The following is a 72089-nucleotide window of genomic DNA, read 5'->3' as shown; positions in this document are numbered from 1 at the left end:
TATTTTTATGTTTTTATCATTAAGCCCATGAGCACAACGCAGGAAGTCGCCTAACCCTAGCAAATTAGGTTAAATAAGAGTCTAGATGCACAACTCTAGTGTGCTAGATTGAGAGAAAAACACCATTGAGTGATTTGTAACCAATTGGGAGAATGAAAGGTGTTAGAAGTATGCATGACTAATTCTAAGTAATCTGTTTGAACTCTTATGTATTGAAGTGATATTTACATATTATATAATATTCAGTTCTTTATTGATTATTGGTATTGTTGTTTTGCTTCTAAATAGTTGTGACATTTTTGAGAATCTTAAATATGACTAAAAGATATTTTTAGGGTTTTGACCTAAATAAAAATACTTAACATATCTGAGTGTTAAAAATGGACTTGAAATGTTACTTGCTATTAATGTCTGAGTGTGATTCTAAGTTGTTTTTTTTAAGGTATAATTATCTTATTTGTCTCTACATTTAAGGTCAATATTTAATTTAGTATAGTGGTTTTAAAAGAAATCAATTTAGTTCCTATGTTTTTTAAAATGTATACAAATTGGTCCTTTCTGTTAAGTGACACCTTACAACATCAAATGCTGCTTATGTGGCAGAGAGAAGTGGAATTGGGTGTTTTGTGAAGTGTGAGGTGTCAAGGGACGTGGATTGAGAGATTAGTTTAGTGAAAAATTAAGTTAGGATTTTTTGAATTGCAAATCAATTGACGTTGACCAAAACTCTTCTTGTCCTGTTGGAGAATCTCGAGCATGAAAGAGGATACGGGAATGGCACTGCCGTAGAGGAAGGGGGACCAAACGGCGATGTCGCAGTTGCCTTGGCAGGTGGGGGGAGGGCGATGGCGAGGGAGACTTGTTGGGCGCGATAGGAGGCGTATGCGTCAACTTTGGTGTAGGATGCGGTGGTTGGGGTTGAAGACGGAGAGGGTGACCTGCATGGTGAGGGTTAGAGTGTTGGGGTGGGGGCGGTGGGGGAAGGGATGGCGTCGCTGGAGGAGAGGTTGAATGCGTAGACGATGGCGTCTTGGAGGATGAAACGGGAAATATTCTCCTCAGGGTGAATCCAAAACACACCTTTGTATATTCACCCTTAGTTACCAACCAATCTGTTGAAAATGAAACTTTGATGCCTCCAAATCCATGAAGATTGCTTGAAGACTGAGCTTTTGTGTTTGGGGTTTAGTTATAGGTACTTTAGAATTTGTTAAATCCACTCTTAATCAAATTCACATCTGAATCAATCTAAGTTTTAAAAGAAAAGTGTTTTTCAAAGCTAAGTGAAAAACAACCTTTTGATTTCTTGTTTTAATCAGTTGTTTTTCCCTTAGCTTGTTTGAAGGGTTTTTAAATTGCTTTGACCTTGGTTGACTCAACTGCAAACCAATTCAATTGGTTGATTCGACAATTCAATCGATTGATTTTTTAATTTCTCAACAACTTTTCATAAATCTGTTAAATCTGTTTTCAGTTGATTTTAAACTGTTTTGGCTCGTGTTTAACTGCCTAAAATGGATAGTTTGAATAGCTATAAATTTGGGATTACCCTTCCTATTTGAAAATACAGAAAGAGAGATTCAAAAACATCTTTGTGAAAGATTTTATTCAAGCTTTGCTAGATTGCCTTGGGTTGTGCATTGGTTTAAATGTGGATTAGGATCATTGTGATTTCCTGTAACCAGGTGTAATTTGTTCCATTTACTCTTGTAATTGCTTTTCTATTTGAATTCTTCTAACCTGTTGAATCTGTAAAGTTAGAGGTTGTTCTGACTGTGTGTGTGAAAAGTCAAAGAGAGTGTGTGTTCTTGAGTGGTTAAAATCATATTTTTGAGGTTGTGGTGTTTGTAATTTGTGGTTAATTGCTTAGTGCAATACCCAATGGTTTTATGAGGACTGGATGTAGCTCTCGTAAGGAGTGAACCAGTATAATTATTTGTGTGATTTTTTTTCTCTCTCTCAGTCATTTGAAACATTTTGATTTGTGTTTTTATCTTTATTGCTATAAACAACCGATTAATTAGTATTTTTAACCGGTTTTTTTTCTGAAAACAATTTTAAACAACTTTGTTTTCTTGGATGATCTAATTGCTTGATTTGTAAATCTTCATAAATCTTCATTCTAACCCATCATTTGTGAAAGTATTTTTTAAAACAATTCACCCCCTCTTGTTTAGGCCATTAATTCTAACAATTGGCATCCAGAGCTAGGTTCTTGAAATTTTCTCAAGTTTTGTTTTTCAAATATGTTTTAATCGTTGACAAATTGCCTTTCGGGGAAGGTGCCTCTTTAAATAGACCACCTCTATTCCATGGTGAGAATTATCAACTGTGGTGTATTAGAATGAAATTTTTTGTTGAATCCATAGACAAGAAAATCTGGGGATGCTATCACAGACAACTTTTTCATACCTATGCTTGAAAATACTAATGTTGTTTCTGGAAAATCTTTGTCTCAATGGACCAAGAATAAAATTGAAAAAGATCATCTTGATTGTGTTGCTAAAAATATTATTGTATTTGCTCTTGATTCTAATGAGCTCCTTAGAGTTTCAAAGTGTGTTTCAACTAAGGATATGTGAGACACTCTTGAAAGAACTCATAAAGATTCAAGAAATGTTTGGTTGGACAATGACAAGTTCTCTTCTGGATCATCCTCTGCAGCTTCCAAAATCAACATATGTCTGATGGCAAAAGAAGATTCTACATTAAACAGTGTAAGTACACCCTCCTTTACTAAATGTGATAGTTATTATAAACTTCTTGAGGCTTTTAAAGAGACTCGTGAAGAAGCCCATAGATTAACCCTTTCAAACAATTGGTTGAAAAGTAAAAACAACTGGTTGAAAAATAGAGTCAAGGTCTTGGAATAAGAATTAAACAATACAAAAACTGATTTTGAAAACTTAGAAATGATTTATCAAAATTCTTCTAGCAAGTGTGAATCTAGTTCTTGCAAAAAATGTGAATCTCTTCAAAAGAAGGTTCTTTATATTGTGAAAACTGTAGATAAAATTTCAAAAGAAAAATCCAACTTTGAGAATGTCTTATCATCTCAAAATTGCGTTTTCGGAAAATCTGGTATTGGTTTTAATCCACAAAGTAAGAACAGTGGCTTTTCAAAATCTTTTTCAACCATTATAGAAAAACAACTGATTGAAAAGTCGAAACAACCAGTTGTTTCTTGTTTCTACTGTATGAGAAAGGGTCATTCTATCAGCTTTTGTAAAATTCAAAAAGTTTTAGTTCCCAAAGGCATTTTAAAGTGGGTTCCTAAGAATCTTAAGGTTCCTAACAACAAAAATAACCTTTATGGACCCAAATTTGTTAGGGGACCAAACCTTGCCACTTGATTTTGTTGATTGCAAGACTTATTGATGAAAAACAAAGCATTTGTGGTACTTGGACAATCATTGCTTCAAACATATGACGAGAGATTTGTATAAGTTTGTCAACATCAATCTCATGCAAGAAGGCCATGTGGAAGGAAAAATACTTGGAAAAAGTACTATTGGTAATGAGAACAATTTTCTGATTCATGATGTATTTTATGTGGAAGGACTCAAGCACAATCTTCTCAACATAAGTTAGCTTTGTGATAGAGGATATCAAGTCACATTCAAAACCAACTCCTGTGAGATTCGCCTACCAAATTCAAAGGAAGTGTTGTTGTTTGGTAAAAGAATTAATAATGTCTATCTACTTGATATTTCACATTCTACATTCATAGGTTGTCTTTTAACCAAACATGAGGAATCATGGTTTTGGCATAGAAGAATTGCTCATATGCATATGCATCACTTGAACAAACTTATTTCTAATGATCTTGTTGAAGGTTTATCCAAGCTCAGGTTTGAGAAGGATCATGTGTGTGTGATGCTTGTCAAAAGGGAAAACAAACTAAGCATTCTTTTAAACTGAAAAACATGGTTTCCACTTCAAAACTCATTGAAGTGCTACACATTGATTTGTATGGTTCCTCAAGAACTATGAGTCTTGGTGAGAATTTATTTTTTAAAATAAATTAAAAAATAAAAATGACCAAACTTCTTAAATGTGAGATATTAAAGAAAATTTATTTTCCAAATATTGTACAATTCAAAAGTTGTTCACTTCGAACAACATCTCATGAACATAGGTAGTAATAAAAATATTGTCCAGTTTGCTTATAAGCATTAAATTTGAAATATTGAAATTCATGATAATAGATTAATTATAGAATTGACGAAGTTTAACTATAACTACAATCATAAAGGAAAATTCAATTACTATAAAGCCTCAAATTCACCATCCTATGATTAAAAAAGATAAATATATTTAGTCATTGAAAAAATAGAAACAAATAGTAAAAATTATTTTAAAACTTTCACATTTTTTTATTCAACTTTGCTATCAAACTTTTAAACCTTCAAGATTTGTAAACAAATCTTGTAGATTAATATCCCATTAGTTTACATCATTCACGTCTTATCATAATAACTCATCCTATGTATCGTTTTAGTTAACATATAGATTTTGGTTTAATCTCCCATATTATTGTATTTTCTTTTTTTTCAATAATACTTTTCTTATGTGATGACAAATGATTGTTGTTACTTGAGATGTCAGTCTTGCTTGAGATGTCAAGTAGTATAGTGATACCTAAAATGAAAGTTTTTTATAAAAAAAAAAATTATAAAGTAAAGACCATTTCTATTCTTTACTTTAATTTTGAAGAGTAACAATTTTCTTACATCTAAAACCAAATTTAAACATATTTATAAAAGCTAAAACATTTAGTCCATTCCTGTAGAAATTGTTGTGATGTCACCTTCATTCTACAAGATACAATTCTTTCATATAGGAGAACTTCACTATACTTTACTATTTTAAGCTATAAAATAATACATGGTTGTTTGATGCATGATAACCAAATTCAGTTTTCTAAAGCTTTAACTCTTCACAAAACACATACAACATTAGTTGGTGACATGGATACATACACTAACATGTTTATGGCAAGAAGAAGCCAACATGTAAGTCCTACTCTACATCTTTTTGGCACTTTTGCCTTACACACTGAAACTCTATATTCTATTCTTTTCTTCTTCTTCTTCTGATACACATAAAACCAGACACCAAAAGTGAGGACCCTACTTGCTCCACAATGAGTGGTTCCAAGCAGGCACACCTTGCACCTGTACCACTATACAAGAAATGGAAACATCTCTCCATTGGGGAAGGGAAGAAAATGTACACAACTTAGTAATCAAGTTTGAGAGAAGATCTCATTATTTGCACATGTTTATGATTATCCCTCCCTGAATTAATTCTGCTTCCTTTGCTTTCTCATATCCAATAATGTTCTGTTTGCAAAACCTATGATGGAGGATGACACTGAAGCTTTCTATCATCACAAGATTGAGGAAATGGTTATTATCATTTACCATTATTATTATAGTTATGGTGCATCCTATTTTGCTCAGCTTTAACAGCTGCAACTCTGGCTGTGTTGGCTGCTTTATTAGCTGCTGCCACTACTTTATTCATCCTGTCCTCCACCTTTGCCATGTTGTAAGCTTTCTCAGCAGCAGAATGTGCTTCCTGCACAGAACTAGAGAAGTAAATACCAAGGTTTAAGGTCCAACAGACTGCTCACACAGCTTAAGCAGAAAGCCAAGTTGATGCAGTTGGGGAAAATTTAGATTTCTTCCTGATGTTGTTATTTGATCATCTTCATAATAACAACCAGGAAGAAACAAGGAAAGCAACTATATTATGAGAAGCAAAACAACATGAGGTTGAACAGGTTTTCTAATGTGAGCATGGAGCCAAGAATATAAGTATTTATATATAGAAAATACAAAAAGTCATCCAATGTTTACTCTTTCTTTTAGTAATTTAAAGTATTCAATCAAGTGAATTTGCTTTTTCATACCTTGTGTCTATGCTTACACATTAGAAAGGGGGTTTAATTATATGTATATCATTGTTTTTGGTTTACCCTTTTCCTAATAAAAGAATAACTCATCCCTGATTCCCTTTCTTTTGCAATCTACTGTGTTCTTGGTATAAGTTACTACACACACATTAACCCATCATAACTGCAAAATATAACATTACCTGTACTGCATTGGAAACCTTGGCATAGTCCACATCACATGGAGAACCATTAGGACTATTATGTCTCTTAGGATCATCAAGAATCCCATTCTGCCAATGACCACATTGTGTTTCCCCGTTTCTGAAAGTGTAAATTCCCAGTCCTTGTCTTCTTCCTTTATGCCATGCCCCCTCATACTGATGGCCATTCTGAAATTGATACACTCCAAAACCATGCATCTTGTCTGCAAAATATTCACCAGCGTACACGTCCCCATTTCTGCAGTACACATAAAATGAGACTGTAATAATGACACATTTAAAAGATACTTTTCTTATTTGTTGAGCAATGCATTCGATATATGTAGAGAACCAAAGAGACCACAGCATTAATGAAAATAACAGCCTTGCATTGCACCACCTTCAAAAGAGACTGTTCTTTGATGCATGTTAAAAGGAAGAGTGGATCAAATTCATTACAGGGTTCCAATTATTGAGAAAAACATACCTGAAATGGTACTGTGCATGTCCATGTTTGACACCCCATTTGAACTCCCCAACATAGCGACTCCCATCACTGCAAGTGTGGACTCCAAACCCATGACACTGCCCATTAGACCACTCACCACCATACACATCACCACTGTAGAACCTGTAGATCCCCATTCCATGCCTCAAACCCTTCCTATACTGCCCTCTATACCTGCTCCCCCTTGCCCATGTCTCAACACCATACCCATCATACTTCCCATCAACCCAATCACCCTCATACCTCCCACTCATGTGATAGTGATAAACCCCACTCCCCCAACACTTCCCCTCCTGAAATTCACCCTCGTAGACATCCCCATTGCTGTAAACTTGCACCCAACACCCCCAACTCGTGCTCTTCACTTGCTTAGGGTTCGACCCAATAGACCACACCACAGGGTGAGCAGAAGGGGAGGAAGAAGAAGAAGACGATGACGAGAATTTGGCGGGGAACAATCTAGTGAACAGCAACAGTGCCAGATTGAGGGAAATCAACAGAGCTGCTGAGAAAGCAATCACGCAGAAGAAATCGAAAGGGGCAGGGTTTGAAAAGAGAAAGTAGAGGGAGGGAAGGGGGAGTAAGATGAGGAAACGGAAGCGAGGGAGAAGCTTCGAAGTTGGAAACTTTGCGCCAAAGGGTGTCGGAAAGTGACGGCAAGGGAGGGTGATGAGGGGTATTCTCTTGCGGGGCGAGGTTTGAGATGGGTTGTCGGAGAAGCGTTCATGGTAAAAGGGAGTTTTTGGTGAGTTTGGTGGCAGTGGATGGGGAGAGGAAGGTGAAACCTGAATTGAGAAATGGGTTTGGGATGGGTTTTGGTGAGTTGGGGTTGAAGTGGCATCCTCAGAAGAGAGGTGAGAGTTGTCTTCTCCGATGTGGTGGTTATGCATCAAAACACAGAGGAAGTGACAGAGACAGTGCTGTGTTGCTTGGTGTGTGAATATGTGTGTATGTGTGGAAGAAGAGTATTAATGATTGTGTTTTGTTACTGTGAAATTGGATTCTGCTGTTGATTCTGGTTTTGGTTGATCTTGTTGGAAGAAGAGGAAACAGAAGAGGGAAAGTGCAGTCTGTGTTTGTTTTGGAGTTGAATGTGAAAGGCAGAGCCAATGGGATGTGAGCAAAAGAGGGATTTTCAAAGGTGTGCTTGTGAAATAAAAGAGACCTTGTTGTGAATTTTCTAATTGCAACTTAAAATATAATATCTATTTCTTTTAGGGCAAATTGTTTTTTATTGTATAAATAAATTTTTTATTCTAGTATAAATTTCATGTATATACATGTTATTTAATTATAAATTAAAAAAATAGTTGTTTTTATAAGAAATTACACAAATAAATAATTTTGTTAGATATTACATATCGATTAGAGATTATAATATTTCATGATATATAAGTGAGTGTAAACTTCATCTTATATATCGATTTTATAAGGTTGAATTGGACTTAAAGTTCACTTTTTAATATAGTATCAGAATTATTTAGAGTTTACCCTAACAAAAATTTGTTGGATTTATCGGATTACCTGGGTTGTCGGACCACTCATAAATAACGATAAATATATAGTTTCACGTATAAATTGATAGTCTCAAAGTGAGAGGGGTGTTGGAGATCTCAAATCTACTATAAATGAAACATTTTATAGTATATAAGTGATTACAAACTTCACTTTATTGATCGATTTTCTAAATTTTAGGTTTTAAGTCAATTTCTTAATAAATTTTCTTGAAGATAATATTTTTATTCTTCAACAACTCTTATCAATAATTCTCATTTTAATAGAATACTTGAATATAGTTTTAATCCAATTATTTGAACTTCGAAATATTTCTGTGAGTGTATTTCATTTATATAAAAGTATCGCTTTCAAGATTATAAAATTTATAAGACAATCAAGTTAATTAATTAAAGATATTAATTAGTCTAATATAATTTTTTTTATAAGAGAATATAAATTATACCAGCCACCATGGACTTATTTGAGATCATAAAAAGATTTTTTTCAGAGACATGTTCCTCAATCTTTTAATACCATAAACGAAATTGTTTTATGATCTATTTCAGTCAAGGATCAATTATAAGATACCAACATAATTTAATATTGTAAAATAAGTAAAAAAAATAAAACTAATTAACTAGAAGTATTATTTATCTTAATATAAAATATTACAAAAATATTTATAAGAATATTTGCATAGTTATATTTTATAGATGTAGATTTCTATGTCCACCCCACCCCAATATAAGTATTGTTTATTTGTTAATTACGTCTTCCTTTTGTATTTATTAATGAGTAAAATATGAAACTATTATCTGAGTTTCGTGTGTTAGTGAACCAGCTACATATAAAAAAAATTCATGTGAATGAAATTTCAATCTTATCATAATTTTTAGTGTTTTTTTTTTTATATTGTGAAGTTGTTGGTCAACTCTTTTGAATATAAGCATATCCTACTTATCTTACCATATATTCAACACACAAATATTCAAGAATCATGACTTCTTCATACAAACCATTTAATAAATGAATTATTTAATAAATCTTACTATATTTTTAAGTTGTTTTCATAGAACATAGAACATGTTGATAAGTCATTTTAATAACATTTATGTTTTGTTTGGATAAAGAAATTTTTAGAGAGTAATTTGTTTTTTAAAAAATTTAAATGTTTTATAGAAATACATCATTTAGATTAATGCATTAACATTTTAAGAGTATTTTGATTATTTAAATTGTAGAATCTTAAATTTTACAAAAGAAGTAGAAGGTTGAAATTTTTAAACCCTCTCATTGTGTTTATTCTATCACACTAAATGATTAGCTAATATTTATTAAAAAATTAATTTTAAATATATGATTATATTTTCAAGATAATATTATTTAAATTACCCATTCTAAATAAAATAATTTGATGTATAAGAAGTTTAAATTGATTTATCTACACATACACAAAGTAATTTAAAATATGGGAAATTTAAATTTTTAGCAATTCAAAGTCATTAAAATTCGTAATCCACACGCAATTGTACATTTTTGTTAATCAATGTTTTTAAAAGGAATTAAAATATTTTTTTAAAAAACCATATTAAATAAAGCGTTCAAAAATTAGAGGAAAAGAATTTAGACGAGAATGTATCAAAATTTGACTCATTAAAATCTCATTACAAAATTAAAAAATAAAGAAAAGTTAATATCAATTTTTAAGTTATCTACTAAATTAAAGATATTTTTAGTAATTTAAAATAAAAAAGAGTATTTATGATAAGAATATGAGTACTTATGATACCTAGTAAAATAAGTTTATTTATCATCCCTATACATCTTAATAAAAACCTTCTCCCTTTAATTTTTTTTTTAACTAAGAATAAATTTATCCAAAAATAATTTAACACATATATTTATGTATATTTGAAATGATATAGAATACAAAAAAATCTACTCTTTTGAATTATATAATTCTAAAACCAATTACCCATTTAAATATATTTTTTTTCCATAATGTTTGTTTGATTATGCTTTTTGTTTGATCTCCAAATGTGAATTACAGTAATGCTACCTTAAACAAAACGAGGTCATTTGACAATGACGCCATACCCTTTTAAATTTGTCGATGTGAAACCTTGTAATTTCATTGCTTAGCTTACACACAAAAAATGCTTTTCATTCCATTTTTTTTTTCATAATCTCTATTTGAAGGTTGACTTTGATTAATCTAGTTATTTAACATGGAAGCAACCTTCTGTGTCTTTTTCTACTTTTGACCTGATTTTAGAGTGAAAAATACTTATTGTTTTTGGGTTTTATCGTTATAGTCAATCTGAAATTGTCTATTTAATCTGATTTGAAATACACTGCAAACTTTGACATATTTAACACATATTTTGAAGTAAAAGTAGAAAACGAATTATGGCATCCAAAATTCATTTTATTCAAAAAAAAATTCCATTGGAAAAACAATTTGTATTTAGAACGAGATAACGGGTTTTGGCTTATGACAATAGCTATGGTGTATTACATTCACTTTAATAATAGTAAAGTTTAACCAACAACCTAATTTTAAAAATGTAACTTTGGCCATGTGTCAGCACAGAAAAATTCCACGTAAAATATTTTTTTTTTTTTTACCAACAGTAGAAAAAAACGCATGACGTGGTTCATTCTACGGTTGACACGTGACTCTCTCTACGATTGACATGTGACACAATGTGAGAAGGTCAAGTCTTTGCCTTTTGTTGTGTCATGTTTCTTTCTTTCTCACCATCACTCACTTTTCACTTACTCTTACCAAAGGTTCTTACTTCACCACCATCTTGGTTAAAAAATGTTAGGGGTGATTTTTTCATACCTCCTAATGGTTTTCACCATTTAAGAGGACTTTTTCCAACAAATATCATCATTCCCAAACAATTTTTTTCAACTTGGTCTATCTATAACCTCATTTTCTGAACTCCCACTGCTTACAAATTCTAAGTCATGTTTGCCTTTCTCTTATTCAACTGTTAATTGTGATAGTAAACTGACTTTGTTATCTGCAGGGATGCAGAATTCGTGGACGAATTCTCTCCAACTCGAGGAGCATGATGAAGATCAAGTAAGAGAGGATTTCACTAATGGAGGAAGAGACCATCCACCCAAGCATTTAAAGTTCTTCGTTCTAGTCTTCTAAAAAATTAAAGAAGAATTAAATAAAGAGAGGACCAAGCCTAAAACCAACAAGAAGACTACAAGCATTCAAAGAATGGGCTCCAATTAATATCTCTCTTTATAGTTTCTTTTGTATAAATTTGTAAATAATATAGAATAGCTTTAGAATGTGCTAAAGAGTGAAACCTTAAAGACACCTCCATTGTATAGCACTTTAGGCGCTAGTTTTAGGAAAAATCTAGAAGGTTGTCTCTTCACACTCCTTTAGGTGCTAGAATAAAAGGAGTTAGAAGGTGACATTTCAAAAGCTTCTCTTGTAAGCTTCTCATGTACTTTGTGACCAGCCCTCTCTATTATAAAAGGGGTGCTCAGGTCTTTGAAATGATAAGATTGATTTTTGAGAGTAAAGAACCTCTACCAATTTGGTGAGTGAGTGAGAGAGACTAGTGTCTTCTTCTCTTCTAGTCTTATCTTGAGTGAATTCTTGGGCTCTCAAGTGGCGGCAACAACACTCATCTTGAAGCCAACCATCCTTCAACTGGCATGCACATTCCAAGAGCTTCATCCACATAAGTCCATTTTCCCTTCATTTCAAACTACCCATTTTTGTTCTACTTGTTTGTTTTCACTTCCAATCGGTGCAATCTCTTCCTTATGATGTCCTCTTTCATTTGCTGCACTTATATTCAATTTTAATCGGTGCAAATTGGTTGTTCTTGCTGTTTTGGTCACGTCCTCCATGGGTATAATTGTTATATGTTGTGTTCTTGAGTTTCTATCCATGGGTTTATTGTTCAAAATGGGTTTCTATGTGAGTTTGACTTGGTTCTTGTGTTCTTGATTAAGTTCTTGAATGGGTAAAGAATCTTGATCCAATTCTAAAGGCGCCTAATCATATTCCAACTCTTGTTGAATCCATAACATGTTCATATCATATCTCTATCTTGTTATTGGAATCATATCACTCTCACCCTCACTTTCTGCCTTTCGTTGCTTCACATTTCTTCTCTCAAAGCCATCACTCTCTTAGGTTTTACCCTATATCTATTCTAAGGTTTTTGCTAAAAATGGCTCCATTGTATCTTCAACCACGTCGAGAAAAGATCTTTTCCTTATTTTTGTATTCTTAGCAAAGGAACATTGCATCTTCTGCAACGTCTTTTACCTAAAGTGTGATACATAAAAGTTTCTAGGTTTTTTCTTCTATGCCGGTCTTTGGTCAATGTTTCTATGTTTTTCTTCCATATTCGCAATAAGATCTTTCCTGATTGACATATGGAAATGTTTTGATCGCACCTGAGATTTTTAGGGGTTTTAACCCCTTTTCGGTCTCATTAACTTTCATTTATTGAGTTTTTTTGGGTTTGGACATATTTTTGCAAGAGCTTAATCTAGTTTTTAACCTTATTTCGAAGTGATTAACTTTACTTATTTTATGTTTTGTTGACATCATATTTTGTATTACGATTTTTAACTTCATTTTTGTATGATTATCTTTGAACTTTGATTAAGTTTGGCGTATGAACATGTTTTGGTGGCATCCGAGCTTTTTAAGGTTTTTAACCCTTTTCCATTCTCATTAACTTTTGTTTTTGGGTTCTGGACATAATTTACAGTAGCTTAATCATGTTTTTGAACGTATTTCGAAGTGATTAACTTACTTATTTTATATTTTGTTGGCATAAGATTTTGTATTAGGATTTTTAACTCATTTTTGTATGATTATATTTTACCTTCGATTAAGTTTTTTAAATTTTTCATGTGATGATCTAGGTCGAGGACATGATGTTGGTTGCGAGTGAAACCCTAATATCATAATGTAACATTTCACAAGTTTTTCAACTGTCCACATGTCGTATACAGAAGATATGTTACAAGCTTTTCCTAATACATGTTTTAAATATTTATTGGATAGTTTTCTTAAAGTTTTTTTTCTAGCACTTTTGTTTAAGTTATGGTTGTATTGGCGGGTACTTTTGAATTTTGAAATGGTGAAGATATATATTTATTAATTTATACTTATTTTTCAGTATATTATATATATATATATGTGGTTACTTATTTGCTTTTGTATTAAGTCATTCGGTCATCTCATTTTGCCTTTTGACATTTGATTTTGTTTTTTTGAAAACTCCAAGTGATAATGTCGCCCTTGCACAAACATACTCATTCTATCAAGGAAGTGAATCCTTAAAAAGAAAATTAGATGGTCATAACAAGGGTGATTCAGTTGTGGTTTATGGTCGACTTCAACAAACCAAAATTTCCATTTTCCATGGAGTTGCTGATTCAAGATAAGCAGATAAAGTTTCATTATTCGTTTGTTTTATAATATTATTGGTAAAGTATTTCAATAATATTATATAGCTTTTCATACTTTAATAGGGTGTACAATTCATGTATCAGTTAGGAGGACACTTATTTATAAATTTCAGAACGAGATTGTTGAGGATAAGGTGTATTCCTTTCAATTTTTTAGTGTTGCCATAAGATGTGATGTTATAGAACAACCTGACATCCTTACAAAATTAATTTTCAGTTTGACACTAAGGTAATGTCTCAAGATAATGATTTGGTTTCAGGTTCAACGCCTCACTATTACACCCCATTGTCTGTGGTCATTATACATGAGTTTGATACTTATTACTTAGTTGGTAAGCTCAAATATTATGCTTTAAGCTCAATTATTATGTGCTAAAATCATTTATTTATGCAGATGTTATTGGAGTTCTCATAGGTGTAGACATTAAAAGAGAGCTTCAAAGAACCGAAAAAACAACTAAGTTGAATGTTATCTCCATTGAAGCTTATGGATAACACATTCTTTTCTTAAATAAGTGATGTTTTTTTATTGTTGTTTAACCACATTTTTTTTACAATAACTTCCAAATTGAGTGCACTTTATTTGACAATTATGTTGAGTACCTGAAGAGATTCCTATCTTCAGGATAACTACAAAATGTTGTTATTAGTATTCAATTTACTTTTATTTTCTAGGGTAGGCAAATTTTTAATTAAAAATGTCTTATTTGTTGGTAATTAAATTTTAGATCATTATAACTCCATGACATTTTTTTTATGTTTAGATAAGGTTTATTATGGTTTACTGTTCTTTTTATCATTTCCCATAAGTTTTCTGACTTCATCTTTTCAATACCCAAAGTAGAGTCTTTATCTGCTCTTTATTTCATATTGGTGTGAAGATATTTTGGATATCTGCTGCATGATTTAATGATAACGTTAACATATATTAGTTCATTTAAAATACCTATTTATATAAAAGCATGAATATTAATATGTATTATTAGTATTAATATGTACATATATAAATTTACTAATATTAATGTGTTTATATGAATACTTTTTATATTAGCATGTTAATATAGATATATAATATATAATATTTTAATATATATATATATATATATATATATTGAATCAATGTATATATATCAATGATATAAATTGATGTTAATATAGTAATATGTTAATATATTAATAATAATAATTAATTAAATTTTTATATTTATGTTAGTATTATTTTTTTTAGAATATTTTGTCGTTTATATTTGAAGTTATGATTTTTATTATTTAAGTTATTAATTTTGAATCGTGGTAATTGAAAGAACTTTGCCCTTTGGCAATTGATAAGCGAAAGGTGTCAACTGAAAGGATGCTATAAATACGTATGTTTACACCAAAAAACATTGGATTGCTTCATTGTTTTGAATACAACATGGGAACACCATAACTATTGAACATATGCAAATAGTTACCATCATAAAAAGCACAAATGGAGTTACTGCATATAATATCACTCCATGTAAGCTAATTCACTATTATGTGGTTCAAATCCAACGCAGAAGAAAGTACATGAAGTGATTCCAAATGGTGATATGTGGCTAAAATTATGCAACAGATGTTGAATCAGAACTGAAGTTCTCAGTTGATTTACAAAAGATACTCTACCTACCCCGTTATCTAAAGAAAAATAAGCTTCAAAATATAATTACTTGCAACTCAATTGATACATGAATCATCAGTTTCAACATAGTTTATATACATAATAAGAAAAACCATCTGAATCTCCCTTTTAACCATCTAAGTCATAATCCCCCCACTCTTCCAACTATTACCACTGAACTAATTTTCGAACCACAAAATTGTTCAGCCAAATTGGTTTATGAAATTCCTCATTCAGGGCAATTTGGGTGTGGCGTATGTCCCTAGATCAATTTTTCATTATTAGCCTTCATGGCTTTGGCAGAATAAACAAACTAACCATTTTGTGGCAATGAACAACCTATGCTGCTTCGATAGTATGGTGCATCTAATTGGACCGGTCCGAACTCTGACATGTTTAAGGATTCATTGGCACAACACTAGATTTAGGGATTTGGAACAATTTGACACCTATGGCGGCCTACTTAACAGGAGTGTTGCAGGAAAACATGGAGGTACATATATATCAGAGACCTTTAATCAATACCCACCCATTTCCTAAACTCCTGAACATGCTCAAGTCGTTTGCTTTGTGCTTCTGTTGTTGTATTTGATGCTTTTAAACCCCTATAAAGATTCTTATGAAGTCTAAGGAACTCACTTTTGTAAATCCACTTGTCAGCATACATGTTACGGTCTCTCATATGACTAATGACCTCCATCACTCTCTCAAAGTAACCACCTTGAAGAAAGTTTAGCAATAGTAACTCATAGAGATCTCTATCTCCCACTAAATTGTCACTCTTCATAAATCTCTTAATGTCTCCCCACAAGATTGTGATCTCACGATACATACCAAGAGAAGAATATCCACACATCAAAAAGGCAAAAGTTTGACTTGTGGGCTGAACTTTCATGCTAACCATTCTTCTATATGCCTTCAATGCATCCTCTATCATTCTGGCCTTGCAGAAAAAGAAAATGGAAGAATTGAAGTTATACACCAAATGAAAAACTGTCTGATCTTCTTCATCTTTCAATGTTTGAGCTAAGGCAATAGCCAAATCTGTTTTACCAAGTGAATTTAATGTTTTTTCACAGAGGTTGTGTTTGTCCATAGCATCATCAGATAACCCTTTGTCCAACAGACCAACCTTTTTCATTTGTTTCAGTAGTGCCTTTGCTTCTCTTTTCATTCCCCGCTTCTGGTATGCTGACACAAGTAATAGATACATATCCTGACCCATTGGAGAACCAGTAGCCTCTATATCATCCAAAATGTCATGAGCACACTCAAGCCATCCTAATTGAATACAAGAACTGATCACATCAAAACACAAACTGGAGCCTGCCACTGAACATAATTCCCCTTGAATACTAAGTAAAAGTTTTGAAAGTTCACCAGTCCTCCCATCTCTCTTGTAACCACTGATGAACTTAGCCAAAGCTTTATTACTAAGAACTAGTTTCCCACCCCTATAAAAGACAAGAACCTGTCTGCTTTCAACTTTAAGGACATAATCCTTACACATTACCTCAGGCTCAATGCGTATCTTCAATGCAGTCCTAAGGTTAGGAGATCCAATGGCAATAAAACAAGGATTTTGCAAGTGTTTCCCATATTCTTTCTTAGCATTACAATTATGCGAGCTAGTCATATCCAGAACAAGCTTAGCTGCAGCATCAATGTCATTAAATTTGAAGTGCAAGCTCAGCAAACTATCATAGAACTGACAATAGTGACAAACATAAGCAGCCGAAACTCTGTCAATATGATCTTTCAATTCCTGCATTTCATCTCTCAGACCATTCATCTCTAGAATCTGTGAAATTATCACAATCGAGTGTGCGTCAGCCATGGTCCCAGTCAGCGACATTAATTCAATCAGTCTCAGGCCTTTCAAAGACAATTTAAACTTCACGCAAGCATCAAGAACAAGATTAAAGACCAAGGTGTCCAGCTTGATCGTGACTGCATGGTGATCCTTCTTATCTTTCAAGCAATTGTAAAGATCACAAACTTGAAACAGATAATTGGATGAAAGATGTGTTCCAATTTCTGTCTTCACAATATGAAAAACCACCAAGGACAATAAATGCATGGAGGGAACACACCCTTTGTCAAGCATCAACCTAAGTATCACTGAGGCAGGGGATGGCATTTGCAACCTAGCAAGGGAGAGTGCAAGTTTGGTTAAGGTATCAGCATGAAGTAAACCTGACTTCTCTCTAACAATCTGCAACACCAAATCACAAACTTTTCGCATCCAAACATGATTGGAAGAATAGGACAATTGAACAATGAGCTGGTTCACTAGATGAACCTCAGGGTAACCATAAAGTCTTCTAAAATCCTGAAAGGATTCCCATGCTTCATGCACCTGATAATTCCTCAAAGCAACCTTAATCTTTCCCAATAGAATTTCTTTGGTGGAACGTTCCCATGATAATCTTTCACAGTTGCCAGAAGTGGAAAATTTTTGCAGAAATGGATTGAACTGCTCAAAGCAGACATCCCCTTGAAAAATCCTGCCTAAACAAAAAACCTTTCTGAACAACTGGTTACGAATGGGGCTGTCAAGACAGGCCAGCCCAGCCTGTTTGACCCAGCCCACTTTGGCCCACCTCTTCAATGGACTGGCCCAACCCAGCCCACCTGAAAAAATAAATATATAATTTAGACCAGCCCCACCAGCCCACTTAAATGTAAAATATTAGGAATACCATTCTAAAATGAAAATTGTCAATGACTACAAACTAAAAACTCCAAATATCATCAGCTGAAACAGAATATAAGGTAATGACTACTCTAATGCCTAAGTTGCTATGACTTAGATAACTCTCACATGCTTTATCCGTGAACATGGACAATCTGAATTCATTAAATTGGAAAATATAAATTCACAGTATTCATCTCAGGCGCTGATAGAAATTTCACCAAAATTGGAACATGTTTTGGGTGAAAAACTCAACCTAATAACTCCAACATGCTTTATCCGTGAATATGTACAATCTGAATTCAATAATTAGAACATAAAAATCATAATATCAATCTCAGCCACTGATTGAAACATGTTTTGGGGGAATAACCCAACCTAATTACTATCAACATGTTTTATCCGTCAACATGTACACTGTGAATTCATTAGATAGGATCATATAAAGCCAATCTCACTCACTGATAGAAATTTCACCAAAATTAATTTGCAATAAAGTACCTTCAACGAAAAATCTTGCTCTCACGGTCACGGAGAGGAAAAGAAGCTCTGCTCTTGGGGAGGCTCTTCTAGTTGCGGATAGGAAGGAGCTCCTCGCGGAGGACAACTGTCGCGCCGCCGAGGGCGCGCGGCGGCTGAAGCAGCGGAGGATAACCGTCTCGCCGCCGAGGGCGTACGGCGGCTGAAGCAGAACTAGACTTCTCTGAGGGGTGAAATTGGTTAAGGTGAGTTAGTCTTAGTGAGAACACAACCTAGTAACTTAAAAAACCTCTCTATTTTCAAATTTAATTTTTAAATTAATTAGAAATATTTTTAAACTTAAATTTTAAATTCATTTGTTTTTATAATTTTTTATTACTTCTTAAATTTATTTATTTTTATCATTTAAATCAATGATTTAAGTTTTATAATTGAATATATTTATTAAGTTAATAATATAAAATAAGCAATATATACAATATTTATGATAAAAAAAATCTCTCTCAAACCAACCTATTTCTTTAAAAAAAAAGTATACAAATAAGAATTCATTTTTTTAAATACGCTTATTTAGAAAAATAATTAAGATTATTGTAATATCTTTTGTAAATACCTAATTTCGTCCTAGTGAATAAAATTTAAATTTTTTAATAAAAATAATAACAAATAAAACTAATATATAAAATAGGAAGTTAAAAAAATATTCTAAAACATAAAAATCTTTTTGACATTTTGTATTTCTTTTTGGGTAAACATTCTAAAAAAATCACATTTGTTTTGCATATTTAATTAAATGTATAGTTTTTTAACAAGCATTATAAAGTCTTAATACCTTCTTTACATGTAACAAACCCTCAATTCGGCTTACTTTCCTTTCTTATTTATTTTTCCATAGTTTTCAATACTAAACTATGGTGACGACCAATTTACTTTTTTAAAAAAATAAAAACAAGGAAAATTTCAATTTATTAAAATCATGTTTTAATATAATAAAACATCCTTCAAAGACCACTTGTGATTTTAAGTAATTTGACAATGTAATTGATAAAAATATCCACTACAGTTAGGACTTCAGATAAAAATATTTTAATGAATTAAATTATCTTTTAGTTTATTAAAATTATCCTTAACAAAAAATAGTTCTAACCAAGAAAAAAAAACAATTTTCTTAAGAACTTTAAACTAATTGCAAAAGGAAAGTCATACAAATAAAAAGACACAACACACACTTTATAAAACTAAGTCTTCAATCTTCAAGACTTTTTTAAATGTGGATTCATCAAATAATACAACACCAACAACTTCAATAAATCTCCCCACCATTAACTACTTCAATTTAATAGTAACAAAAAGACATGCCCTAACAGGACAAAATTTGTAACTTGCTATACTCTTGCCTAACAGGCAAAAATGTACTTATGTGGAAAGCATGATTCATTCAAATCGGCATGAGAATATAACCACATTGCATTGCCAGAAGCCATGTTGTATATTTGAAAAAAGTTGACCTCCTTGCTTCTCTCATGTTACAATCCTCTTGTCGCCGAGCTCCCTTTCTCCTTGGTCCACAAAGACAAAATGTAAGACTGACACCAACAGTTCATCATGAAATAAAGGACTAGCTGAGTCGAGATTACTAACTAAAACGAATTTAATACTAATAGAAAATACTAATCGAATAGAAATAGAACTGTGTCCTAAAATAATCTACACTAATACACAACAAAAAATAATATTGAAAAATATAAAACACAAGAAACAATAGAGAAATATATAAGCAAGAAACAATAAGCATTGGATGAATGTTTATGAAATGAATGGTCTATGGGAGTTGTTCATGATTGGGATGTTGGCTGATAGATAATTTGTATTCATTACATCATTGAACATGGTTAGTAAAGTTTTTTTGGTTAAAACCATTTTACAATGTGATTAAGTGTGTTGTGGAATTGGTTAAATGACCTATTCACTTTGATAGTCAAACTTGTTGACCTTTGAGTGTCTTCTATCCCTCTTAGATGACTTGGGTAAGTAATTGGTTGAGTTTAAAGTGTTCTTTTATGGTGTCCATTGCTTTATTTTAATGGTCACAACTTGTAATAGATGTGGTTACCCAATTTGATAATTTGGTTAAAAGCTCCTTTTGTGTTTAATGAACATGAGTGTGGAAGAAAATAAGGCTTTGTATTTTACCTTGCCCTTCCAATACCTTTTTTTCCCTACTGTCGTTCTATTCTTCCTTTTCTACTTCATGGTCTCTCAACTACCTTTCTTTTGTCTTTCGTCTATTCACCTTCGTCATCCACCATTCGTCAATCGCCGTGACCCTTAGCCCTTGCCTCAACCTTTGGCCCTCCCACTTCATCCTTCCCTTTACAAAAATTTAGTATTCTCTCTTTTCCTTTATTATAGAGCAACATCGAAAATCTCCCACATATTCAACTCATAAACTAGAAAATATGAGAGGGAAATGACTCGACAACCAACTCAAATTATTAAAAACCTCATATTGGTGTTACATTTATGTCTCACAAAATCAAGTTAAGTAAAACACTACTCATTTAAAAAATATAGAAAGCTCCCAATAATCATGAATTTAATAGTAAAATCTATCAAGCTCACTATAATCTAATGAAAATTTGGGGTTAGTATAAACCATTAAGAGCTTCAAGCATAATAAAACTTAATCATCATTCTTCAAACACAACCTAGAGAGAGTTTCTTGTATCCAATAAAGTTAGAGGTAAGTCTTTGATCACATGGATGAGTTTTGCAAAGGAAACCCAATCCTGATGAGGAGATACAAATCCATGATTTCTAAAGAAAATAAAACTTACAAACAAAGTAAAAACTTGAGTTGCTTGCTTTGTATCATAGTCTCTTGCATGGACTACACCAAGATAACTATGAATTTGATTTTGTAACTTTTGCAAGAGTGCCACCATTATGATACAACTAAATTTTTTTTGAAGGAGGATTGGAGGGTAAATTTGTTATATTAACATCTAATCACACATTAACATACAATTTTTCTAATACCTATTTTGAAATTCACACTTAAAATATTTTTTAGTTAGTTCACAATATAAAAGTCTTTCTATTTGCAACAAACTCTTTTATTGTAAAAAAAAATAGTAAACCAATACAAATTTCCAACATCATTTCATCCTAAATTTTTGAAGCAGTTGAAGTAATGAAACAAGTGTAGTGACGACCCTTATCCTGTCTTGTGTCTTCTGCTCTGCTCGTGGGCAAATCATCCAAAGGATTCACATTCAAAGTTCTTCTTTTGCGAATCCAACTTCCGAAATCTCCACTTCACATAATGCTTTCAAATTCAATGTTCATTGCTTCTTCACTGTTGTTTTCACCATCACCTTCCACCCTCTTTGGTTCCCACAAGATTTGTCCTTCCTTCAAAACCATCTCAAAACAAAGTCACGCATTTCTCCACAGAAACCCCTTTTTCCTGCACCGCTTGAATCTCGGTTCAAAAAGGGCCCTTTCTTCAGTTTGCTTCTTCAACGCTGGAGACAAGGCACTCTGCTTTCTCACCTTTTTTTTTTGTTTTTCATTTTTGTTTCCTATGCAATTACTTTCACGGAATTTCAGTTTATAAAGTATCGTGGGCATTGTTGTTTGATGGGTTATAATTTCCGTGCATGATGAGTAAAAAGTGTTTATGACTTTCTATGCTACTTGTGACAAGCTAAAAAAATGAAGATTTTTTTATATTTTTTATGTGGGTATCTGATGATTGGTTTTTCAGTTTATTCAATACCAAATTTACATTTATTATGATGATATGATTCCCTTTGCATGAGTGAATGTGAGTGCATTTCAGTGATACCTATGAGTCACAGGTCTTTATCTTGTTTGTTTTTGTTTACAATAATACATGAAAGAATTTAGTTTCACACATTGTTTATGAAGATTTTTGCACTGTCGATCAATTATGAATCTCTCAAGTATAGTTTTTTAGTAATTACATATGTCTGTAATCTTACTAGGCATTACAATTTACTATGGATTGATAATGTACGCAACTTTTATGTTATGAGTACATTCTAATCAAATTCTTTATAAACAATTGTCTAAATTACTTGTACTGTTCTTTTTATTTGTCTGATTTTCAGGATTCGGGATTGGAATGGCCTATTCTGAGGCGATGGGAGGTGCCTTGGGAATGGCAAACAGTTTCATTGACCTCTCTTGCTTGTGGATTGGGGTGTGTTTGAATAGCTGTTATGATTTCATATCAAACTTGAATAATGTAAATCTACTGAGAAGATGTCATCTGGGGACTTCTTACCTATGCTGTCAATTGGTTTACATGTTATAATTTATTTCTGTGTTACTGTTTGTGGTGCATGTTGGGCCATTAATTTATTCCCAGGCAGTTTTGTGCTGACAGGTTTGACTGAAGCAGTTGCTCTCCCTTATCTTGGGATCAAACTTGATGTGCTAAGTTTAGATGACAAGGCAGAGATACTTTTGTTAGATCAGGGGTATGCTATTCCTTTGGACTCTCTTACCTTTGTAATTCTTGAAGTTGGTTGGTAAATTTTTGGAACTACTTCCACTTTTTTGCTTGTGACTTATTTTGGATGAGTCATTGATTTGCTAAGAAGATGTGAAGCTACATTTTATTTAGCAAGATGACATGATGTTCATGGAAGTGAGTGATACGGATTAGGTTTTTAGGCTTTCATCCTTTGATTACTTCTAGTTCAAAGCTTGGTTCCCCGTGAAATGTTTGAATGCTTACTTTGTAACCTTTGCATTTATTGAATTTTAGAGGGGGGAGATTTAAAAAGGGAGGAGGGAAGGTTCTGCATATAATATAGCTTCTTGATAGACTTAGGGGACGTTTAGTAGGAGGGAAATTTCTTCACACCTTTGAATGAATTAATGAATAATATGGTAATTTTTTTCAGTAAAATTTTTATTTTGAATTAGGAAAGTTAGATTCCCACCTTCTCCATGAGAACTTTTTGAGAAACTAGGTCAACCCTCACCTTGCAAGTTGATTTCGTGGGGGTTGAAGTAGGTCCTAAGCCCGAATTCTATGATGTATCAAATCCTATTCTATATCCATTATTGGGCCACTTGCATTTGCCAAACTTTAGCAACCTTGTGTGTGAGGGGCAGTGTTGGGAGGCCACCATTTTTGTGGTGACCCTTAGCCTGCCTTAGTTGTACCTCTTTGGGGGTTGCCTTAATTGCAACTAAAGAGTGGTTTAGTTTCTCATCGACTTAAGATGTAACTTTTTTTATATAAAGCTTTCATGTTAGGCAATACTAAAATTTTGTGACTTAAGATGTAACTTAAATAAAGTATGTAAAGCTTGGACAATCGTTATCTTGTGAGCCGATTTGTAGATTGACTTTGGCCTGGAGCTCAAATTCTAGGAAATATTAATGGAGTGCAACTCTGTAGACATTAATAACCTTGAATACTAAATGCATTTTTTCATGTGATATGTGAACATACTGTTTCTTAAGTACATTAACTATTATTATTATTATTTCCAACAGCTTTAAACTTTAGTATGGTGTAAATTAGATCAATCTATAAACAATAAAAGTATGAAACACCTTTGGCCTTTCTGCCTTCTGTACCTAATAATTATTCCAATTTTCTTTCTAGTGTTAAAATTGAAGTACGCAAAGTTTTGGATTACTTTCTTATTTTCTCCTATTATTTGTCTTGGCAGCGTAACAACTGCTGTTGTACTTGGAATCATATTTAGTGTTGCCAACACTTTCCAGCCACTTCCTGAAGACTTCTTCAAATACGGTATCATCATTTAAGACCCTTTCAGTTATATCTAGGATATAAACAAAATGGTTTCTGATGTGAGCAATATTTGTGTGAGGCTGTGAGTATAGTGCCTATAAGTGCAGCCAATCTTGAGCTCAAAATAATATTAAGATAACTTCAGCATAGATTTCAATACAAGCTTGATTATTATTTTAATACATCTGGAGCTGTTTATTCACTGCACTTATAGACACTTTGCTCATGCAAGAGTTATTCTTCGATGTTTATATTAATGACTGACATCAAACCTTAAGACTTACAAAAGTGTTAACAATTTAATTAGGTTCACTGCAACCAATACAAACCAGTTTGTGCCTTTATGAACATGCTGTATCTCTTTATGTTGCTTCATGTTGGTTTAAATCTCATTTTAATCCGATGTTTAGTTTGCAATTGGCTTCTATTTGGAAGAATTAGAAGATGTTACGCACTGATGCTTTTTCCATTCAATGGTAAAAACTTTGTTACAGATTTGAGGGAACCTTTCAATCTTCAAAAGGGTTGGCTTTTGTGGGCTGGAGTTGGACTTGTTAGTGCCATAATTGCAATTGCATTGACTGGAGTTGCTGTATCTTTCTTCAGTGGAGAAACCCCACAAAGAGAGGTTTATGCTCTATTTTTCAAATTTTACTGGCAGATGCAGATGTAGTTATTACTTTCTTTCTATATGTTAAACTATTTTCTTTGTAGCATGGGAGGAGGCAATTTAGGGTCACTGATTTTCCAATAGCATTAGTATTGAACCACTGATCTTAGAATTACATCACAGCAGTTTATAGTATGTTGCCGATTTGCCATCATGAATAGCTAACTAGAGGTGGATCAGATTAGCTATATCTTCCTCTTGTACCTTAGCAGAATTAATCTGTCTTGATAGGAGTATTACTTTGTTCTGTTAAAGTTTGCCTTTTATAACAGTGTTTAATTTTTTTCTGGACTTGAAACCATGTGGGTATCTCTTATATGCTTCTATAAACTGCCTTTCAGACTGATGCTCTTGTTCGCTTGCTTCCATTAATTGGATCTTCAAATCTAAGGTAATATAAGATATTCTGTTCCATTACAGAAATAGCATAAATTTCCAGTTAAATGAGGCTTATGCATGCAAATTGCAGTTGCTGAGGTATCTAAAACCACAATCACTACAAGAAAATCATTAAATAGAAACTAATTTCAGAGACCAAAATAATTAGTTACTATTTGACTAAATTAGAGACCATTTTATAAACAAAAAAATTATTGGTATCTGAAGTAGTTTCTATTATTAATAAAACTTTATAAAATAGTTTCTAAATTGTATCTAACCATTAGCTGCCAAGGTTTTAACTACTTACTACTTTATATTCTAAATTAGTCTCTATTAGTCTTTTAAAGACTAATTTAGAAATAATAGAAACCACTTTAGATATGAATAATTTTTTAGTATCTAAAAGAGTATCTAATCTAGTCAATATAATGACTAATTATTTTTTGTCCTTAAATTTAGTTGTTATTTAATGATTTTTTTTGTAGTAAACGTTATGGTGACAATTGCAGTTGTGGACTAGAATTTCATAGTCCTTATTTCTATCAATGAAAGGAATTTTTCAAAAGTTCCCATCTAGGCAGATTCTCAAGCAAGTGATTGATTGTGTTTATTTTCATTGTAGTACTGCTTGCTTGGTGGGCATCACAGGCGTTCTTGCTCCACTCCTTGAGGAGACCGTATTTAGAGGATTTTTTATGACTTCTCTGACTAAGTGGTATTGGTTGCCTTCATATCTTTTCCTTTCTATTTGAGACCTGTGGTTTGTTGATCAACTTCTTTTTTTCCCCTTTTTGATTTTACCATTTTTTCATTTCCATATATCATAATAATTCATGCTATAAGAAACTTCAGCTTGCCTTGAAAGTTGGAGTTTTTCCTTTCTGAATTAGATATACAATGGCAAGAATTGAACACAGAAGGCTTCAACAAGTGCAGCTTCAGCTACGCTATAGTTATCTTATCCTTGAAAAAAATTAAAAGTTGATTAGAATGTATAGTGAAGTTTGCATTGTGCTAGCTAGTAGCTATTTTCCCTTCCAGTTAAGTTACTGACCATATTGGTGCATTTGGACTCATAATTTAGGTGGTAGCTCTTCAATCAACTTGGTGAACTTTAATATATGGAATTTTACCTTTAAGAGATTATATATACATATATATGTACATATACATACATACATACATACATGTTTATATGTATATATATACATATATACACACACAAACACACATTTAGGACTAGGGAAGGTTGGTCTTAGATATTTTTGAGGTCCATATCATAGCTCATGAAACTCCTAACGAATGGATTACTCGTTTATATCACTACTATAAAATCATTAAATAGAAACCAATTTTAGAGGAAAAAAATAATTAATTGCTATATTGACGAAAGTAAATACTATTTCAGAGACTAACAAAATTATTAGATACTAAGGTTTTAACTACCAACTTAAAAATCTAAATAATTAGATACTAATTTAGAAACTATTTATTAACAATAGAAACTAATTTGGATATCAATAATTTTTAGTCTCTAAAATAGTATATAATTTAGTTAATATAACAAGTAATTAATTAGTTTTTATTTAATGATTTTCTTGTAGTGTATACAAACTTGAGCTTTTCAAAATACTGTTTACATAAGAGAATACAGAGGTTTCTAATGTGAGACTGCCAGCTCCAGAGGTAGACAATGAAAGAGGGATAATTAGAAAGCAAGAAGAGAAACATCAATATGACATGTGGAAGTGAAGGTTTTGAAACTGACTGATAGTTTCATCATTTCATTACTGCGTACTAAAGTTTAATTCAGTTTTACTCTGTGGCTCTTCTTAGTTCTTACCCAGATAGCCTGAAAAGGTCAGAGCCCTGTTAATAAGTATGAAAGAAAAGATAACTACACCCAATATAATCAATATTTTGATATATGTTTAAAATATGCTATACATTCTTCATTGGATCTTCAATTGAGGAAAATTTATTGCTTTGTGTATAAGTGATCAGTGAGCTTGAGGAAAAATGATTACTCAAGGATTCTGAGCATTTCTAAGAACAGTATCATGATAAGGTCACATTTTGAATTTTATTCTATTTTAATGTGTAAAACTAGTAGTGTGATTGCCTGAGTATTTGGATTAGCAATGTTAGGTAAAATCAAAGCTTGAAGTTTCTCTTATGCTTTCTTTGTGAAAATTTATCTATATAAGTGAACATACTTGTATGCAAAATTTGTAGATTTAGCTTAGTGAGATGATGCATCATGGATTCCTCAACTCAATTGTTGAAGTATGTTTTGTGAATTGATTGTTACTGGTGCAAGTTTTCTCATTCACCAATTTCACTGTAGGGTTCCTACACCAGTTGCTGTTATCATTAGTGCCACTGTGTTTTCCCTTGCACATCTCACCCCTGGAGAATTTCCACAGTTGTTTGTTCTAGGTACAGTGTAGATACATTACAAGTTGATCTTCAGAAATGGAAACAATGAAGTTTTATATTATAGAAACGTTTACTTTCTCTGAAAAGATGCTATTGTTCCTCCACCTGTTGTGAAAAAAATAACATAAATTTGTGACATACTTAGGGGCTGCTTTGGGGTTTTCATATGCTCAAACTCACAACCTTCTCACTCCAATCACTATCCATGCCTTTTGGAATTCAGGAGTGATATTATTTCTTACTTTTCTGCAGGTATTTATTATACCTCCATGTTTGCAAATTCTGTTAGTTTTTACCATAAACTTTTATTCAATATTAAGAATGCTTCTTCTGCTGTTTGTATATATAGCTTCAAGGGTACGATATCAGAGAATTGTTGCAGGCAACTTGATGGAAACATTATCTCTCTTGCATGGATGTATAGAATACATATCCATATGTTGTGGTATAAGAGTAAAACACTCTCTACAATTTTGTGTATAATATTCTTATTTACTCTAGAAAACATTGCAAAAAGGATAACCAAGTGTATTTAGTGTTATTTAACTATTTAATCCATTATATCAGTAAATTAATCAATTATTTAACGTTTTAACATATTAAAATAGAAACTATTAGCATTCAAATAGGCACACATGTTAACAAAACTTTTAGCAAGATGATAACAAAAATTTCTTATTCAATCTTTTACTTTTAATATTACAATTTTCAAGCATGAATACAAAATAAAAGCAAGTGATATCTGCATGAGATGTATGAGAGGAATCCTATTCTTCACTAGATTTGTTGTTGCTTCCAATGTTGTGCTTCTTTAGCTTCCTTTTAATGTTATGAAGAGATATATGAATATTTTCCAAAGTTTCATCATATTGCACATCCCTTTTTAGTTGGTAATTATACACTTTGTCCAGCTTGACCAATAGAGTTTGCTCATAAGCAATAGTTTCACCTTCCAAGTCCATACCATAGTGTTCAAATACTCTTGAGAGGAAGACAACAAAGGAAATTTGGTAGATAAACAATCTTTTTTCCTTTAACATGGTCGCATAAATAATTGTTGGTCAATATAGTAAATATGAGCAACATGTTATCAATTGAGCATGGTTGCTCCCTCTTGGAGCTAATATCCATGCAATGACAAAGGCCAAAGCTTTTCATCCATTTTTATTCCTCCCGTTTTAAAAAGTTTAAACTTGTTACTTCAACCAAGGCAAGATTAGTTAAATGATTTATATATATAGTTCTTTTGGTGTGGAAACAAGCACATAAGCAAACAACAAACATAATATCAAATCTAGATGTAGCGAGGTAAAGAAGTGAACTAATCATCTATCTATATATGATGTCCAATTTTCTTAATTCCTCGTCTAGTCCTAATGACATGGTTGGTTGCATGAGTGTCTTCATTTCATTGGCTTCATCCAACATGAATTTCTTAAGAAGTTGTTTCACATGCTTTGTTTGATGGATGATTATGTCATCATTGAGGAACACAATCTTTAACATCCATTTTGATAAAACTTCACATTGTTATAAGCTACAAATAACAATAAGATGCTTATAGCCTCAAAGTCTTCCTAACTAGTGCATATGTTTCTACGTAGTTTGTGTCTTCCTGTTGTGAGTAACCTTTGGCCATTAATCTAGCTTTATTCCTCACAACAGTACCTTGTTCATCCATCTTGTTTATGAAGATCCACTTTGCTCCTACTACCTTCTTTTCTTTGGGTTCCTCCATAAGTTTCCAAACATCATTCTTCAAGAATTGGTCATGCTCATCTTGCATGAATTTCTTGGTTTCATCATTCTTCAGCTTTTTGTTTTGTTGTTAACTACCTTCAACTTAGAAAAAAACGTCATTTATCTTTGATAATTTCTTATCAGGCTTATAGTCATTGAACCTTACATGAATAACTTCTTCCATGACTTTGGTCCTAGAGTTATAAACTTTGCAGGCTTTAGAAGTTTTTGAGTATCCAAGCATAGTTCTTGCATCATTTCTAGATTCAAAATTTTCAAGACTTTCTTTGGTTTTTAATATTAAACATTAACGTCTAAAAGGATGAAAATAAAATATATCGAAAGTTTTCTTCCCTTCCACAACTCAAAATGAGTCTTCAACAAGATCAGTCTTATATAAATTATGTTTTATAACAAGATGTATTTACTTTTTTGGAGTTGATCTATACAACATATTTATGGTTATTTCTTGCATTAATCTATTTTTCCTCTCCACTACACTATTTTGCTATGATGTTTGTGCGGTTGAAAAATTGTGATGAATTCCATCATCATCATCACAATTTTTTTGAGAGTTCAATTACAAACTCTCATCCCATCACTTTTGTGATAACTACAATAAATAGGTTTTTTTCAAAATTTCTTATAGAAGACCTTAAAGGCTTCATTCTTGTGGGCAAGAAATTCAATCCATGTCAATCTAACGTAGTCGTCTACAACAAAAAAATCATATATATATATATAATAGTATGCCTAATATTTATTTTACAACTAGATTGATCAACATACTAAGAGATTTATGAAGAATTTTAAGAAGATTTATTTATATTTACTTGCTGCTAAGATGGTGCTAAAAGAAACATCAAAATTTGAGATGTTATTTCCAAATAAAAATCAATTATAAGTTGACTTGCACCATTACTTGAATTCAAACTGGTTTACTGTTACTTAGATTCAAACTGGTGTGAAGACAAAAATGATAAAAAATTACAAATAAATATTACTGTTCTAAGAAGGAAGCAATTATTGCATTAAGACTGAGACACTATATAACTAGTTTTCATAAGCATTCAATTATCCACCTCTCAGACTCATTATATTATTTATTTTTATGCAAGTTGTTGATTTATTTGGCTTCATTCATAAAAATGAGTGAAAAAAAATGATAAAATATTTGTAAAAAATTCCACATATAAAAATATATGGAGAAAAGTATTTGGAATACTTAATATATTTTAGTCTCAATCTACCTAACACTTCCCTTCACACTTATTTTATTTTACTATTTAAGTTGTAATTATTTGTTACTGTGTTTATTGTTATAAATGTCTTCTTCAACTTGATTCAATCTCTGCTTCAAGCTGCCATGGGAAATTCGCACACCAAAAGACGTGATGTCGTCTCTCCGGCGTTATCCAGAAAATTGTCACCGCCACCACGACCGTCGTCGTCGCTGGAATCATCACGGAAACCACCGCGAGAGCCACCACCGGCGCAACACCACGGCTCTGGAAAATTATCTGCGAAAGAGAAATACGCTCTGATTCCTGATAACTTCACTTCGCTTGAACAGGTTCTGTGCAGTTTCACACTCTTCCTCCTTTTCAATTGATAGATTCAAATTGCGTTGTTTTCTTCTCCTTCTTCTTCTTCCTCTTTTTCGATTCGTAGATTCAAATTGTGTTGTTTTTCTTCTTCTGTGAAAAATCTTGTTGATGAATTGCAAAACAAAAATCATTTTTCAAAAGCTTTTATTTTATTTTTATCAATATTTTCTTAAAATAATTGTTCGAAAAATTATTTTTTAATATTTATTTTTCAAATTTGGGCGTTGACGAGAAGATGAAAGGTTTGGCCGCGCGGAGTGGATAATATCATGTGTCAAAATCTTGATCAGTTCTTCTTTTGCTCTGCTTTAAATAATAATAATTTATTATTATTATTATTATAAGATTATTTTTTAAACTAAATATTACTCTATTAAAAATATATTAAAATCAAAATATTTAATTCAAATGTGTTATAAGTTTTTTGATATACTCTTAATATATGTAATTTTTCTTTTCTATTATTTTCCATTCTATTATAAGAAAATTATTAAATAAAATAAAAATTTATTAATAATAAAAACTAATTTAAATATCAATAAATTTTTAAAATAATATTAAATTAGTTAATATAATAATTAATTATTTATATATCTGAAATTGGTTTTATTTAAAATTTTTCTTGTATTATGTTATTTTAAGAATAATTTATTTTGAAGTAAGAGAATTTTCAAATTAATATGAGCTTTAATTTAAAATTGTCTGCTAAAAGATAAATTTAAAATGAAAAAGTAATCAAACAAGTTTTATTTTTTTTTTCAGAATTTTTTAGTAAATTTAAACTAGTTTGTAATAAAGGAAATTTAAATATTATTTTGTTGTAGTTTTTCCACATTTTACAAATATTAAGCATTAATAACTTAAAAGTTTACGTGAAGGGACCTAAAGTAATATTAATTCATAAAATGAGAATGTAGTATAGCTTAAAAAGAGTCAACGGCATGTGTATTTAGAAATTATTTTAGATAAAATTATTTATTTTATTATTTTTCTTAAAACAAGAACACTCAACTCAAACATAAATCCTTTAATTTTTAAATTAATTCTAATTGAAATCAATCTTAAAAAAAAATAGTTTCATTCAAAATAAATTTTAAATTAGTTATGCAAACGTTTTTATTGCATAAAATGTTATATACCTTTTGTAGTGCTTTGTATTAATAGCCCCATCTTCCATTGTACTCTTGTCTGTCTCAGTATAGTTGGAGGTGTAACTGCTATTTAATGTGAGTAGATTAGGGTTTTAAAACAAGATTTTAACCTAATAATTTTTTATAATAAAAGAAAATTTAAAATATATTATTTTGAAAATATTGACTGTGACAGACACTTGTATGAAGTGTCTAATTCAAAAAATATTTATTAAATTTTTGACCATTCTAGCACAATTTTAAAAAGAAAAAATACATTAATTTTTAAAAAATTCAAATTTTATTGTATAAATTGTTATTATGATTATAAAATTAAGAAACAAATCTTTGTGAAACAATTATGAAAAACATTTTTCTGTTCCAAAAAATAATCTGGAAGATACTTGTACACATAAATCTTTATTGTCCCGTGTCCTACATTTTATAGATTTTACGGAATATGTATCTCTGTATTCATATTGTATCAGTGTTTGTGTTACATAGAATATAGAATATTGAAAGATAAAAATCTTATATCTTCTCAAGTAAAACATGTTATAAATAATACATTTTATACCGTTGAATATTAGTGAAGATACCCTCTTCTTTAAGATTTGATTCTTAATAATATTATTTCACACATGGAATAACTCGTAATGATAGTAATTAATTATTAAAATAATCTGATTTTCATGGTTATTCAAAGAATATTGTTAATGTTATTGATCTAATTTAAAATATCACCTCAAAAACATGTTAATTGGGTAAGCTGTTGAACTAAAATTCTAATTTTAATAACCTAAAGAAAAAACCTATAAACTGTATTTAAGTTTTATCTTTTTAAAAAGTTCTACAACTAAAATAGTTTTTTTTTTCTTTCAAAACGTAATCCGATTTTAATATCCACTAGCTAGACTGTGTTTGTCAACAGTGAGGAAACGCGTTTAGATGATGAAAAAGTAAAAAGAATAATCATAATCTGTGCACTGGCAAAGTAGTGTTGGAAACTTTAACATGGAAAAAGAACTACAGACTTCTCAACTAAGAAGTACTTTTGAAACTATAAAGAGAAATAAAACTTTAAATTACGACTTGCATAAAAGTTGTTTACTAGGGATGAGCATTAAAAATTTAATTAAAATAAATTAATGATAAATTATTAATAAATAGTTCTTCCATTATTTTTTAAAATATATTTTTTAATGAATCATGAAAAACTTGAGGAAAGAAAAGTAGAGAATGCATGTGAAGAAAAAGTCGCTAACTTAGAGTTTATTTATTTTTTAAATAATATTTTCTATGTGAGACATCAAATCATTATGCAACTTGACATCTAAGTTAGAATGACATCTCAACTAACAATAATAATCATTATTATTAAAAAAAGAAAAAGAAAAAAATACAAAAATATGAAAGATTATATCAAAATCCCATTTTATTTATAGAATAATTTAGAGTTTATTTATAAAGAACGATTTTATATAATTTTATTGATATAAAATCTTATATATAGTTTTTTCTTAGAATTCTTTATTAATAGGTATAGATTATTTAAGTATCGTTTTTGTTAGATTTTTTATATATAAGTTTTGATCTAGTTTTTCATATTTGTTTGTATTTTTTATTTTATTTTTAATAATATTTTCTTATATGGTAGAAGATGATTATTGTTATTTGAAATGTTATACTAGACTAGTTGAGATGTGAAATTTTATAATATTATCTAACATAAAAGTTTTTATAATTTTTTTTTTCATTAGGTTCAAAAGGAAAAAATATTAGTGAATTTATAAAAAAACAAAAATGGATTTGTAGAAAGTACAAATGATAAAAATTTAATGTGAATAGCTAAGTTGGTGAGTCACGTGTTCACATGTGCGAGTTTTTAAGCTTTCTTAAGTGGGACCACTTATGACTTACTGGATGGTGCAGCATGTTTTGTGGTCTCAAAACATGTACATTTTTTATTATTTCGTCAAGTTTCAGTGAAAAAGAAAAATTACTTTATCAAGTTTTTAAAATTATTAGATTTATTGACTGAAACTAAGTATGATTTAAGAATTTCAAATTATATAACTTGTCTATATTTTCTGCATTTCATTGAAAATTCAATTTGTGCAAAACGGGATTATTTGATATTTTATCGTATTTACATTTTATGAAATATAATTATAATTATAATATTTATTTTATTTAAATTTTTATGTACATGAACATGTACACTTTATTTTTTATATGCTTATTTAATAAAATAAGCAAATTTTTTTTTTCCTTTTGTTTGTCTAATCTTCCTATTTTGAAAATAAGCACTTTTCTGCTTGTTTTAATAATGATATCCCGTTTACTTCTTAAATAAGCGATTATTTTAAAGTTATGTATTTTGTTATGGAAGAAGGAAAAAAGAAAACTGTTGGTAGTGGAAATAGCTCAAACACATTCACTTAGATGGTCAATATTAGACGGTCTAGGAACTTTAGAAAGATTTTTTTTAGTGAGTCAATCTTCACACTGTTCATTATATCATCTCCTATGGGAATACTATTGAATCTTAAAGTTCTTATAACTAAACTGGTAAATGACATCAAAGATGGTCTTAATTGAACTCATTATGTGAGCAATATTTATTAGTGAAATTTGGTTTTGTGACTATCCTAGGCTATTTATCAGTGTGTCCCTTGGAAAGTTTTATGTTCATTTTACCCTTATGCAGGTTACAAATGCCTTGAGGAACGAAGGTTTAGAATCATCAAATCTTGTCCTTGGAATTGATTTTACCAAAAGCAATGAATGGACTGGTAAGTAGCATATAAAAAAAATTAACTTGGTAATTTTATGATCAACTGCAATCCGTTTAAGATGAAATGAAGACATAATTGAGAACTAAAATTGGCATGGAAACACATGGTTTCTGGTTTTACATTGGATTTGGTTATTATTTCCTTTTGGAATGATTTCTTTTTGACTGTTTGCCTACAAAGCCAATGCATCCATGTTGTTATTGAAGGAAGTGTCTCATTCAACAATAAAAGTCTACATGCTATTGGAAATACACCTAACCCCTATGAGAAAGCCATCAGGATTATTGGCAAAACTCTGGCTCCCTTTGATGATGACAACTTGATTCCTTGTTTTGGCTTTGGTGATGGTAAGGCCTAATCCTTATTGCTGAACATGTATAGAAGAAAGTTAGTTTTTCCAATATTAAAATACTTCAACTTGTGTATCTAAACAGCTACCACTCATGATCGAGAAGTGTTTAGCTTTCACAGTGATCATTCATCTTGCCATGGATTTGAGGAGGTTTTGACTTGCTATCAGAAAATTGTTCCAAACTTAAGACTTTCAGGTGATTTTCATCTCGGCTTATTGTGTTCTTATTTCAACCATTTAGCTCAATATGCTGTAATTGAGTAATTGCTGATTAAAGACTTTTCTACCTGTTGAAAAACATTTCAGACACTAAGTGTTGTTGAAATACATTTGGAAGGCTGAAATAAGCTATCCGGTCACAATCCACAGTTTTGCAATTTTTTACTGGAGTAGATTTCCAGGCTCAAATAAATAAGTTTCATGGAATCAAATTTCATCTCAATGACATTAATGTCACATTTTAGAAATCAAATAAAATTACTTCTCATTTATTATATTTGAGTTCAATTTTATATTATTGTCACTAGAAAGTTAAGACTATTTTATTGTGAAAAAAGTTGACTCGTGCACAATGTTTTGGATCAGATACTCCATGTATTATTACATAACTTTTCTGACAATTTGAATAATGATTGCATTCTGCACACTATATTATTTTTTGTAATTTTTCAGAGTCAGAATGGATCAATTTAGTAAAAGATACCCATCCTCATTTTATTAAATATGTGAGGATTAGCTAGAAATAATATATTAATTTTCATTCCATAAAAAACACAGGATAGTCATAGTAACTGAGCTTATGCCTAATTCAGTCTCAAAAAATCGGCTTGTATGGTGAGGTTTTCATTCCACTTATATACTATAATTTGACATTATCTCTAATCGATGCGAGATTTCTAACACATTTTATTACGTCGAAAAATGAAAGCTTGAGATTAGACATTTGTGGATAGTCCAATCGGAACTTGATAGTGGGTGTCACAACAGGTAGCATGTAGACACATGCATTTGAACAAATCATAAATGGCATGAGTTCTATTCTACTTTTTGAAAATAGAGCATAGAGCATAATATATGCAGATTGGTTCAAGAAAATCTTGTTTAGATTCCTAGACTGTTTAACTTGTTTTAGAGCATTTGGTAGAAGATATGCACCTTTTGGTGATGTGGTGAATAGTTTCAATAATAGCGCGTCTAGTGCTTTAGCATCTTGATTCGAAGAATATTGGCGATGATGAGGATCAGGCGCTCTATTGTTGTGTTTGTTGCCTAAGACACATGATTATTTTCAAGAAACTTTGTTGTATGAAAGAGCGACTCTTTCTCTTTAGGAAGTTCAAGCAGCTTTAAGCTCGAAGGAGTTGTACAAGAAGTTTGATGTTAAGGCATTTAGTGCTGGAGACGACGTTGTAGTAAGGGGAAGAAAGTCTACAAGTGATAACCGAGGAGGTAAAAGGAGGTTGAAGTCAAGGTCATGCAATGCTGGAGGAGCATTGTATATCAGACGTTTCAATTGCAAAAATGATTGTTTTACCAAAAGGTTATTTCCTGAGAGACAAAAGAAGGTTTAACATCTTTGATAAATTGTTTGGATTTGGTAGACTCTCTAGTTTCGGTAGATCGTCTATGTCTAGTGAAACAATTACGATGGAAGACGATTATGAATCATCAGAGGTCCTGATAATGTCATACATATTGAAGATTGTGAGTGGATAATGGACTTTGCTTGCTCATTCCGCATAACCTAACCATCTATGGTTCCAATAGTTTACAAAAAATTAAGGAAATTCAACTCTCCTTGGTGACAATAAGTTCTGCAAGAAAATGGAGTTAGAAACATTAAGTTTCGTTTACATGATGGAGCTGAAAGAGTACTTGAAGAAGTTAGGTTTTATGCACCTAGCTTGATATGTAACCTAATATCCCTCAATGAGTTTGAAAAGAAGGGATATATGTTTAAAGGTGAGCAGGGAATGCTGAAGGTGATGAGGGGATCCACCATGGTAGTAATGAAGGACGTGAGGAAGGATAACTTGTATGTCTTGGAAAGTGTTGTAGTATTTGGCTCACTGTCTACTACTAAGAATAACATCTTGTCTAAGACTAAGATATAGTACGTAGGTTAGGTCATGTAAACGAGAAAAACTTATTTGAGTTGAAGAAGTAAGGCTTGTTTGATATTGACAAAATTGACAATTCAGATTTTGTGAACATTGTGTCCAATGTAAAATGTGAAAAATCCAATTTAATGTAGGATAATAGAGAATGGAAGGAACTCTAGACTATGTTCATGCTAACTTATGGGGATTGTCTCAAGTCCATCACACTTTGGTGCAAGATGATAGTTTCAATTACTAAAGGAAGTTAAGTGTCAATCCTCAGAAGACCAATGTTAAAGCCTTTAAGAATTTCAAGAGTTGGAAGCGTCTAGTGCGGAACTAAATTGGTAAGAAGGTGAAGAGGTTCAGAACTTGTAGAATTCTGCTCAGAATTGTTCAACAATTTCTGTAAAGAGAATGACATGGCAAGGCATGGAACGGTATTTTAGACTCCTTAATAGAATGACCTAGTAGAAAGATTCAATAGAACCATTTTAGAATGAGTGAGATGCATGTTGTTGATTGCTAGAGTTCTAAAGGTGTTTTGGTTTGATGCTACTGCTACTACTGCCTACCTAATTAAAATATGTCCCTCAATGACGCTTAAAATGAGGACTCCTAAGAAAATCTAGTTAAGGCATTCTCCTAACCTTGAAAATTTACTAATATTTGGCCATGTTGCCTATGCTCACATAAGGAAAGGAAAACTGGATGAAAACGTTACATGCATGTTTCTAGGATATCCAAAAGGTGTGGAGGGGGACCGTCTATGGTGTCCTGAGATAGGATTTAATAAGTGTATCATCATCTAGGATGTTGTTTCAATGAAATTGTAAGCTAAGAGATTGAGGTGAAGTCTATAAGAGATGGTAAGAAGCCAAACATTGAGGTGAAGTCTATCAGAGATGAAGCGTTCAGTTTCTTACAAAATGAAAATTTATGTGATCTGGTAGAAGACAAACAACGAGCTTCTGATGAAAACAGACGTGTGATAACTACATTATTGTCAAAGATAGAATGAGGGGAACGATTAGGAAAGGTATGGATGTGCAGATTTTAGTGCTTTAGCATCTATTGAGACTACTAATGCAACCAAGTGACTTTCACTCTGAAGTAGAAAACACTGTTCACGTGACTTCTAGGTGCATTTCACAGAAGTTAGTTATGATAATTATGTTGTTATATATATGATCCTATAACAACAATTAATAACTAACTTTGAGTTAAAATATCTGTATATAGTAAATTCTGTCGTGGAAGTATATTGAAGTTTGTTAATATTTCATGTTTTTTCTGTGATTCTTTCATGCTTTTGCTTCTGCCGTTTATGTTTGCGGTATCATCTATGTTATCGAACTAGTGTTTGTGTTGGTAGACGCTTCGGGCTATTCCACAACATAAGACATGAGGTTAAAAATTGGTATGTTTTAATTCAGTTAGGAAAGGATGAACTAGAGTAATCAATCTCTCCTCTTCTGAAAGCAGTGATGATTCGCAGTTTTATATAATGAATTGTGGAGAAGTTCCATTCCATCTTGTGTTTGTGTTAACAATACAAGAATGCTTATTTTATGGAATAAATCATTGAATGGAATCATCATTAATTACTAACATAAAACATAACACTGGTAAACTTAAGGCTATAGCCATGGCTGAAGAAATGTTTATGTTTTTGTTTGTAGGACCAACTTCTTACGCTCCAGTGATTGAGGCTGCAATAGACATAGTTGAGCAAAGTCATGGTCAATTCCATGTGTTAGTTATTATTGCAGATGGCCAGGTAAATAATATTACTTTTGTGTTTGTAAGCTTGTGATACAAATTCTCATCTTTATATAATTTTGTTCAAAATTTGAAGGTTACAACAAGTGCTGCCTCTGAAGATGGAGAACTAAGTCCACAAGAAGCAAGGACTATCAAAGCAATAGCTGATGCAAGGTACATGTAGCAGATTGATAATTAAATCCTAGATGGTTATCGAGATTAATTGCTTGTTATTATAAAAAAGAAATATTTCCAAAAACAAATTCAAAAGATTATAAAAAAAATGGAAGTCAGCGTCATCTATAGGAGAACTATAATCATCTTCTCTCCAATATAAGAGAAGTATTTTGTTGAAAAAGATGGATTTGTTCAGCAAGATATGGTTCTGAAGGATCTGCAAACTTAATACCTTAAAATTTTAGATTGACCGTGGTATCAAACTTATTTATGTTAATTGCTTGAGGCCTATTGATAGGAATCTTCCTAGTGTTCTACCTCTCCAATTCCATAATTTTCTGTTTTCTACTTTTTCTGATGTCAGTTCATATCCCATGTCTATTATTCTGGTTGGAGTTGGTGATGGACCTTGGGATGACATGAAGAAGTTTGATGACAAGATACCGGCTCGCGAATTTGACAATTTTCAGGTTTGGAATCAACACTAAATTGTGAATGGCAGCAATTTCTTTGTTTGTTATGGTAAAATAATCTCTCCCCTTTATGCAGTTTGTTAACTTCACTGACATAATGTCTAAGAAATCAAGCTCCTCTGAAAAAGAAGCTGCTTTTGCTCTGGCTGCACTAATGGAAATACCTTTCCAATATAAAGCAGCCATTGAACTGGAACTACTTGGGTTGGTCCCTTGTATACTTTCATTACATGAAAAGTGAAAACATTTGCAACTTACTTTTGTCCATTTTGGAGATAGATTTCTTAGAAGCAAAGTGGTTTTCTTTCATGTGGCTATTTGTTACAATTTCTTTTTGATTTGTTTTTTCTTCTTCTGTCTGTGTTTTGGACAAAAGTCGAGTAACAGGAAGGGCAAATAAAATTGTTCCAAGACCTCCTCCAGCTCCTTATTCCAGGCTTGTGCCACCAGCTCGTGTTCTCAGCAATATGCCAACTTTCATGGATGATGAGAGGAATCAAATGGTATATATAAGATTGAAACCTAGATGATTCATTATATTCTCCTTTATCACTTTCTAGTAAGTCAAATTACTAAAAAAAGTAACATGTTTTGGGTACTCCCCTGTAGTTAACACTTTCCCAACTTATTTATGTCACTAAACCTCTGGATTTTGAGTTGAAGGGAACATATGTTATAGCCACAATTTTGACTACGGTTAATAAGCACAGAACAATACCTAAATTAAGCATGTTAATAGAACTTAGCACTTCTTATTTTAACTCAAACTTCAAGAGGATGCAGTGACATAAAAAGTTTAGTGTGTAAGCTGAAAAAAGTGTGATTGATGCCTGTTATATATATATATACATTAAAAAATTCTGGGTGGAGTAACAAACCTGAAAGCAAGACCATAAAATGCCTGAAGACAAGATTTTGTTTGTTTGGGTAGCAACTTAGCAAGTAGCACAATGATACTCTTTTTTCTCTGTAGGCATGTGCTATTTGTCTGACAAGTAGAAAGGATTTGGCCTTTGGATGTGGTCACATGGTGAGCCTCATTAACTCTTGGTCCTTTTCTCTTCTGTTGTTGGATAGTTTATCTATGATTTTTAACAATTTTGGAATGCAGACCTGTAGAGACTGTGGATCCAAGTTAAGTAACTGTCCAATATGCCGTCAGAGGATCACCAATCGTCTGAGGGTGTTTTCTAGCTGATTGAAGAATGGAAAACCGTGTACAATGTGTGTTTTTAACTAATGATATGTTTAGTCAAATTCTTTCTTAATTATCTGTTTAGATAAATTTTTCCACAAGAAAAGTAAGAAAGTAAAAGGAATTGAGTTTCTTTAATCAACTTAGCTCTTCACCTCTTGAAAAAGTGGGCAAGAGAACTTGTAAGAGTTCATGTAAGTTGATTTAACACATGAAAGAAATTCAATTTTTTAATTCTGTACATGGAAATATTTGTCTAAACAGGGTTAAGAAGATAACTGTCTTTTTGAACATTGATGGTTTGGTTGTTTGAAGAGTGCCCAAGAATGATCACAATGTTGCATGGAAAAGGTGGTTTGACATTGTAGGGACGGTTTAGGTGTTAAGAAAATTGTGCATGTCTTGTTAGTTGTTCAATTTGTGCATGAAAGTGTTTTTTGATTGAAGAAATTTATTTTAGTTGTTTGACAATGTAGATATTGTTTATATGTATGTTGAAATTTGATGCATGGTTAGAGGATTGTGCAAGATATTCAATGGCGTTGTAGCTATGGATCATGTTGACCATGGCCAATAAGAAGCCATATAGACCCGAATTTATTAAAAACCAGTCTTTGTGATTGGGATAAGTTTATGTCTTAGAGTTTCTTCAGTTAGCGGAAAGGTTAAATTTCAAAAGTCATAGATGCATTAAAAAATCCAAATGACATTTGCAAAAATTCTAAAGAAATAAATGAAAATACTTTAGTTTTTCAGAATTCTTCACAATTATAGATAATACTACACGTATACCTAGATCGAGAATAAAATAGGTCAGTTTGATCCATTTTGATCATATCTATTATAAGATGGATTAATAGATTGGTATGTGATTTTTCAATATTTTTGTCAGTTTTTGTTTTAGACTTGTTTATGTAGTTAAAGTTATTGACAATTTTTTTAACACTAAAATAAAATATAAGAAAGAAACATTGAATCAAATTTTAATATTATAATAAAATAAGAATTAATATCTAACATAATAAAATAAATATAAATAATACTTTAATAAATCAAATAATATATTAATTTTTTTAATGTAAATAAAGTTTTATATTAAAAATTACTCACGTTGTTCTCTTGTCATATATCTCTACTCATATATAAAATCTTGTAAAATTACTAACTTAAATTAAAATACTAATATGCACAAACTTTCATATAAATATTATAAAAAAAACAAAACTAAGAATTTAAAGCCAAAATAAAATAAAATAACTATATTTTTTTAAAATATATATAATTTACATGTTGATGGTATAATATTATATTTGGTGTGTGCAAGATTTCAAGTCTGTCTGTTATTTAGACAGTAAATAATCAATTTACACTTGGAAATTATATTACGTACCTTCTCATACTCAGTTTTTAAAGTTAAAAAATTAATATATATATATATATATATATATTTATGTTTACTACTGTTACTGCAAGAGGTTTCTCTCTTCCAGATCTTGCTGTGGTGTAGTTGATGGTTTCTTTTGTTTCTCCCTTTCAACTTCAAAGGAAATTGAAAAGAAAAGGGACCACATGGCAGTTATAGCAACGTAGACCTTACACACAGTTCTCAAATCCTTAAAGTACCTTATCAATCACAAAGCAAGACTCTGGAAATTGTGCATGAAGACAAAAGTTATAAATAAGAATTCTGGGTGAAGACAATTGCTATTAATATGCAGTTTTGGAGTCAAAGTTCATTCACCCAAGTTTGTTTGAGCACAATTGCCTTCTCAATTTCCCCTTTAGCTTCCAAAGCAAGTTAAATTAGGATTTTGGATTGGTCTATATATGGTCCCCACATGCACCTCAAATTTTCAACCCACCTTCTCAGAAAATGTTCACACACACTTAACTCATTCTTTATTCTACATTTCTAGACCCGTTCACCCTTTTGTTTCTTCTACGTAATTACACTCTCAGCATTAAAAAAATCAAAGTAAAGAACTCAGTGAAACAACATGGAAAATCATGCAAGTAAAAAAGTAAACAAACACACATGTATATATAAAAAGAAGGCCTTCATCTTCATGTTCATCCATGATTCCAAGGCTCCCCCACCATTGTTTTTCCAACTTTCTCATCATAGAGCTTACCCCTTTGGATCTTTTTTTCTTTATCAGCACCCCTTTGGATCTTACTCACCAAGTTTTGGATTTTGGAATTTGGATGTTCCCAAGTTTTGGAATTTGGATTGGGTAGCTAGATGCCTGCTTATGGGGCATCATTTGACCTAAAGTGGCTTCTTGGGTTGCTTGGTTTGGGAGAAAAGGGAGCACCCATTTCTGATGATAATAGCATCAAGACTTGGCTTCAGATATTGTTACTCACACTTGTGATTGGAATCTTGTGGATTTTGTATGAGCTGACAGATGACAGAGAAAACAATCACAATGTCAATGAGGTTGATGAGTTGGAGGAAATGGATCACCCCAGTCATGAGTTGGACCATTTTTATGAGTCTCAGCAGAGAGAGCAGGAGCACCCCAATGGCGAGTTAGACCATCACTTTGATGAGGAAGATTCTCACCGGGCCACCGTGTCTGGTGGCAGTGATGGGAGGAGACACCGTGGCTGTGCCTTCTGTGGAAATTCCAGCACCACAAGGTGCTCTCGCTGCAAGGCTGTTAGATATTGGTAAGAACAGTGAAATGCTTTCATCTGTTTTTTTTTTTTTTTAATTAAATTTCAATATTCTATTTTTTATTCTTCTCTTGTCATGTGAGATTTATAATCATGAAAATTATTAAATAAAAAACAATTTTTAAAAATAAAAAATAATTAATTACTATATTAATAAAATTAGATATTATTTTAAAGATTAAAAAATTTATTAATATCTAATTTAGTTTCTATTAATAAATAATTTTTAAATTGATATTAAATTATATACGAAGGATTTAGATAACAAGTTTAGAATCTAAAACTTAAATAACTAATTAAATACTATTTTTAAAATTATTTATTAAAATAAAAATTAATTTAAATATTAATAATTTTATTATAAGTTTTTAAAATAATATATAATTTTATCTATAAATTAATTATTTTGAATTTTTAAAATTCATTTATATTTAATAATCGTGGTGATAGATTTATTTAATTTTTTTTTGGCTAAACTATGTTTTTGCCATTTATCTTTTTTAAATGTTCATTTTGTCTATCTTTCAACAGTAACTTTTACTTGGTATTCTCCCTTTGATGCAGTGATAGTTTTCAATTTTATTTTGAACTTTTTTAATGAATTCTAGTCAAAACCTTTTCCAGTTAGATTTAGGTATATGAAACTTGTGGAACTCAATTAATATTTGAAGATGATCATGTAAATCACATAAGAAGTATAACAAGTAAGTTACATGATTAAGAACTGGAAAATTTCATATCAATTTCTCTTATGTTATGATGCTCTATGGATTTTTTTTTTTAATTATGCTATTCTCACCAAGTTTATTATTATCTTTATTATTTTGTTTAAACATTAGCAGAATGTCATAATTTTAATAATATAATTGATGACACATTACGTTTCAAATAAGTAAAAAAAAACCCTTAAAACTGTGTCCAGAAATAACAAAAATCACATTGTTTTAGAAAAAAACACAAGTTTAATTCAAAAATTGAGAGTTAGATGGCTAATATATTTTTTAAACTATATTTAAAAGGTTTAATTTATTTATAAATTTGAACATTTTAAATTAAGTTCCTATTAGATTTTTTTTCTACTGAGTATTTTAATTTTTTTTATGGAATATTTACCGTTTAATTATTTTATTAATTATGCGACGTATTATACATCTTGTCTCAGTCAGCTTACTTGTTTTCATATAATAATATGAAATTTAGTGTTATATTTTGTGATTAACATAAAATAATATTATAATATGTAAAATCACAAACATCTTACTATTATTTTAGTTAAAAATTTGGATAATAATAGATTATATGTCACTTAATAAAAGGAAAATAAAAATAAATAACAGCTTCTTAATTGAAAAAATATAAAATATTTTTAGTACTTAATAAAATAAAACTTTTTTAATAAAAACCAACCTAAATTTCTTCTCAATTGAAAAACTATAAAATATTTTTAGTACTTAATAGAATAAATCTTTTTAGTAAAAACTAATCTAAATTTATGAGAGATCTAAATCTTAGTGAAGTTTATTTAAAATTACACTGATTTATTTGTAAGTTTCTTAACTAAATACTACATGTCACAATATCTTAGTTGCAGATTCAGTTCTTTGAATACAAAGAGTAGTTTAGTTATTAACAATTAAATTATATTGTAATTAATAGGAAGAAAATTGTTTATTAGCAAGTTAGCATTTGAAAATTTAAGAACTTTGTAATTGACAGCTACATGTGACAAAATTTTATAAAAATATTTGTGTGCAGAAATTGGCCCACAAGCACAACATCTACAACTTTAAAATATTTATCTTTTTCAATGCAATCTGAACCAGGAATTTAAACAAAAAAATGTTAATAAATTAAGTTTTTATGAATCTAAATCTAAAAGTGAAGCTTTGTTTTAGCTCTGTGAAATGCCAAATTTTGCATTGGAGATCAAGGCATAGATATGAATGCTGTGAATCAGAGATTGCAGCAGATGAAGAACAAAGAACTGAGGATGAAACAACCTCAAACCTTGTTCAGAATTCTGAAATGGTAAGGTTTCTATCAGAACTATTTATGTTTAATATTGTTACATATGTTAGAATTTGTCATCTTCAATAGTGTTAAATAATGAGACAAATAGAAAAACTTTCATAACAATATTCAACTTCATTATTCCAGTATTACTATTTAATCAGTAAGGAAAAAAAATAAAAATTTAACCAATTGACTTGTAGTTTACAATTAAAATGATATAGTGCATGCATCATCCCTAAAGCACCACTAATTAATAAAAAGAAAATGACAAAAGTGAAAAAATAAAATATTACGAAAAAATTATTAAATAAAAACTAATTATAGACTAAATTAGAGATATTTTCTAAACTATTTTTTTTTAAAATTTGATTACTTAATTAATGAAATCAATTTGTGTGAACTTTTCTATAAATATTTAAAAACGTCTTACATAGAATTCAAATATTATTATTTTGTGGATTTTTTTTGTCAATTTTAAATAAAAAATGTAATGAAATGGTTTGTGTAATTTTTTCTATAAATATTTTAAATTTCATGAATTATTCGCAATTGTTTTTTATTAAATATAAAAAAATCTAGTAAAGCAAATATTTTTCACAAACTTTTGTAGTTTTTATCTATTATTGAAACAGTTAATTTTTTTTTAATTTCACCTTTAAGATGTCTTACCCAGCAAGATTTGGTGAAACTATAATTCCACCTACTATAGAATTATTATTGTTGCTATATTAATCTCAAATATCTAATTTTAAACTCCCCAAAATTTTGAATCGCAAGAGTGTTAAAGATGAAACGTAATAATAAACACTAAAAAAAATCATGAAATATAAATAAATTTTAGAGACAAAAAATAATTTGTTGTGTAGTAACTAAATTAGATACCAGTTTAGAAACTAAAAAAAAATTTAGTTTCTAAATTAATTTTTATTATTGTTAAATAGTTTCTAAATTGGTATCTAATTAGCTACCAAAATTTTAACTGAAAATTATTTAGATTCTAAATTTGATAGAAAAACCTTGATAGCTAATTAGATATCAATTTAAAAACCATTTAACAATAATAGAAACTAATTTAAAAACTAAACATTTTTTTTTTAATTTTTAAAATAATCTCTAATTTAGTCACTATAACAATGAAAATATATACCTTAAAAAATCGATTTGATAAGTTTTGAATTAGAATTTATAATTTATAATTTTAATGTATAAAAGTATAGTTTAATTTTTGGTTAAGAATGTTAAGATGTGACAGGAGAGTTGCCATGTTGAAGATGGAGCATTGTGGAGTTCAGAATCAGAGATGGCAATGGAAGTTTCGAGTAATTTGCATGGTTGTAAAGTATGTGGAAGCCCAAGTACTACAAGATGTCCACGATGCAAAGCCATTCAATACTGGTTAGTCTCAAACTTTCCAATTTTCAACTCACTATAATGTCATTACTAATTCTGGTTTTAATTTACCATGATTGTCTTATACAAACAAGAAATATAAAGAGTGTTTAGTAATGTTAAGTTTAGATAAACCGGGTGTAAAATTCGGATACGTCTCTTAAATAGCGTGTTCCTGTGTATGACGTGTATCGAACACTAACATGTCTGCGATACATAAATGTTCAATTCAAAAGATATTTTTTAGGTGTATCACAATTTTAACACCGTTTCAACACAATTTTAAAAAAGATAAATATAATGATTTTCTAGAAACTAAAACTTATTGTATAAGTTTATATTATGACTATAGAATAAAGAACAAATCCTATATATAATTAGGAATATTTAGATTATATAAATATTATTCAGAATGTTTTTATTTAATCTCTAATTTTTTTTTAAAGTTGTTAATTTGTCTTTAAATGAATTTAAGCTAAAATGTCTTTTTCAATGATGATGATCGAGAAAGAGATGAAATGTCTTAATGAATTATATTTTCTTTTCACTTTTTAGATTTTAGATAGATGAATTAGATTAATTTTTGTTATATTTGACTAACCTTGTTCAAATGAATCTTAATTGTCAATTTATATATTTTATAATGATATAGTATATAAATTGGTGTCCTGATGTCCTATATTTTAAAGATTACATGTGTTAAAGTGTTTTTGTCAGTGTTGTGTTGTGTTTGGTGTTTGTGTCTACATTTTGTATTGTGTTGTGTTTGGTGTCTGTGTCTACATTTTGTCTACCCTTATAGAAACATGGAAAGTTCCCTGTAAGAACATATTTGTATGTATAAAATCTTCAATAATATAACTTTTCTTTTAACTTTTGTTCTTGTCATTGTTGCAAACAAACTCGCATAAAACTTATTACAAGTTAATTCATAGTATGGAGTGCATTTTATAAGTAATTGTATAAAATATTTAGATTCATATTTTATCTTTGAATTAAATTTAAAATATGTAAAGAGTTCTGATTCACTGATTACATGGATGCAGGAAAAATGTTTACATTAATTCCTGTTTCTTGGAATTAGCTTCATGCAGTTGCTGGGTTATCAATTTTTTTCTTTCTTTCTTTCTTTTTCTTCCAGCTCAATGAAGTGCTTGATTATGGACTGGAAATGGCATAAAGTGGACTGCATTGCAAGGGTGGATTTAACTCCAAAAGAAAGACCCAAAGATGTAAATTTACTCCTTGAAGCCAACATGAAAATGTCTAACTATAGATGATGTTATAGTTGATGATGTTTTTACCTACTTTCCTCACAGGTTGGAATGCTCCAGAATTCATATGAAGAGGAAGATAATGTTCAATCATCTGGTCCCCTTTCTTTAGAGTGTCATCCAGGTTTAATTCCTTTTCACCTTTTAAAGTAACTTTTCATTATATTAAGATGTGAACTTTAAGCCCAACTCAACCCCATAAAACCGGCTCATGAGGTTGAGGTCTACACTCACTTATATACAATGAAAGGCTCTAATCTCTAGTCGACGTGGAATCTCCAACACTTTACTTTGCTAAGATTGATCAGAAACATTTCCCAATATGTACAATTCCAATCCTTCTTTAATTGTTAGTATTCTGTCTTTTTTTGATGTTGCAGCAGGAAGCACAAGCCTCAAGTCTCCAATTGAAGCATCACAGGTACTATTGACATAATTGTGACAAAATAACAATATAATCTCTTACTCTCTTTCTGTCACACTTTCTTCTATAAGATGAGATTAATGCAAGTGCCAACAAATATGTAACTTTACTTCAACTTTTAGCCCTCTTTAGTTAAATTTCTTTATAAACCTCTATAAGAGAACAACAAAAAAAGAAATGGAAATGATTTTCTTTCATAAACTATCATAAGTTGATTTATAAAAGCTTTTTCATTTAACTTCTCTTATGAGAGTTTGTAAAGAAATTTATCCAAACAGGATCTTATCATGTCTCACTTCTAGAGGGACCTACATGAATTTCAACCATAAAAGAAAGTGTGCTTGAAAGAAAGTGTGAATGAGTGTCTCAAATATTTAGTTGTGACAAAATGTATGTTATAATGAAGGGTCCTACAAACAAAGTGTTATTATATCTTATGGATGAAGTAGCAAAGTCTAGGTATGTTTTTAATTCTCTCTTGATGTCTATTGTGGCTTACTTGTATAAAAACACCAAACTTAGTATTTTCTTTTGTTGTTTGTTTTAAGGAAAGAGACTTTATTATTACAATCAAAACTTGATGAGTGGAAGAATCTAGCAAATTTTGAGAGGGAAAAAAATCAAAGCATCAAAAGACAATCAAACTACCAGGTAATTAATAGGTGACACGTCTTAAGAGAATTAAGCATTGTCAAAGCAATTGAGACATTTTAGGACAACATTTCCTTCTTTTTCCTTTTTACAGTTGCTTGTGTTGAAGAAGGAAAAAGAATCAATATCAGATGCTGAAAAGAAAGCTTACCATGTGATTCATAGTTTACATAAAAGGCTAAACCACTTACAGGTCTTTGATCAATTTGCACTTGATTTTTTTTTTCTATATCAACCTATTTGTGTTAATTTAACTACCACACAGAATTCAGTGCAAGAAAACAATACAGAGAAGAGAAAGCTAGAAGAACATGTACAATGTTTAGAGGTTTGTTTTCTTTTTGTATTGATCTTTTTAAAATGTTTCAACTAGTATAACTTAGATCTAGTTCCTTAAACATTTTTAGTGTTTCTTTGATCAGAATTGAAATTTCATTTCAATAATCTAAAACATAACAATATTATCTGTAGTTTTCATTGACCGATGAATGAAAGTTATATGTCCTTGTTTAGAAATATTGCTCATAGGTTATTGTTTATGAATAGAGTGAATGTGCTGACTTGAAGAAATTACTACAAGAGCAAAAACGTGTTCAACATCTTACAATGGAATGTGGCAAGAGTCAAGAGGCTGCAAAAATGGCAATGAAAGAAGTTGAAGCAGTAAGACAGGAGATACAAGAAAAGAGAGAGCATTCCCAACATCTTAAGGAGAATTTTCGAAGAGATCTTATATTTGCTGAATCTAGAGCTACAATTGCTGAGGTATTTATTGACATGTCAATTTTTCCATTGGTTGGTTCCAAATCAGAACTTTTTATTTAGGTGGAGATTCTCTGGATCTTATAGTTTTCACTATTGGTTTGTTCTCAGGAAAAACTAAGTGAGCTTTACAGGAAAATCAGAATGTCAGATTATAAGGTGAATATCTCTTTATCTTTTCATTATGTGTGTTTCTTTGCATTTTTGGCTTGCCTGTTACACACCTTAGCATAACCTATCTTAACATAAATGAGTTGTTTTATTCAAGCATCTTCATTGTTGAATCATGTTCATGTAGACTCAGCTTTATAATATTTTCTCTATCTAAATTCTAAATGAATGTGATTGAGTTTGCAATTAGCTTGACATCAATAACAAAACAAGTAATTAACATGAAATTGGTTTAGAAGTTTGGCTACAAGATTAAAGAGGGAAACAAAATTTGAAAAAAAGTATGTCACAGTTTTTAGCATGGCTATATATTCAAAACTCTTCTTGATATGCCTTTCTAAGCTTAAAGTCATCTTTTGATTAAATGTAGCTTTGTTCTATATGCCTCTCCAATGACAATGACTTGGCCTTTGGATGTGGACACATGGTGAGTTTTTCTGAACATTTCTCCCTTTTGTTTTTCATATTTACACATGATGACTGTTAAGTAACTAATCCTTTTGCAGACTTGCAGAGACTGTGGATCAAAATTATCAAGGTGTCCTATATGCAGGGAGCTTATCACAAACCATATCAAGTTATTTCCTGGTTGACTAAGTTTGGATGCTCATATAGTATTTTTTTAGTGCTCCAAATATATTTTGTATATATATTAATCCTATAACAAAGTTTTTCACCTGTTACATTCCCTCTCACACCTTGTACAACCTTTGCAACTACATAGTTTGTTGACTAGAATTGTACAGTACCACTTGACATTGGAAAATAGTCAACAAAATTAATCCAAGGATCATGCAGTGTTACATGGTGTCAAATGGAAGATGAGATGCTTTACCTCACAAACTTGCAACAATTGTATGTACTTATCTAGTCCCTCATGTCTTCTTTTATTCAGACAAAAATGAGCATATGTATATAATGATGTTTCATCTAATGATCCTTGAATGTAAAACGTGTAAACATTAATTTGTCTTGAACACCAATGTATTCCACATTTCCACAACAATAATTTTACATAACCTAGGTGATTTTTTCATCTGAGTAAATATATAATCCTTAGTCTGTAGAGTTTTCTGCTCCTATTGCTACTACTTTTATTACCTATGACTTGAATAAGTTTTATGTGTTTATCTTATAATTATAAACCAGTAGTTAATTTAATGGTGTTATTGATATTAACCATTCAAAATGAAAGACAATGTGTTGTTGTCTTCTCCTCCAATTTGATAAAACCCTTAACTTTAATTTTTTTAACCATGGTCCCGTGCTTCTCCTCCAACAACGATTCCTTTATTCTCCTCAAATGACCCAAACTTAGTTCAAGAGTAGACTGCGACACATGAAGAACCAAACGGAGGGAGAAGCGAACGACGATGAAGCAAATGGCGATAAAAGCGAAATACGTGTGGAGTGGGACAACGAGAGGAGCAGGAGGCGTGGAAGGTGCCGAAGGCACGAAGGAGTGAACAACAGGAGTGAATTTTTGCTACAATCTTAATTTTTCAAAATGGGTAAATAAAAAAAAGGACTCTAATATTCCTTGGAAGTATTGTGAAAGTCTTCCTACAAATATACTACACGTAAAATGTAAATTTTGTTCTCATGTTTGGTGGGGAGGCAAAGTAAGGACGAAGCATCATCTTGTTGGAACAAAGAAAGATGTTATTCCTTGTCGTAGTGTTCCGGATGAGGTGAAGGAAATATTTTTGAAGCTACTTAAAAGTAAAGAAAGAAAGAAAGAGGATAACAAATTTGATTGTGTAGAAGTTACAAGAGAAGTATCAAAAGGAAAGAATGATCTCCATCAAATGAAAATCAATGCATCTTATAAGAACAAAGAAGATGCAATTTAAGAAGTTTGTAACTGCATTTATTATAATGCATTGTCATTTAATCTTGTAAGTAGTCCTATTTTCATCAAAATGCTAAAGGCTATTGGGGAATATGAGAAAGGTTTAAAACCTCCTTCTTATCATGAGCTAAAGGTTTCCTATTTGAAAAAAAATTATGAATAATGTACAAAAATGTCTACAAAAATATATGAGTGATTGGGAGAAATGGGGATGCACATTGATGTGTGCTGGTTGAATGCACGGGAAAGAAAGATCACTCACTATTTTTTTTGTTAACAGTCCAAGTGGTACTATTTTTTTTGAAATCTATTGATACTAGTGATGTGATAAAATATGACAGACAAATGTATAAGTTGTTGGATAGCATAGTGGATGAAATTGGAAAGGAACATGTTGTCCAAGTTCTGTTCTTGTTGAGATTGCTCCTGCATTTGTGGAATTTCTTCTAAGCACCAGGAGGGAGGAATTGCATATACCAATTAGCAATTGGAAGGATTCAAACTGTCGACTCAATCGTTGACTGACCTTTTCACTTGCTGAGATGTGTTGTTTGAGTTGGGAAATGTCTTCTATATTGCACGAGCTAGTGAAATGTTGCTTCAATGTATCATTTCCGTCTTTATAACTTGTACCAATATGTCCACCCGCATAAAGTTTTTCCTTATTATTTTGCCCAATAGTGCCAACCCAACATCGAGTCCTAATGACCTCGTTCTGTGCAGGATCAATAGGGTTAACTTCTTTTGAATTATCAACATAGGATCCAACCACAGGTCTCATTTGGGAAAGTCTAGTCTTAAAGTCTTGCTGTTAATAAGAAACAAATAATTATTAATAGTAAAAGAAATAAACAAACATTTGAATTTCAGAATAAAAAGAATGTTAATAGTAAAAGTTACTTACAAAGGTCTTCCTAGACTTTTCATCAACAAACTGGCCAGTATCCTTTCAGATATGGGTTTGTTGAACTAATTTCGGATCTGGGTTAGTAGACCTGGAATAGAAAGAAATAATTTTCAATGTTGATAATGAACCAACTCTTCCTTGCTAATTTCTGAATTTTGTTTACAATAGTTTTCTTTGTTATTGAAAAATTTGAAAAATAAACTATTTAAAACACACATAGTGTAAATAGAATATTCACATATACCTGATTTTTTAGATAACAAAATATCTTTATAAACAACTTTTTTGGTAAAATTTTCATCTTATCCTTCAAGGTGTCCCTCTTTAATAAGAATTTTTGTTGAAGCTTAAGAAACACTTTTTGATAATGTAACATATAATTGACCATGAGAGGTACATATAATTGATCACATAAGGAACTTTCGTGTTGTACATATTAACGTTGGCCTTGAGGGGTGCGTTTGGTGGCGGTACGATCGAAAAAGACGATGAAATCCTTAACGATGTGGTGTTCGGAGTAATCGAAGTGATCTTCATTGTCTGAAGCGTTCGCGAGAATCATGAGATCATAACTTCCACCTGTGCATCTAAGCACCAACAACGATGTGTGATCTTCATTGTTTTTTTCTCTCTCTCTAGATTTTTTCTCTCTCACTCCCTCTGAAAAAAAAAACTCAGTAAAAGTTCAAAGAGAATAGATCAAAAACAAAAAATTACACAAAATATTCAGATGTGTACTCGCATGATATTGACAAGAAAACAAACATAGGGAGAATGAAAAAGAGAGGGTAAAAAGTGCACAAAAATACGAAAGAACAAATGTGCAAAGAAAAGAAGAAAAAATTTGCAGAGAAAAGAGAGGAGAAATGAGAGACGAATAAATATAATGATAAATAATATATAATCATAAAAAGTGTAACAAAGAAGTTGGGTAAAGTGAAGAAGAAAATGTGCATACCTAAGAAGAATGAAAGAGTTCTTTTTGTTGAATGCATACAACTTTCTTATTCTTTTTTCCTTCATCGTTACACACTATTACACTTTTGGAAAAAATGGTTCACTTCTTAGATCCAACTTTAATTGAGAAAGTTACATGTTTAATGACATTGCGGAGAGAGGTTCTTGGATGATGTAAGTGGTTTTTCTCAACCATAAAAAAAGAAAGGGAGAAGAATGGGGTTTGAAGGAAAATGTTTGGTTGAATAAGTGAAAAAATGAGTAACTCAAAACATTTTGAATTATGTTTACAATTACTCCATAATTCATAATTCAAAATTTAAAATTCAAAGTTCAAAATTTAGTTTTTAAAAATAAAGAAGTTACAAAATGACAAATATCTCCTCTCATATATTTTTAAAATAATAAAATAAAATATAAGTATAAGGATAAAATTGAAATAAAATAAAATGGAAGTTAAAAGAGAAATCTCTTTATATATAGGTATAGATTATTAATATAATTTATATTATTAAAATAATTAATAATATTAATAATATTAATATCATTTATATTATTAATATTATTAAATATTGTTAATATTATTAAATATTGTTAATATTATTAAATATTAATATTATTAAATATTTTTAGTATTATTAAATATTTTTAGTATTATTAAATATTTTTAATATTATTAAATATTGTTAACATTATTAATATTATTAAATATTAATATTATTAATATAATTTATATCATTAATATTATTAATATCGTTAATATAATTTATGTCATTAATATAATTAATATTATTAATATTGTAAATATTATTAAATATTGTTAATATTATTAAAATTGTAAATATTATTAATATTATAAAAATTATTAATATTATTAAATATTATTAATATTATAAAAATTATTAATATTATTAAGTGCTATTAATATTATAAAAATTATTAATATTATTAAATATTATTAATATTATAAAAAATATTAATATTATAAAGATTATAAATATTAATAATATTAATAATATTAAAAATGTTATTAATATTAATAATATTATTAAATATTGTTGATATTATTAAGTATTGTTAATATTATTAAATATTATAATAATAATAATTATTATTATTAATATTAATATCATCATTAATATTACTATTAATATTGATATGATTAATATTAATATCAATATTATTATTATTACAATTATTAAAAATATTAAAAATATTAAAAATATTAAGTATGTTATACTTTATGTGCGGACAATCCGTATATAATTATTCCCCTTCATAAGCTTTATGCAACACTTAATTTTATTTTTAGTTTTTTAAAGAGTTACAACTTACATGATCCAATTTAAAAAATGGTGTTATAATTATAATGAGATTTAGATGGAGAAAATCAATATGAAATATTATTATTGATATTAATATTTTTTATTTATTTATTTATTTTAATATTATAAATTTTTCTTTAATTAAATTAAAAAATAATTAAACTCTAATTATTTTTCTAATTTAATTTTAACAACATAATAAATCTTAAAATTACTTCAATTTCCCATAACCTTCTTTTATATTTTCATTTTTTTTTATTTTAGTTTGTTCATTGCTTTTAACTCCCATAAAAAACTATATGAATCCAAATTCGTATGTAAAAATTTGTATGTAACGCTCACTTTACATGCGGATCTGGATCTGTATGATATGTAACACTTACTTTACATACGAATCTGGATCCGTATGTAATGCTCACTTTACATATAGATCAAAATTCGTATGTAATACTCACTTTATATATGAATCTGAATCCGTATGTAATAATCGGTATGTAAATAACAAATTTCTTGTAATGATAAACATGCAATGTATTACAGTAGAACACAATTTCAAAAATCCTAACTTATTTACGATTAACTCAACGCAATCAATATACCTTCGCTATTCTATCACAATACGCAGGAAAATACGATGAACTTTCCAGACTTAACCAACTCACAATCAAACCATCACGGTCATGTCTAATTGTGTTTAAATATTTTCCCGCGAGATTTTAGTATGAGAAGACAATGCCAAAATAAAGAATGATAATGCCTAAATCAGGTTAGGACTGACAAATGTGGTGATTTTGACTGCGAAAATGAAGTGTGCACTGATGGTGTCACGACCTAGAAATCAAGGAAGAAGAAGAACGCAAAAATTTTAAAGTTCACGAATTTGGGAAAAGTGAAAACGAAATGTTCCAATGCTTGTCTTCTTGAACATATTAGAGATACGTCACTACGTCATGAAGAATAGAATCCAAGTCACCCAAGACAAAGGGAAAACGTGTTTATACATCAATATTTAATTTATTTTTTTTAAAAAAATTGGGTATAATGCACGACAAATTGAATCCACATCACCAACAAAAATGAAAAACGTGTTTATATCTTTTTTTTTTAATTTTAAACATTTGGATCTATTGATAATACATTCTTCTCGACGAATTTATTTTCTTCGATAATATACCATCGGTAAATCCCAATTTTTTTATAGTGACTTTGGACATAATTATGAATGTTTTATCAAGATCAATGTTTTGTCAATAAAATTTTTGCTTTTGGTTTTTTTTATGTAATCTAGTCACATTTTATCATATATATATATATATGAATGTTAGTTTTATTTCATCACCTAAGTTTCAAGAAACCAACATGAATTTTAGATAAAAACCAACATGAAAAAATATAAATATATTCCATATATAAGGTTCAAGAAAAAAGAGATTCATGACTTGTGTGTACTTAATTTTTCACCAACTTTTCTTTAATTCAACTTCCTTCTTTAATAACTTAGATGTGTGTGGTTCCACCCACATATGTGAAAAGATATAATTGTAGAGGAAATTATAGTATGTGACCACATACATGTTATGTCCACATAAGTGACATAAATGTGAAAAGCACATGTATAGAAAATTACACCCAATATTCAATCAGTCATAAAATATGGAAAATGTACTAATAATATATGTTTAACTATAATAATGTAGTTGTGTCAATAAGAATAAGAATGTGAGAAATATACTTACATAGAAATTTGCATCTAAGATTCAATTATAAAAAATGTAATTATATTCATAGAAATTTGTATCAAAAGTTAAACTATAAAAATCTAATTATATCCACTGCATATGTGTGAGAGATATTTTTATAACAAACTACATTAGAAGTTTCTTTTATATATATATATAATTAATTAATTAATTAATCATGCACGACTTTTGATATTTATTTTCTTCTGTCTACCCACGCTGTTAGAATAATTTCCTAGAAATTTTGTAATTGCTAGTTGGAAAATAAGCCTTCTTTATTGAAACTAATATTCGTTTACCAAGACCAATGATGGAGCTTGACCATAAACATTTACAACAGTGAAAATAATTAAGTTTATAACATTAAAATTAAATATAATATTTTTTCTGAATATTACTTCTGACCAACAATATAAAATTTCAATAATATTATGCAACTATTAATTCTGTGTAAGATATTATCCTTTTTTTTATCAATAACACTCTTTGGTTTTTTTTAATGATCTTTATACCCTTTTTTGTTGCTAAATATAAAAGTTTTTGTTTATTTGTAAGATAAACTATGCTACTTTCTACATTTAAGAAGACACCTAAAACACTAAAATAGTTGTTAGACTTTTCAACAATTTAAGAAAATTGATAGAAAATGACAAAAGCTATATAGAAGACTCTGTATAAAATACTTATAAGAAAAAATTAAAAGCAAGAGAATTTTACAAGATGAAGTTAATTATATATAAACTTTTCTATGCAAAGGGATGTATAGAAGTCATGAAAAATAGTATGAAATGAAGTTAATGAATAAAAAGTTATGTAAGAAAGGTATTACTTTATATATATATATATATATATATATATATATATATATATATATATATATATATATTATCTTCACCTTTCGAAGCTCCATCGTTATTTGTGAGAATTTTCTGTCGGTGATGAATTTTCTCAAACCTAAAATTGTAAAGATTGCTCAGTTTGGTCAAATGATTAATTATATATTTTCTAGTAGGAAAAAAAAGTTATCACAGTCCTTTTAAAAATCACTTATTGATAACTAGACGTAGCACTGTCCCAATTTCTGATATATTTGTTATAAATTTGTATGTTATTTTTCAATTAAATTATTTTATCTTTTAATGAATAAAAATAATTTTTATACAGTTTTTTAAAAATGATTTTATGATTGTTAAAAGCCATATTATTTTGATATAATTGAAATGCGAATAGATGTGCATGCTTATTACTTTCTCTTTTAATTTTCTGCATTTAATGTGCTTGTGTGTTTTGAAGTATAAATGTTGATATCTTTTTTTCAGTTTCCGGTATAAATAATATAACAAATAAATTAAAAACAAGGTAATGCATTTTCTAATTACAAAAATTAAAATAAAATAATGAAAATAAAAGTAGAAAATGAAAAAAAGTAAGAAGTTATTAAATAATTTAATATTTGAAGTCTTATATCGATATTTTGATTTAGCATAATTTTAATTTAAATATAAATCATGAATTTCTATTTAATTTAATTTGATGTGAAATTAAACATGATTTTGTCGTATTCAGAAACTTTAGTTATTATACTTCTAGAAGTTAAGTCAAGCCTCTAAATGCATGAACTTCCTTGAAAGTATATGAGAATTTTAAGGATGGATTTTCTTTTGGAATAGTGACTTTCAATTAAAGACAAGAAAGTTTGTCTTCAGAAGGATGTTTTCATGTATTGCAAGCAGACGAACCATTTGGGAAAAAGTCGAGACTAATAAATTAAGGTTTATGATTTTAGAATTTATTGCACGTAATATATATTTATTAATTTTTTTTATCAACAAGAAAATATATAATAAATGTTATCCACTTTATGGGTGATCCAACCTTCTTAAAAAAAAAATATATATCTCAAGAAAACTCTGAGTGTCTATCCTGCCACAACTAGCTAAAAACGACTTAAATTCAAATATCAACTTCGTCACTCTATCAGCAACTATTAATTGAGTACATACATACCAAGGGTTATAGGCATCAATCAGAAAACGAAAAACCCGCTGAAGGGACCTTTGATGAGATCTAAGACCAAACCTTAACTTATGCCAAGGAGAAGACTTCAGAATAGTCTATCACTCCTCCGTTGAATAAACAACTATTCCTATGTTTCCAAATCTCGTTTACTAACGCAATCCAAACATTATCCAAAATAATATTAACTCAAGTGGTCGCATCAAGTATTTTAAACTGCTTTAAAAGTGACCCAGGAGAGAGAAGATTTAACGAACGTAACAAAGATTCCAAGCTAATCAATAGACTTTGTAACTAAAGAACATATGACTTGTCGACTCCTCTGACACCCTGCCCAAACAACAAAAATTACTCTCAACCTGAACCTTTTTTTTTCTCTAGTTTGACTAAGTAACGTAAATCTTATAAACTTTTAACCATAGAATATATCACTACAAAAAAAAATATTAAATAGAAAACAATTTTTAGAGAAAAGATAAATAGTTTCTATCTTAATTACATTATATATTATTTTATAGACTAATAAAATTATTGGTTTCTAAATTAATTTTTATTATTGATAAATTTTCAAATTGGTATCTGATTGGCTACTAAAGTTTTTGCTACCAATTTTAAAATCTAAGATAGTTAAAACCTTGATAGATAGTTAGATAACACTTTAAAAATTATTTATCAATAATAGAAACTATTTTAGATTTAGTCTAAATATAATATATAATTTAATCAATATAATAACTAATTATTTTTTATCTTTTAAATTAATTTTTATTTAATGATTTTAGTAGTACACGGAGTTAAATATTTTATCACTTGGCAAAATATGTGAATGTACTTCCTTAACTAGAAATCAAAAGAATATAAAAGACTTCGAAAAAGTTTGTAGAAAAATAATAAAGTGAATATGGCGAATCTAAAGTTAAGATACTTAGCCTTGTATAAATTTCTTTTTTGAACAACATAAAATTCAACTTGAAAGGAGTATAAGATACACCTCAACAAATAGTTAAGTGAGTTGAAATTACAATAAAAAGAAGTCATTGAATTTTTATCTTAAGTAAAAAAAAATGTCAATAGCATATATATGGTGCAAGACATGCAGATTTTACTCTGTTTAGGAGGTTTATAATAAGTTTGATTTATTAATTTCTAACATATATAATTTTCAAATTTAATGATATATGTCAAAAACTATTCTACCATTTTTGTGATTTTTTCTACTCAACCAATTTGGTAATTTTGGACATTATAATTGAGTAACATTACAAGGAAATCATGGTTGCTAATTAGACACTTAGAGACCATTTAACAATAATAGAAACTAATTTAGAAACCAATAATTTTATTAGTCTATAAAATAATATATAATGTAATTAAGATAGAAACTATTTATTAGTCTCTTATAATCTTGGTTGCTAATTAGACACTTAGAGACCATTTAACAATAATAGAAACTAATTTAGAAATAAATTTTTTTCTATATTACAAAGTGGACTTTAAACCTAACTCAATCCAATAAAACCGGCTCATAAGATTGAGGTTTGCACCCACTTATATATAATGAATTGTCCTCGTCTCTAGTCGATGTGGGATCTCCCACATTTTAGTCTCTAAAATGATCTCTAATTTAGTCACTATAATAACTAATTATTTTTTGTTTTTAAAAATTGGTTTCTATTGCATCATCCTCTTGACACGTGATTATATCAATTTCAAGTATTAATTGTTTTTCTTATGGAAAAATTTATAAAATATTATTAAATAAATATTAAAATAATTCATTTTAATAGATCATGGATCCAAATTAAGCAAGGTGAATCACCCCGTAATCATCCTCATAAGAGGCACCTATGAGAGTTAAACAAATATGGGTTAGGTCAACGGTTTTCCATTGCCTCATTCTTCTAGTTTTGTTGACTGGTTCGCATTTAATCATCCTTCAAATATTATTTCTTACTAAATTTCCCTTTTAATAATGATTGCAACCTTCAGGGAAGAAGACATGGAATTTTCCAAGAACTTAATGTCTAACTATAATGAATATTAATTAATAAATGAATAAACTAATTACTACTACTTAGATATGCTGAAGAACTATATATATATAATCATCACAGAACCTCTCTTTTTTCCTTAACTTACCTGTATATAAATCCAACAGTGGAAAATATATAAAACATTCGTGATGAATGTTCGTGGGGTACACTTGAGTGTAGATTGTGTTCTTATGATCATAGTGTTGCTGATAATATCCTTGCTAGGGTTTCTTTTCTGGCTAGAAAACAAGTTATCCAATCATAGTTCCAGTGAGAACAATGATTTCAAAGAACACATGCAGATCAGTGATGATGAAAGAAGCAACTATCCATTCTGTGAACAGGATTCTGCACACTATGCTTGCTCCTTCTGTGGAAGATTAAGCAACACAGTTACAGCATGTTCACGCTGCAAAACTGCCATATATTGGTAATGAACCCTCAAATTTTCATTCACCCTTTTGTTTTTTACATGCATAGATGCTGTTACAAACATTTGTTAAATCATAAAACCACAAGCAAAATCAGTTTTCGATCCAATACACTTCAGAAAGCTGCAAAAAGAATACAACAATTAGTAGCATTTTTTGGCAAAAGTTTTGTTGCAGCTTTGTAAGATTCCCCCCAAAACATGGGATCATTACTCAATTCCCATGTTGTGTTTCATTACACTGTTTAACTCAATTGATTTTCATTTGTTTCTCTCTATATCTATCTATATATATACATGCAGTTCAAAAGGAAACAACAAAGTTATCTCATTTTGATAACTGGCTGGTTTTCTGGTTTTGGAAATTCTTGCTTTAGAGTAGTCTAGTTAGTATTTTGTTAACTAGTGAGTTCTATAAAAGTTGTTTAATCTGATCCATATTTATTTAATCTCAATACAGATATATAAGTTTTGATATTTTGATTGGTTTTGATGGATTTCATTACTGATATGTTTATCAGCTCAAACACATGCAATTTTAAGCACTGGGGGCTTGGCCATAAATATGAATGCATTGAGATTGAAGGGTCAGAAGATCAGCAAGAATCACCTTCTCATGGAAGCCATTGTCTTCTCATGGTGCTTCTGCTCAATTATTTTCAGTCCATGTTATAATATGTGGGGGTTTTGAAGAAAACATCACAAGTTGTGGAGTGTATGTAAAGCAACCCTACCAAAAAAAATATTGGAAGGGAATGATTGGTTTGATTAAGATATTATAAACATGATGCCATACTCTTTTTTCTCTATAGTTTTTAGATAACTGTGTTACAACTATGAATTGTTTATTCACTTTCTCAATGACTAACTTTCTTAGAAAAACCTGGTCAACCATATTTAGTGGAGCCTCTCTTTCAACCCTATGTCAGATCTCAAATTTGAGATTTTTGTTTAGGAAAAATCAAAGAACTTATCATGTGTTTGAGTACTTGATTTAACTATCTGCAGGAATGTGTTGTAGTGTGTGTTGGATCCTTAACTGATTGAGCGTTTCTTGGATCCTTAGCTGATAGGGTGTTTGTTGCATCCTTAATTGATTGAGTGTTGGAAAATTTGAATTGAGTATCCTGAAGTATCTCATTTTATTTTATTTATTTTTTACTGATAAAAAAAATTATGTGTAGGATAAATACTCATCAAATGAAGTTGAGGAGAGAATATATGAAGGAGATGTTTACTATACTGAAGGAGGAGAAAAGAGTGAAGAAAGATCATTGATGTGTGGAAATGGCATTGTGAATGGAAACGAAGGGTGTGCAGTGTGTGGTAATCCAAGCTCTAAAGTATGTTCAAGATGCAAAGCCATAAAATATTGGTAAGTTTCTTATTATCTAACCCTACTCTAAAGTCAACCTAACCAAACATCTCAAGTCAATGCTTTGTTTCCATGATTTTTTTAAGTTAATGTTTCATTCCTCTATGAGCTTAATATATGATGCATATCTTTCTTTTCTAAGCAAATATATATATATAGTATTCATGCCACATTTCAATGTTCTTTAACAAGTGTTTTAACACCAAGTCTTCGGATTCTAAACACTATCTTAATATATCTTAGGGCAAGTTAGTTAGGAACAAGTGTGAAGAAAGTTGTCTAAATCAAAGAAAACAAAAGTTTAGATAGATTAACTATGTCTTGTTATTATAATTGAAATTTAGATAGTATTTTATAAATTACAAAACTATTAGTATATAAAGTAATTTTTATTAAATTTATAAAATAATTTTTAAATTGATATTTAACATTAATTATCAAGATTTTTTTAACTACTAACTATTTTAGATTCTAAATTAATATCTAATTTATAATTAAAGACTAATTTAAAATCTGGAGTAAGTAGTAACTAAAATTTTAGTAGTTAATGTTAGATACCAATTTAGAAACTACTTTGTAAATCTTTATTAATAATAAAAACTATTTTAAATATCAGTAGTTTTGTAGTTTATAAAATAGTATCTAACATTATAAAAAATTCATTGAATAAAAACCAATTTTAGAGGTAAAAAATAATTAATTATTATATTGACTAAATTATATATTATTTTAGAGACAAAAAAAATTATTACTATCCAAACTAGTTTCTATTATTGATAAATAATTTCTAAATTAGTATATAATTAGCTACTAATTTTAACATCTAAATAATTGGTATCTAAAAGCTCAATAGTTAATTAAATATAAATTTAGAGATTATTTATCAATAGAAACTAATTTAGATATCAATTTTTAGTGTCTAAAACCGTATAATTTAATTAATATAACAAATAATTATTTTTTAATGACTAATTATTCTTAGTCACTATATTAGTTTCTGATTTTCTGGTAAAGTATTTTATAAAATTTAAAATTCTTATTATATAAGAGGAAAAAAGTCAAGATATATAGTTTACCTAAAAGAAGCACATACTTATTTTTTTTCAACGTTTCATAAGTGAGAAAATGTTTGATTGAACTATTCTTTAATTAAAAATTATTATTTGCTATGATTTTGTAAGTTATTGCGTAAACTGTAAAGTTAGTTAGAAAAGTCAATGCTTTATAATTTTCTCTGAAAGATATACAAAAATCTAAATAAAAGGGTTTTGACTAGTTGTTAGTTAAATGAGTGAAATAGTAAGCTCTTGTAAAAGTCAATATTTTTAAGAAAAACTTTTTTTTTTGTTTATTTTGTTTAACATTTGAAAACTCAACTCATATTTTTTTAACAACACACTGGTTTATGGTTTTCAAAAATCCAATTATTGCTATCTTCAATTAATATCTTTTTTTAATTTTAGTATTTATATATACATTTTTTTGTGTTTACGCGTCATTTGTTAAAATTATTTATTCTTAATTGAGTGGTGTTGAAGAAAAATATTTATAAATTTAATACTGAAATTTGACACTTAGAGTTTTTTTTTTAGCATTATTTGACACTTACAGTATCATAGTAAACATTAGAGATCATTTTCATAAATCTTTTTGTTAATGTAACTTGGTATTAAAATAGAAGTTTTAACAAATATAAAATATAGAAATTATATTTAATAAATATAAAGGATCTTTTTTTAAATCTATAGCATGTATCATCAATTTGACTCACACAAATATAAAACCAATGATAAAGCATTCACTCTTTCTCACATCATATCGTTAATTAGTCTTAATTAAGGTAATATTACTTAAAATAATATTATAATTAGTTTGTAACTTTGTATCTTCATTTATCATAATACAATTCATTAAAAAAAAAAATCTCTAACCAAGAGAAATTGAAAAATAAATAAATCTGTTTATCATTAATTGAAATGCAAGTATTATTTCTTTTAAAACTAATTTACCTCCTAATCACTTGACTTATACATAATTTACCTCTATATATGTGAATGACAACTTAATATTTTAAATGCACAAAAACTATAGTTGCAACAATAATCCAAGTATATATTAGCATATATAATTTTCTTTTTCATCGGAAAAAATAATATATTGAATGAAATTACTTGAAATACTCTAATTCTTTTACAAAATAAAATTACACAAATGAGATTTTTTTTTTAAAAGGGTAGATTTAGAATTAACATCTTAATTAGTAAGTCAAACTTTTCACTATGCTTCTATAGTATGACATGACTTCTTTTCAAACACTTTGTTTGGTTGAATATTAAGAACCATCGTATTCGTACAATTGATGATGGAAAAGTACATAACATAACTTTTATTTAGTATCTCTGTGTGTGAAATTATCATCAGTATGACTTTTCATACACTTTCATTCGAAAATTCAATAAATTTATATACTCTATAACTATATTATTAGGTTACATGTAACTTATTTTCTCTAATATTTTGTATGAATTAAAGAAAATATGAAAAAAAGAGAAAAAATAAAAAAAAATGATATTATTTGGATTGAAAAAAAGAGTAAAAACGAATGAAAGTATTATAGTAAATGTGATTAATAAAATAAAATAATTTTTTATATATTATATATTTAAAAAATAATTAATAAAATAAAATTGTTAAAATTTAAATTATTATGTTTATTTTACTTTTATTATTTGAATATTTTTTTTAATTATTAATCTAGACAATTTAATTATGAATAAAAAAATTAACCTGTATAATCAATTATATAGATACTTTTCTTCCAAATGTTTTTGAGTCCACATTTTTTTTACTTTTTGGTGAATATTCAACTTCATTTTCTGTTTTCTACTAACTTTTTTCATATAAAATAAATCAATATTTACTGGGTTTATTGTTTATGTCATCAACTTTTTATTGTTATTTTTTTTATCAGCTCAAGAACATGTCAACATTTCGATTGGAGATCAGGGCATAAGTTTCAATGTCATGTTGAGAAGGAAAATTCAAATCAGGTAGCTAGGTCAATCAAGAAAGATGTGCTAATAATTATTTGATTCACAGCAAATCCTAAAGAACCAATTTGAAAAACTGAATTTATTGATTTATAAGTTCATTATTCAAGGTACAAGCATTATAAATCTGTCAAATTATAAAATAAATATATAATATCTATGTTAAGAATGTTAATTAATTTTTCTCTTCACAGGTTGTGAATCCTGAGAATTCATATGAACTGGAAGATAATGTTGATTCATCTAGTCCTCTTTGCTTGGAATTTTACTCAGGTCTGTAACATTTTATCCATCTTGGTCTTCTTCATAAGCTTTATCAATGTTCATTTGTTTTGTTTCATTCTCAACTTTCTGCTGATTTATCTGAAAATCTATTATCAGGATTATAGTTAATTGTATTATGTTTTTGTTTGGTTGATATATGCAACAGGAAGCAGCAGTTCCAGGGCCCTGATTCCCACTTCTTTGTCTCAGGTATGATTGGGAACTGAACTTTGATGCATGAAATGAAATGGTTAGTTGTGATCTCATCTTCCATTGTAATGCAGGAAGCAACCAAGAATAGCAACCAGAAGGAGGTTGAAGAACAATTGAGAAGCCTGAAAGAAGAACTGACAAAGATTAAGTACAGTTGTAGCAATAGTTATATGCAATTCTCAATCACTTTTCAATATTTTTCCTTGAATAGAAATGGAGAAACAAGTTTCATTTTGTTGTCTCTTATATTTTTGTCTTGGTTTGAAGCCTCACATTTGAATTCAACATGGTTGTGTAGGTACATATCTTTGAATTCTTAAGAAAATGTTCAATCCCATTTGAGTTTAGTGCATAATAGTATTAATTAGAAACAACATACAATAAAGTAGCCAAACACATTCAAGCTTCAGCATGTTGGGAAACTTATGTGTGATTAGGTATTTCGTCGGTTGTCCCCCTCAGTCGGTCAATTTAGAGATGAAGAATATCTGGATTGCGGTGATTAGTGAGATTTGAAATCATAGGAATAAGATTATTTTTAGAGGTGGAGTTTTTGATCTTTTTGAGATATTGTTTTTGGCTCAAATGGAGGTTTGGTATTGGATCGCTTCTATATTCCCCTCTGATTATGTTTTCTTTTTTTGATTGGTGTCTTGATCCTTTGATTTCTCTTTCTTCGCTTTAACTTATTGACGGTAGTTGTTTTTGTTGTTTTTAGAGTAGTTGTCTAAAAGAATTTGTGTTGTTAGGTTGTTCTTGTTTTTTTTATATGGATCATATCACTCCTCAAATGATTCATATGTATATATTATTTATTGTTGATAAAAAAAATATAGTGGAACTTATGAACAGTGGTACTAAGTATTGATGTCAAAATGTTTTATGGTTTTGTCAGAGATGAGAACAAATGGCTACAATCAGAGCGTGACGAATGGGAAGTGAGAACTAGGAATTCTATAGATAGACTTTACAGCTTCAGGAAAGAAAATGAACACCAGGTGATTGCATGACAATCCAAATTTAAAGTGAACTTGTGCAATTTGCAGTAATATTTTGATGATTTCATAACACTGTTCTCCATTTTCAGCTGTTTATTTTGAAGCATGAAAATGAGTTGATGTCAAATGCTGAGAAGCAAGCAACTCAAATGGTTAATAGTTTATCTCAGAGGGTACAGTGCTTGCAGATTGCAGTGGAAAGTGGAGTTGAAGAGAGGCAAAAACAAGAAGAATATATACATATGCTGCAGGTAATCTTCTTAATTGCAGCTCTTCAAAGGACTAATTGTTTGAAGGAAAATTACAGTGTAATTCTAAGGTTCTTTTGCTTCAAGTAATTATTCAGTGAGAATTGTAAATCTGCAGAACGAATGTGCTAAACTTAAGATAGAGCTACAAGAACAGAAAAAGTGTGTGAAAAGGCTTACATTGGAGCTTGATAAGACTAAACTTCCAGTGAGAGTAACAGAAGACACAAGGCAAAAATTAGTGAATGCTTCCACTGAATTTGCAGCTGTTGAATCCAATGCTGCTGCTGCTGAGGTATTATATCAGATATCCTCCATCACTTCTATTACTAAAGAAAATGCTTGATTATATATATATATATATATATATATATATATCATTATAAGAAAATTATTAAATTGAAATTAATTTTAGAATTAAAATAATTAATTATTATTTGAGTAAATTAAAAATTTTATAAATTAAAAAAATTATTGATATAAATATAATTTTTATTATTAATACAAATTTTTAAAAATAGTTTTTAAATAGTATCTAACTATTTATTATGAAAATTTTAATTATTAATTATTTTATATTTTAAATTTTAGTTTTAGAGATTAATATTTTGGTGATTAATTTAGATATTAATTTATAAATTATTTTATAATTTTTTATTAATAATAAAAATTATTTTAAATATTAATGTTTTTTAATTTATAAAATAATATTTAAGTAAATTAATATAATAATTAATTATTTTTTATCTTTAAATTTAATTGTTATTTAATGATTTTTTTATTATAATGATTATATAAACTATCTTAATCCTTATCCTACTTACTTACTTTGGACTTGGAGGTTTTAGGTCTCTCATCTCTAAATTTTGCACAGGTGTCCCAGCCAATTAGTTTGAGCAGAAACCCAACCTTTACAAGACAGGTAATTAGAAAAAAATAAAATGAATTTATAATAATAATAATAGAATTTTTTTTCTTCATGTTCAAGGAAAAGAAATACTGTGAAAAACATAACAATATATTTCAGAATCTAATTGAGAAAAAAATATATGATATTTTTTAATACAACATTCATCGTCTTTGAAACTTATTTCATGGTACTTCTTGTACCAATTTAATATAATGTATTTTTCTGATATTTTTGCCATGGAAAGCTTACTCAAGAGAACTGAAGTTATTTGTAAACTAATTATGTAGGGTTGTATGATTTGCCTAGCCAATGAGAAGAACATGGCCTTTGGTTGTGGACACATGGTAAACTCCAAAAACACTATCATTTTCATGTTTTGTTTACATGCAATGATGATTGGTAAATGGTTCAAATGCAGACATGTTTTGAGTGTGGATCAAAAATTCGCAAGTGTCATATATGTCGAAGGAAGATTACCAATCGTATCAAGTTGTTTCCTGATTAATTGAGGGAAGAGTGCACCATCATTAGACATGTTTTTTGTTTTTTTTCATTTCGGCTACATGTTTAGCAATAAGAGAAAATTTAGATTTTACAATGATAAGGGGAGATTATTGATCACATAAAGGTCATTTGGCCATGTGTATACATGTCTACGTATTTGTGTGCTCACAAGTGTATGTATATACGTATCAGTGTGAATATATCAAAAATTTTGTACAGTAATATTTTGTTGATATGAATTCTGAATAGCAAACCATGACAAGAGTTATAAGAGACTGGTTCATCCATGAAACTTGTGTATGTTATGCTTGATGTTGGTTTGAATTGTCATGTAGTTTTACTCACCAAATTCATTAGTAATAAGCATCGTTGGATAGTTGTGGTTCCAGGACAAATTTTGAGTGGGAGTGGTCTTTGGGGTGGAGAAGAAACCTTTTTGATTGGGAGCAGGTACAGCTAAAGAAGCTCCTTGAGGAAGTGCACAACTAGTGTCCTCTCTTGAAGAAAGCTGACAGGTGGATTTGGATATAAAAGATTTAAGTCACGGGTCTCAGTTAGTTCGGCTTATAGGATTATGAGAGTTGGTCAAGGAGAGGAATGGTTTGTGATGTTTAATTTCTTTTGGAGGATTAAGGCTTTGCCCTCGGCCCAATTGACCGCGTAGAGAGTGCTGAGAAATAAGATTGCAACTAAGGTTAATTTACTCAGGTGCGGGGTTGCGGTCAGAAACGGTTTGTGCAGTTCTTGCAGTGAAAAAGAGGAGGAATATTTTCATTTGTTTTTCGACTGTAGGTTATCTTGGTTGACGTGGAACCTTTGTTATGCATGGTTAGGTATTACGACAGTTATTCCTTTTCATGCTTTTTCTCACTTTTTGCAGTTCAGGTAAAGTAATGCTACGAAGTCGGTAAATCTTGGCTTGGGTAATATTTGGATAGCAATGGTCAGTGAAATCTGACGTCATAGAAATAGGATAGTTTTTAATGAGGGAGTTCTAGACTTGTCTGGAATCTTTTCTTTGGCTCAGTTGAAGGTTTGGGTTTGGTTCACATCTAAATTTCTCTCAGCTAGTTTTTCGTTTTCTGCTTGGTGTATTTCCCTTTTGGTTTGTTTGTATTTGCTTTAGTGGGATGTTGGAGGAAATTTCTGTCAGGTTTTGTTAGGAGGTGCTTTATTTTTTAGATGGTCCAAAGGTGTTATGCAGTTAGACTGCTCATACCTTTTTGTATAAGGGTTGAATCACCCCTGAAGTGGTTCTTGTGTATATATATTCTTGATTGCTGATAAAAAAATGTTTATTAAATTATTAGATAATTTCTAACATCACATTGAGTTTTTGAAAAAAAAAAAGTTTTTCTCAGTGTTTTATTAACTCTATTCAAACTTGTATTTCTAAAGCTAATATGTTTCTTCACTAAAATATATATGATTTGGGATATGAAATGATCAATTTTCTTGGATATGTGTTTAATGATAGGTTGAGAAAGTTAACTAGAGGTGAATGGTTGTTTATTTTTAAGAGTAATCTCAAACTTGTATGATGCAATAACCTTTTTAATTAATTAAACAACTTATTAGAATAAAACTTCCTATTTTGGTTCCTTGTTTTTTTTTTTTTAATTGCAACCAACCATACAAGTGTTTCTAATGCAACAATGAGAGAATCACTTAGCTGACCCAAGTTCACTTCCTTCCATTAACATCTTTTTTCAACCCTTGTGTCCTTAAAATTAGTATGCATTTCCCTTAGATGAATCACTTTTGTTATGGTATAACTAAGAAAAAGAAGAGTTAACAATTGTATCAAGTCTCTCTACACTCTACGAAGGGAGGTCATTCACCCATAGAGGATGAGTCCATTACATAGGAAAGGAAAAATAGTGCGTCTCTGGGTTGTAGTGTGCGTCTCCAAGCCTTGGAACAAGTGTAAGGTTAAAATCTCTTAATCTTATAAACTTAACAATTTAATCTCAGATAGTTGATAAAGTAATATTTCATATTAAAATATATGCACTTGTGAGTATTAATTTCTAAATTACATATAAAATAATCTTTAGTTTATGAATTTATACATTTTTACATATTTTATGATCTTTATTTGAATAAGAACATTTTATTCCCAAATTTGGTGTTAATTTCAGGTTTTTAGGGAAGAATGAAGATGATTGGGCTAAAGAAGAATAATATAATATAAAAGGAGAAAACTGGAAGGCCTAGAACGCACATGTGCACAAAAAAACCCAATTGCGCCATGTAAGAAGTCAGTTAACCTTAGTAAATTAGGTTAAATAAGGGGCTTGAGGCACAACCCTAGTGTGTAGGATTGAGAGGAAAGCGTCATTGAGTGACTTGTAACCCAATTGGGAGAATAGAAGGTGTTAGAAGATGTGTGGCTAATTCTACCATGTGGATTTGGGAGTAACCTGTTCAACCTCTTATGTATTGAGGTGATATATGAATATAATATTCTATTCTTGATTGATTATTGGTATTATTTTTTTGCTTCAAATTCTTGATCTAGAATCTTAAATCTGTCTGGAAAGTATTTTTATGGTTCTGACCTAAGCAATAATACTTAACATATTTGAGTATTAGGAATAAACTTGAAATGTTAATTGTTATCAACGTCTGAGCTAGATAGTAAGTTGTTTTTATAAATATGCGAGGAATTGATATTTAGGAAGCATCTTAATAATTTTATGTGAGGAATTGATGTAAATGATTTTTATACGGGCATCAATATCAATCAAAGGTCATAATTTATCAAGACTAATCAAAATACAAAGGAGTGAGAAAGATGAAACTCAATTCCTATTTTTTCAATTGAAGCAACAAATCTTTGCTTTGTTTTCTTGTTAATCATTGTCATCCCAACAAACTCTGAACA

The 72089-nt window shown here is 29.8% G+C and overlaps 6 protein-coding genes across 14 annotated transcripts; 4 read left to right on the top strand and 2 right to left on the bottom strand.

The window, feature by feature from the left end:
• Window positions 1–4755: 4755 nt before the first annotated feature.
• LOC137829374 (uncharacterized) lies at window positions 4756–7783 on the bottom strand. The gene is made up of 3 exons (XM_068636181.2): window positions 6590–7783; window positions 6103–6361; window positions 4756–5583 (listed from the first exon to the last, which is right to left on the bottom strand). The coding sequence occupies exons 1-3, from the start codon at window positions 7498–7500 to the stop codon at window positions 5419–5421; spliced, it is 1335 nt and encodes a 444-aa protein (XP_068492282.2). The 5' UTR covers window positions 7501–7783; the 3' UTR covers window positions 4756–5418.
• Window positions 7784–15133: 7350 nt separating this feature from the next.
• On the bottom strand, window positions 15134–18670 carry LOC137809308 (Pentatricopeptide repeat (PPR) superfamily protein). Its single transcript, XM_090297561.1, has 2 exons — window positions 18415–18670; window positions 15134–17852 (listed from the first exon to the last, which is right to left on the bottom strand). Exon 2 carries the CDS (start codon window positions 17461–17463, stop codon window positions 15733–15735), a length of 1731 nt encoding a protein of 576 aa, XP_090153687.1. The 5' UTR covers window positions 17464–17852; window positions 18415–18670; the 3' UTR covers window positions 15134–15732.
• A 2867-nt stretch (window positions 18671–21537) lies between these two features.
• LOC137829006 (uncharacterized) lies at window positions 21538–28278 on the top strand. Its single transcript, XM_068635804.2, has 10 exons — window positions 21538–21931; window positions 22530–22621; window positions 22794–22901; window positions 24111–24193; window positions 24688–24821; window positions 25205–25254; window positions 25867–25959; window positions 27592–27683; window positions 27829–27935; window positions 28033–28278. The coding sequence occupies exons 1-10, from the start codon at window positions 21719–21721 to the stop codon at window positions 28072–28074; spliced, it is 1014 nt and encodes a 337-aa protein (XP_068491905.2). The 5' UTR covers window positions 21538–21718; the 3' UTR covers window positions 28075–28278.
• Window positions 28279–30499: 2221 nt separating this feature from the next.
• Window positions 30500–41267, top strand: LOC137828993 (E3 ubiquitin-protein ligase RGLG4). 2 transcript variants are annotated; one of them, XM_068635794.2, is made up of 11 exons: window positions 30500–30996; window positions 34871–34955; window positions 35165–35305; window positions 35393–35506; window positions 39092–39189; window positions 39268–39347; window positions 39715–39820; window positions 39900–40027; window positions 40200–40326; window positions 40797–40853; window positions 40935–41267. In XM_068635794.2, exons 1-11 carry the CDS (start codon window positions 30790–30792, stop codon window positions 41019–41021), a joined length of 1230 nt encoding a protein of 409 aa, XP_068491895.2. In that variant the 5' UTR covers window positions 30500–30789; the 3' UTR covers window positions 41022–41267. The 2 variants fall into 2 exon arrangements, with proteins under 2 accessions (XP_068491895.2, XP_068491899.1); XM_068635798.2 differs by having other exon boundaries at window positions 30727–30996; window positions 35139–35305.
• Window positions 41268–42701: 1434 nt separating this feature from the next.
• LOC137828968 (uncharacterized) lies at window positions 42702–51449 on the top strand. 8 transcript variants are annotated; one of them, XM_068635766.2, is made up of 14 exons: window positions 42702–43691; window positions 45593–45725; window positions 46963–47105; window positions 48241–48331; window positions 48419–48497; window positions 48757–48794; window positions 49204–49256; window positions 49346–49448; window positions 49543–49641; window positions 49714–49776; window positions 49995–50213; window positions 50322–50369; window positions 50752–50808; window positions 50888–51449. In XM_068635766.2, exons 1-14 carry the CDS (start codon window positions 43261–43263, stop codon window positions 50972–50974), a joined length of 1644 nt encoding a protein of 547 aa, XP_068491867.2. In that variant the 5' UTR covers window positions 42702–43260; the 3' UTR covers window positions 50975–51449. The 8 variants fall into 8 exon arrangements, 6 of the variants coding, with proteins under 6 accessions (XP_068491867.2, XP_068491859.2, XP_068491886.2 ...); XM_068635758.2 differs by having other exon boundaries at window positions 48754–48794; XM_090297559.1 differs by having other exon boundaries at window positions 43091–43691; window positions 48146–48331; window positions 48754–48794.
• A 9895-nt stretch (window positions 51450–61344) lies between these two features.
• On the top strand, window positions 61345–69511 carry LOC137810592 (uncharacterized). The gene is made up of 13 exons (XM_068611949.2): window positions 61345–61640; window positions 62162–62279; window positions 62825–63015; window positions 65987–66065; window positions 66260–66338; window positions 66496–66539; window positions 66614–66690; window positions 67438–67540; window positions 67630–67791; window positions 67907–68083; window positions 68663–68710; window positions 68986–69042; window positions 69117–69511. The coding sequence occupies exons 1-13, from the start codon at window positions 61360–61362 to the stop codon at window positions 69201–69203; spliced, it is 1503 nt and encodes a 500-aa protein (XP_068468050.2). The 5' UTR covers window positions 61345–61359; the 3' UTR covers window positions 69204–69511.
• The last annotated feature ends 2578 nt before the right edge of the window (window positions 69512–72089 follow it).

Source organism: Phaseolus vulgaris, chromosome 11 (assembly GCF_051622355.1).
Source record: "Phaseolus vulgaris cultivar YP4 chromosome 11, ASM5162235v1, whole genome shotgun sequence".
Taxonomy (NCBI): domain Eukaryota; kingdom Viridiplantae; phylum Streptophyta; class Magnoliopsida; order Fabales; family Fabaceae; genus Phaseolus; species Phaseolus vulgaris.
This window is presented reverse-complemented; position numbering and strand designations above follow the sequence as displayed.

Bases quoted from the DNA above. Each gene is read 5' to 3' on its own strand.
- LOC137828993 (XM_068635794.2), top strand. From the start codon at position 30,790: ATGGGAAATTCGCACACCAAAAGACGTGATGTCGTCTCTCCGGCGTTA. The intron at 35,507-39,091 runs GTGATTTTCATC...TTTTGTTTGTAG, and splicing joins TCCAAACTTAAGACTTTCAG to GACCAACTTCTTACGCTCCA. The intron at 39,821-39,899 runs GTTTGGAATCAA...CCCTTTATGCAG, and splicing joins GCGAATTTGACAATTTTCAG to TTTGTTAACTTCACTGACAT.
- LOC137828968 (XM_068635758.2), top strand. From the start codon at position 43,261: ATGCCTGCTTATGGGGCATCATTTGACCTAAAGTGGCTTCTTGGGTTG. The intron at 47,106-48,240 runs GTTAGTCTCAAA...TTTTTCTTCCAG, and splicing joins TGCAAAGCCATTCAATACTG to CTCAATGAAGTGCTTGATTA. The intron at 49,777-49,994 runs GTTTGTTTTCTT...GTTTATGAATAG, and splicing joins AACATGTACAATGTTTAGAG to AGTGAATGTGCTGACTTGAA.
- LOC137829374 (XM_068636181.2), bottom strand. From the start codon at position 7,500: ATGCATAACCACCACATCGGAGAAGACAACTCTCACCTCTCTTCTGAG. The intron at 6,362-6,589 runs GTATGTTTTTCT...TGTGTACTGCAG, and splicing joins CATGCACAGTACCATTTCAG to AAATGGGGACGTGTACGCTG. The intron at 5,584-6,102 runs GTAATGTTATAT...AGTTCTGTGCAG, and splicing joins AGGTTTCCAATGCAGTACAG to GAAGCACATTCTGCTGCTGA.
- LOC137829006 (XM_068635804.2), top strand. From the start codon at position 21,719: ATGCTTTCAAATTCAATGTTCATTGCTTCTTCACTGTTGTTTTCACCA. The intron at 25,255-25,866 runs GTAATATAAGAT...TTTTCATTGTAG, and splicing joins ATTGGATCTTCAAATCTAAG to TACTGCTTGCTTGGTGGGCA. The intron at 27,684-27,828 runs GTACAGTGTAGA...TGACATACTTAG, and splicing joins TCCACAGTTGTTTGTTCTAG to GGGCTGCTTTGGGGTTTTCA.
- LOC137810592 (XM_068611949.2), top strand. From the start codon at position 61,360: ATGAATGTTCGTGGGGTACACTTGAGTGTAGATTGTGTTCTTATGATC. The intron at 66,066-66,259 runs GTAGCTAGGTCA...TTCTCTTCACAG, and splicing joins AGAAGGAAAATTCAAATCAG to GTTGTGAATCCTGAGAATTC. The intron at 67,541-67,629 runs GTGATTGCATGA...CTCCATTTTCAG, and splicing joins GGAAAGAAAATGAACACCAG to CTGTTTATTTTGAAGCATGA.
- LOC137809308 (XM_090297561.1), bottom strand. From the start codon at position 17,463: ATGCGAAAAGTTTGTGATTTGGTGTTGCAGATTGTTAGAGAGAAGTCA.